Here is a 65,625-nt window from a genome sequence, read left to right on the forward strand (position 1 = left end):
TGTAAACAAATCATAGAGTTGTGTAGCTGTTATAAAAAAGGGTTATCATGGTCAGGAGGATTACTCATAGAATGTTGATTAGTAAAGGGCATATGAACACAAGACAAAATATGAGATACTCCCAGATAATCTGAGAAGGGAAATACAAGGAGGAATCTGTTTTTTGGTTTAGCTCTACTAGTTTGTTCAGTAGTTAGTCCCTGTTCAACAAACATTTAATTTGCATTTTACTGGATATGCAAAATTAATGTTTTTTACTGTATCCAAAGAAAAAAGAATAGGTGCTTATAAAATAATTAATTACGTATAAAATAAAATAATATAAGCACTGTGGTAGGACTACACATGCAGTATAATATGAACAATGAAGAAGTTTCCAGACTCACACTTTGGACTATGGGATTAGAGAAGGCTTCTTGGAGGAAGTTTGGTGAAGTGATTCTTTAAGGATGAGTAATTGTGAACCAGGTATTGAACCTGCCAGGGCAGAGTAACTGAAAGCATGGATGCTGTTGATGAAGAGTCAGGGGCTTTCGCTTTAGCTGTGAAAAAAGCTTTCCTTTCATCATGTTGACACAAACAGGGAAATCAGAAGTAAAAACTTTTCTTTTGATAAAAACATGTTGAATTGGAGACATTAGAACAAAATCCAATTGGAAAAGCCTAGCAAGTCATTTGAAATGAGAAAGGACAACTGCATTTCAAATAGATTTAGATAGCAGAAATAGTCACCTTATTTTGTTCCCATCTCACTGGCTGTTCCTTTTCAATCCATTCGTTACCCTCTGCTATTTGTAAAATGTATGTGTCTTCTGAGTTCTGTACTTCACTTCTTTTGTTCTTACTTAGTAGCTGATATGATTCTGTGGTCACTTCCATTATGTAAACTTGGCTTTCTTTCCCAAGCTTGAATCAAGGGACATCATTATTTGGATATTTCATGGGAACCTCACATTTCCATAGTAATTTTGTAGGGATATCAAACTCAGCATATTGATATGGTTTGACTGTGTCCTCACCTAAATCTCACCTTGAATTTTAGCTCCCATAATTCCCACCGTTTGTGGGAGGAAGCTGGTGGGAGATCACTGAATCATGGGGGCAGTTTCCCCCATACAGTTCTCATAGTACAGTTATTGATCGACTTACGACCTATGCAACTCACGACCATTCGACTTTACGACCATAATCGCTAGCCACGACTGCTCCACGTCTGGCAGCACAAATGTTGCCCAGCTGGGCGTACTACAGTGCGGACCAGCTTCCGGCAGCACTACCATCTCCGTGTGCATATAGCCTACTCAACTTACGACCAAATCGTGTTACAACCGGTCTGTCAGAACCAATCGTGGTCGTAAGTCGAGCACTAGCTGTAGTGAAAAAGTCTCACCATATCTGATGGTTTTATAAGGGGTTTCTTAGTTTGCTTGGCTCTCATTCTCTCTTGTCTCCCTCCATGTAAGATGTACCTTTGCTTCTCTTTTGCCTTTTGCCATGATTGTAAGACCTCCCCAGACTTGTAGAACTGTGAGTCCATTAAACCTTTTTTCTTTATAAATGATCCAGTCTCAGGTATGTCTTTATTAGCAGCATGAGAACAGACTAATACACCCTCTTTTTACTATCACTTCAGTGCAAGCTTGCTACTTCCACATATGCCCAACTCAGTCAATGGCAGCCTTGCGAACTTGGCCACTCGCGACAGAACCTGAGTGCCATCCTCAATTCCTCTTTTTCCATACTCTCCATATCCAGTTACTTACTGCTCCTTTAGTGCTCTGTGGCTCTAGCCCAGATGACTCACAACCTGCATAGCAGCAATCACATTGTAGTTTATGGTTATTTCATCCACATCTACTACTCCACCCGTTTCTCTTTCTCAAAACTGTTGCTTCCTTGAGAGCAGAGATCATAAGATAGTCACAGTGAGCCCAACCCTCAGCATTCCAGCACATATCAGAAGATCAATTAAGATTGGTTGAAATAAGCCCACACACTGGAAGGGATTAATTTTAAGTGAAAAGTATTAGAAGAAAAAGTGTTTAGAATATCTACTGTGGGTGAATTAGCAGACATTCTGGTAAGATGTCGGTCTGTGATATGTGTGTGTACATACATTTGCACACACACACGCACCTGTTAGTTTGTGTACATGTGTTTTTGCTAACAACACTGCAACCCAGAGCAGAATAAGGATGGCAGCTGGTAGGTGTAAGTCAGGGTGGTAGAGTGACCTGGCTGACAGTTAAGAGGTGTAAGTATCCAGGAAAGATCAAGTATTATTTTGATGTTTTTCTAGGTCCAGATTGAAGACATCTTATGGAAATATCTATGTAAAACATCTATAAAAAGAACTGAACTAGGCACTGAGGACAATATCACACACATGAAGATGATAAACAAGATCTATAACAAAAATATTTAACCTAGTAAAGAATAAAGTGACCACGGTGGCTCAAGCCTGTAATCCCAGCGCTTTGGGAGGCCGAGGTAGGATCATCTGAGGTCGGGAGTTCAAGACCAGCCCAGCCAACAGGGTGAAACCCTGTCTCTACTAAGTATAAAAAATTAGCTGGGTGTGGTGGCTCATGCCTTTAATCCCAGCTACTTGGGAGGCTGAGGCAGGAGAATCACTTGAACCCCAGAGGTGGAGGTTAAAGTGAGCCAAGATTGCACCACTGCATGCCAGACTGGGCAACAAGAGTGCTCTGTCTAAAAAAAAAAAGAAAAAAAAAGAAATAATAAAGTGACAGTATCAGAAAAAGAATGTAAAAGTCCTAAAAATCATTTCTGTAATGAATATGTTCCTATATCCAGGATACTCCTGGAATTGAGTGTGGTCAGGGGGAGGATGGACAGGGTGAAGCTGGAGGAGTTCAGGGGCTAGAGGAGAATAGACGGTTCGTTATGTTGGCCATGGAGAAACGGGAGAGGATCGTCCTTCCCCTCAATCCTGGAGAAAGACCCATGGTCCTCTTTCATGGAAGTCAAAGCATGGATGACAGCACCAACATTTGGAGTTAGGATCTTGAAATTCTTATGGACTCTCTAGATGGACTGAGAGCAGCTTCTGCCTTAGGTGGTGAGAGAGGAGACTTGGCCAACTTGGAGGTGGAGGCAGCCTCTAATAAGAGGGTGAGAAAAGTTATGTTTCCTCGCCCAGTTAGAACTTACAGGATAATAAAGCCCAGCAGGCTCCAAGCCCTATTGTCTAGCACAAAGAAGCCAGCGCGTTCTTAATGAACAGGCCCCACATTCTGGGGGAGGAAAAATAGGCAGCCCTGAGATCATAGATGCAGACGTCAACATCCCGAAAGAGTGAGAAAGTCCCAGAGCTGTGAGTCACAGTGTCTCACTGAGATTTCGCCACATGCTCCTCCTTGTGAGTCATTATACATGGACTGACTGCTTTGGATGCAAAGTCTCTGAGCCAAGCTGTTTTAAGGAAATTGTTAACATTGTTTATGAGGTGGAGGAGAATTAGGGAAAGACAATGGCAGTTGCAAAATAGGATTCCATGTAGTAGAGGAAACAACATGGTCTGTTCTTAGGAATCAGTAGGGTGTTGAACACATCTCATGTAATCCTTTTAAAACTAAGTCTCACTAGTTTAAAAATATGATCAGAATATAATAATGCCAGATTGAGACAATTATGAAACAGGTGACTGCCTGGGAAACCCCCGCAAGGCCTGGATGCCCTAACAGAAGGCCTCTCCCACTCACTGATCAATGCCGGCATTCCTTCAGCGGAGGGCTTCCATGGAGTGCGTATTACTGGCAGAGGACAGCATGTTGATCCATTATCAGTTACTTACATCTTAGCTACTGCCACAGGTTCACCAGGCATGCCTCATCTCAGAGCCTTACATTCACAGTTCCTTTTCCCTGGAAGTTTCTGCTCCGGAAATGTACAAGCTCTTTTCTATCACTCTTCAGTTTTCTCCCCTCAAGTGTTACCTTCTCAGTAAGGACATTCCCTGACCAACGATTTTAAAATTGTAATTACTGCACCCCCGTGCCCTTGCCCATGCCCAGAGCTCTCCATCCTCTTTTTCTCTTCTTTATTTTTCTTCTTGGTACCTAAAAGACTGTGTTTTTTACTTATTTCTTATCTGTTGCCATTCTCTAGGATGTAAACTTTATGAAGATTGGGATTTTTCCTGTGAACTACCATGTATCCTGCAAATAAATCAGTGCCTGGCCCAATGTAGGCCTACAGTAAATCCCAGCAGAATGTGTAAATGAATAAGTGAGGACATTTTTAAGGTTATTTTGGAAGTGTGTGTGTGTGTTTGTATAAAAGGAGGGTAAAGGGTAAAAGGGGAAGAGAACATTGGATTTCTGGAAGGACATGAGTGACTGTCACCAAACTGGGGCAGGGGTGTGATAAGAGGCCTGGCTTACTGTGGACAAAATTGCTCTACCTTACAATTTTGTCAAGGGTGGGCATTGCTCAGACTGCCTGGACAGGGTGAAGTGGAGAGGTTCAGAGGCCAGTGGAGAAGATTGCTGTGTTCTTCTTCTTTTTTATGGCTCCCTTCCTTGCAGGGGGAACCAAAAAAGAAAACACCAACAACGTGAAAAATTCTCTTTCCCCATGGAAATGAACAAAGTGTGCCCTCACTACAGGAGTGTGCAACACTGAGGAAAGTTGATTTTATCTGCTCAGGATGAATATCTACCATTTTGGTTTCACCCTAGGTTTTGTTTATGGGAGTTCTGGGAAAGATAAGGGAAATAGCAAAGGAAGAGAGCAGAGGAGTCCTTGATTGCTAATAGCAGTTAGCAGCCCTGGAATCCATCACCAGCATGACAGGGCTTGCAGGGTTTCAGGGCAGGCATAACAGTATTTACTGAGTGTCCGACAGAAACCATCACACTGACCCATTGTGGCTAATGAGCTTAGGGAGATACACAGAAAAAACCAAAAAGCCCTCAGAAGACAGAAAAAACAAACAAAACTGGTTTTGGCAATTATCCCACTCATTCATAGACAATGACATTTTTTATGTGCAACAAAAATGTGAAATAGAAGCAATGCAGTAGCTTTGGAGAGCAAACCTGGAAATAAAATAGTGGGTTTAAAAATATTTCCAAATTACCTAGAATGATGACTGTAAGTACTTTGGTTGAGAGATGCAGAATTTCAAAAGTACATGATTTTCATTCTAAAGAAAAAACAAGAATTTAAAGAAATTAAATTATTTACTTTACAGATTAGTCTTTTTGGTGGTGGCTTGGAAATTTCAGTCAATGTACTAATTTGTTAACAATAACACTCTGAAATTTGTAAATGATTCACTTAGTTAAAATGATTGGAACACATTTAAGGCTATTCAATAAGGAAATTACCCACTCGTGTTCTGCATTCTCCTCAGGTTGAGAAAGAACATGGGTTCTATCAGGGAAGGAGATGGGAGCCTTAGCCTTGAGCTCAGGGCTTCTCCATCTGAGGGCGTGAGCTTGTGAATGTCATCTACTTTGGAGGTCACACTTCATGAGCTGTGCTGACTACAATTATAATATTGTTAGACATTGTGAATGGAAAATTATTTCTATTTGGTAACTTTACCTCTATAGCCAAAGTAATTGAAAACCCCGTAACATGATAAATAATAATTTAATTAACTCAGTCATCTATACACACCCAGGGAACTGGAAAGTCAAAGCAGTCTTCTAGATATTATAAGAGAAGGGAACCAAAACATTGTCTCTGGTGTCTAGCATTTCAGGAATTTATTTATTTATTTTTTTGAGACAGAGTCTTGCTCTGCAGCCCAGGCTGAAGTGCAATGGTGCAATCTCGGCTCACTGCAAACTCCGCCTCTCAGGTTCAAGTGATTCTCCTACCTCAACCTCCTGAGTAGCTAGAATTACAGGTGAATGCCACCATGCCCAGCTAATTTTTGTATTTTTAGTAGAGACGGGTTTCACCATGTGGTCAGGCTGGTCTCAAACTCCTGACCTTGTGATATCCCTTCCATGGCCTCTCAAAGTGCTGAGACTCCAGGCGTGAGCCACCGCACCCAGTCGAAAATGTTTGTTTTTAAACCTATTTTGTTAAAATTACATAGTTTTTCTTTGTAGTAGGCCTAGATTGAGTTACACTACCTCTTCTAATTCTCACTCCAAGTGGAGGTTTTATGAAACAGAAATATGTTTAAATATTAAGCAAACTGATTAAACAAAAAGTTTCATACAAAGAAGGCAATGGGAAAAAATTGCTCTGGATACTTTAGGTGTAATGCTCACAATGACCCTTTTCAGTTTGTCTGAGGACAATTGCGGTTTAAAAAATTTTTTTAAATCACCGTATTCATTATGAACATTACTGTGTATCTTGAAAGCTGACCTCTTACTTAGCTAGGCAATTGTCCACACATTTACTGTAACATCTTCCTCCTCCCAGTGCCCTTCTCTTCAGCTACAACAATATGTGAATGACATTAGAGTTTAGAGAGAGTCACACCCATTTTATGCAGAATCAACTACAATAAAGTTAAGTCAGTCAACAAAGACTGCTTGTGATTAATTCTCTTATGGGTATGAGAGAGGAAGAAAGTGTACTTCTTTCTTCACTGTGGGATTAGAACATTAATCTGAAGTAAATAGTAAAGTTGATGACAACAAGTTAAGCAGAGCAGTATCGCAGGAAAGATTCAGAGCTGGATAAAGTCAAATCCATGTAAAAGCTCATGTGAAGAATTGCTCTACGGTTTATAAAATTGCCATGGCAAGTTTTCATTGTTTGACACTGTGGGAAAATGAGTCTACTCTATGACTCAGAATTTTCACTCATTGAAATCTTAAGTCTACAGAGTATGCTTGATGGGTCAGAATGTGAGGCCTGAGTCCGAGGTGTGTTCATGTGCACAGAAGTGGTCTACATGGACAGATGTAAAATGTGTGATCGGAGGGATGCTGAACAGTGTGTGTTCTCAAGTTGCTTTACCTCCTAGCTCAACGATAATGAAAATTCCCTTTGTTTATGTAGTTAACAAATATTCTAAGCCTTAAAGGCACACATACTTCGGGTAGAAGTAACAAAGTGCTTTTTGTGATTTATACCTTACTGTGAATTAATTCCTCAAACAATTAAAAAAACGCATCAACTAGTTAGGGCCAGTTTTTAGAAGAAGCAGGTAGCAGTGAATATGAAGATATTAGGCATGTCATGTGCTAGAAATGAAGAAAAAAAATGCAAAGGTAAAGACAAATTTCACTTCCTTCCATTTTATGATGGGTCAGCTGGCATTTGGAAATACGCTCATTTTAACCTGCCCAGCAACTTGGCACCATAAATCATATGGAAACTGAACATAAAAGCGTGGTCTTTTTTGATGCAGTTTGTCACTATTCTAGTAACATTAAAATAAATCTCCAATGGAAGCGGGGTCAATTAGCATCATTATTTTCATGCTAATTTTCAAGCAACTGGTTTTTTTTTTTTTTCCCAAAGCCATCTGGCTGTCCCATCTAGCTGGTGGAAATGACATAATATTCTCTGGGGAAGAAAGAAGCCATCCTCCTGCCCATGACCCTTTTGCAACATGATAGAAACGACCTACACGACCCTGTCACGCTTGATATACACCTGAGTAAGGGAATTCCAGTCTTCATTTAGAAGCCTAAATTTACTTTTCCAAGGAAGCTCAAGTGAAAAATGGCAATCATCAGGTGATTCTGATCAGTTTGGGTATACGAGATAACAATTTGATATGAACTAGCACATCTCCATTGGACTGTGTATTCATTGGAATTCCCAGTGCCAAGAAGACTAGCTAGGTCAATCCTTGTGGCTAAGGCAAAAGATTAGTGCAAAAGACATATTATCGTGGCAGTTTAGCAGAAAAAGAACCAGACTAGCCAATTCTTAAGTCTGTCATTGATCCATGAATTACTTCACAGCGTCAGTTTAAGCATCTATGGAAAAGGAGGGCTTTGGATCATACAATAGGGATATTCTGAGATTCTGTGGTTTCAGTGGTGTGTACATTAGTACTCTTAACTTTGAGATGATTGAATTCATTCTGAAGATTTAAGATACAGTAAAAAAATGAAAACAAATCTTTATGAGCGTTTACTATGTTCAAGTGCATTCTTGTAATTTTACAGAAACTCTGTGAAGTAGAAGCTATTATTATCTTCATAGTAATAGTCCAGAGAGGTTCAGAGAGATTAAGTAACTTGCCCCAAACCATAAAGCTAGTAAGTCAGGAAACGGGGATTTGAACTCAAGTATATAGTTTAACTCCAAAGCCTGAACTCTTAACATTAACTTAAATGCACAAAAAAGACAAAACAGAAAAATTTTAAAGTTTAACTTTTGTTAATCATTAAAATATAACAGAGTTATTTTTGACTGATTAATAGATGGAATGAGATTTTTAAAATTTCTCTTAGCTCCTTCAGTAGTGGTGTTTTATTTTTTATTTTTTGGAAATCTTAATAGTTTTTCTTAGCTTGACAACTCATTCTCTATATTCATGAACATCTCCTGACTTGTTCCTTCAGTGGAGATAAGTTGCCAGCCAGAGTTGGCAAAACAAGGCAATAGCATGCATCGGCTTGTTTGAGAGGCCCTGGGTGAGCCTTTGTTGCATAAAGTAGAAGGTCTGCTATTGTCTATGTAGCATATGCCTTCATTATTAGTTTGCCTCTTTGAAAGAATATTCAAAGACCAGCTCAAAGAGTACATTTCCATCATCCAAGAGAATGTATGTAGAAAGAGTGGCAAGTTAGAAAATCAACTTAGATATCAGATAGTTAGCAGCCACAAAATATGTTCTGAGGAAAAATTCATAGCAATTTATAACAGCTGAGAAAAAGATGAAGGTTGATGTTGTCAGAAGTTACTAGACTAAGGATTTATGTATTGCATGCTTTTTACTAATTAAACATTGGGGATGTCAGGCCTGGTTGAAAATAATTAAAGTCAGATCAAATAAGGTTTTTTCACTATACCTTAACTAAAGAAATTTAGGTGAAAAATCTAGATGATTATTGTAGTTATTTTCTAAAATAATAAAGCTAGACAGCAGAATTCTTAAATGCAGAAAGTTTGTATCTGCAACGAGCACTATGCATTAATGTCTGGTCCATAGATTTGATAATGGAAAGACTATGCTTTAGCTATGCCAAGCCATGAGCTTACCTGAGGTAAGAGTGTGGGTGTGTGTGTGTTTTGCTTGAGTTAGAGCCGTATAAATCTTACTGCCAATAGAAGTCAGTTGAACATGAGAAGACATGACTAAAGTTAATCTCATATTTTGTGTTTAAATACTCATTTTTGACTTAGTAACAATGTCTCCTTGCAGGATTGAAAATCATGTCATTATGCCATTTAAATAAATACAGGATTACCTGATTCTTTACTGCTTTATAATCAAGAAAGTTCTTTGCGATCCTTCTTTTGATTAAGAAAGAACATAAATACTTCTTCTGCCTTCTGGGAAAATGAGGACATACATATTATTTCAATATCAACGTTTTGCTTATATTATCACCATTTGATTCTCTGTGTTGTCACATAAAATTCACTGTTTGCTAACTTAATGATGAATTCTGCACACAGAAAACATCAGAGATGTTCTGAGGCATGAAAGTGAAAATATAGTGGTACCATGTTCTTCAAGAGAATAAAAGTAGAAGCGGAGCTGATTTCAAGGAGTAAAGAATTTGTAGTTGTTAAAATATGTTCTTTTCCACAGGTCATGGAAACACTGAGCTGGAAGGACTTGTTTAAGGTAATCATTTTAGCTCTAGACACATTTCATACAACCTCTTCTAAATAATGTTTTATCAAAGTAACTCTTAGGGAGTTTACTGAAAAAGAGATTCCAAATAGTTTTCTTTAGTACTTACGACATCAGTTGTAATTGTACAAAACTGCATTTTAATTTTGCATTAAAATACAAAAATTGTAATTTAAATTCAGCTAAATACTTATTTCAGCAATTTAGGCTTTTGGCTCATTCTTATTAGTTATTGATTGTGGAAGAGACCTGGTCACTGACCCCTGAAAGAAGAACCTCCACATGTACTTCAAAATAGCAGCAAATCATGTATTAGCATTCTCTCTTACTTTGTCACTCTCTCTCTTCCTCCCACACACACATACACACACATACACCTACATTATATTACTTCTTTAATCTTTAAAATTACATCTAGGCTTCTAATTCTTTTTATATTTTTCATTTTCTTTGTATTCTTTCTAATTTTTAATGTTCTACTCAAATCTTAGAGCTGCAAGTGAACAGATTTTTCTGAGAGTAGTAGTTATTATTTCCAGGTAACTATCGATTAACTTTTACATTTGTGTCATGTACTGTGCAACCTTGAGAAAGTTACTTTGCTTCTCTGAGTCTCTGTTTCCATGCCTGTAATCTAAGGATTACTCTAGAATTGAATTAGATTATCTAGCTCTCTTGGCCACCTGGTAACCCTCACCAACGTCTCTTTTCTTCTTCTTCTGATAACTGCATCCACTTGTACTTGTTCTTCAGACATTATCCTCCAGTTTTAACTATATCTCTATTGGGTCTATTTTTTTTTTGTATTTACAAAAATGAATTGAATTGTGGAAGAAAAAGAAAGTAAAGACACTGCCAGAGGATGGCTGATGTATTTGGCCATGGAGGGAAACTCAGCACACTCTGGACAGCAAAGCAGGAGGAGTCTCAATGTTCATCATGGAAAACATGTGTGGCTTCTGGCCCATGGGATTTAAATGATTATTTGTCTTCTTGTCTTATCAATTATCCCTTTTACATAAAACCATCTCAGACTATGTTATTGAAGGCTGTTAAACCATCTAATCTCTAATCCAGTATTCCTCTTTGTAGACCCAGAAAAAGATATGAGACAACGTGGAAATGCAAGAATAAGAAGGATTCTTAACTTTTACTTATTTCTGAATTGTTAGTTGCATTGAAACTAGTCAGTTGAATGTGTTCCCTTCACACTCTTACCTCATATATGAAGGTCCTCAAATTAAACTAAAACAATTTTGTCATTTGTGTTCCTTGAACTTTGGGGTTTTATCTACATGACTTTTGTTTTCCTGGAATTGATTTGAAACATTTGAGTTAAGCCAACTACCAGTCTTCACTCAGTATTTGCTTCAATCCAGTTTTTTTCTCCCCATACTCCAACTCTAAGCCTCATTGTCCAGATTTAAGAAGGAGGAAGGTCAGCCAGAAGATAGTTCTGAAGGGTTGGAGGGACTTATTTTGTGGCATCTTTTAAAAGAAGACATAAGGACTTTAGCATTTACAGAGAAGCAGTTCCACGTCTGGGGCCGATGGCTTCCACCAGTGACATGGTACATGTTTTTCATCAGGCTAGATCGTAAACATTACCGTCTCTTTACTCCAACATTTCTCTCCAAGTTATCTTAGAATGTCACAACTTTGGAATGTCACAATTATCTCTCAGTTACTTGAGAGACAGCTGCAATTTATAAAATAAACAGTAAATGACTTAAAGCATCCATTTAGTAAAGTCTTTCTGCCCTGACCTCATCCAGCACTCTCTCCTGCAGTCTGTCCACCTGAAGTCACTCCAAATCTGGAGATACTTCCTTCCTGCCTAGAAGAGGCAGAAAAGGAATCAGCTAGAAAAAATATCTAAAATACTGATCAAAATATATATGTGACTCATTTTATATCGGGGGTCCCCAACCCCTCCCCCCCCCCCCCCCCAACTGTGCCAGTCCACCACCTCTTAGGAACCAGGCTACAGCAGGAGGTGAGCTGCAGCTAAGTGAGCAATCCAGCTTGAGCTCTGCCTCCTGTCAGATCAGCAGCAGCATTAGATTCTCACAGGAGCACAAACCCTGCTGTGAACTGCGCATGTGAGGGATCTAGGTTGCCTGCTCCTTATGAGAATCTAATGCCTGATGATCTGAGGTGGAACAGTTTCATCCTGAAACCATCCCCGCCATCTACGGAAAAATTGTCTTCCACAAAGCTGGTCCCTGGTGCCAGAAAGGTTTGGGACTGCTGTTTTGTAATCATATTTCTTAACAACTATTAATATAGAGAGTAGTTCAGCTTTTACTTATAAATGTATTGCTGGTTTTATTTTAACAATGTTATACTGTTTATGGTTTAATACATATGGTTCAAAATTTATAATACATCAAGTAGTACAGTTTTAAAATTTTCTGCTTAAAACAAGTTATTTTTGTACAAAATACAGTTACATTTTATGTGTCAAATCAATGTTTAAGTCATCCTAAAGACTGTTACAGTTTTTGAAATTTAAAAACACATGTAATTTCAATTTCTCTCTTATATAACCTTTGTTACTATAGCTTGGTTTCCTCTGCAGTTTAACAATGCAGCAAAATTCCCATTTCATGGTAAGTTGGGTTTTAAGAGGCAAGGTTAAAATGCTTTGAGGACCCTGAATATACCTTTGCACTTCAAATAAGAGTTATGGTTATTAATTTAACCCTCATGCATATGCAGAGGCACAAGTCAACTGCATGTGCAATAGATCCCAGAGCGAGCCACTGTTGAGAAGCAAGGGGAGCAGCAGGAAGAGCAGTGTAACCTCCTCAGGACTTACCCAGCAGCTGAACAGGCACGTTGTTCTAGCTCCTCCCACCTAAGACAGGCACATTGAAAGCCTTGTTGCAGCAGCTCCACCACTGTGGAAGCGCAGGCTGCCTGCACTTCTACAGCTGCTCTAGCACCTGTGTTCTGGTAGTCAGGGTACCAGGGAGAGGGAGGAGCAGCAGGGTGGGGGATATTTAGGGGACCTCTTTCCTTTAGGACCACACCCTTCTAGGTGAAAACACAAACACTTGACTACTTTACATTCCATTTGAAAAAACAAATTTAGGTTTTGAATATGGCAAACAAATAAGAAAGGAAAAATATAAAACTCTGTATTTTATATACACTAAGGAGAAATGGAGGTTGATAATGATCTTGTGACCAGCTAAGACAATATCAGTAAGCAGGTGAGGTAGGGTGCTTTCTATGGGCTAAAGGGTGACTATCTTGAATGACCAGAAATGACTCGAAGAGCTGGATTACTATCATGGTAGCATGCATGAAGTAATATATCTAAACCTTTGCTAACCTAACATTTTGCCCTCAAGCATTATTATCCTCAAGCCTTAAATGGCTGTAGCTGTTCAATTTAAAAGCAAGGCTTAAAAAAATAGAGGTTACTCATAATCCCCTTTCTGTATCCCTTTTTGACTTGAAAATTATTTCATCAGCTACTTTTCTGAAATGCTGCTTATAATACATATTCACAGATTGCCCCATGTGTTATTCCAGTCATTGGCCCTTTTTGCATATTAAAAAAAGCCATGATTTGTATTCCTACAAACTCTGCAGACATTGTTAACATAATACGCGTCACTATACATCATATGTATGCTACATCTACTCAGTGACATTTAAAAAATAAGGAGCTATTTTCAAGACTAACACAGGATCTGTTACTGCGATGTGTGTAGGAAGGAGCTCAGTGTAAAATATTTTCTTTGGATAGATCCTTTCAAAGTGATTAAAGCACACAAAATATTATTTATACTATACTAAACTTTCTTAAATGTTCTATGATATTTCTATTTCAAAATTATCTTTCTGTGGAATATGTGAAATATAGATGCAGCAAATTTAACGCATAAGCTTATACCCCTTAGCTTGAGCAAAAGACATGCGTATGGTCTCCCAGCACCAAGAAGATGGAAGAAATTCATCTGCAACAATTTCCCTTGTTCCAAGCAGCTCCAAATGCTTTACCAAATATCTTGTGATTTTTACATCATTATCAATGATATAAGAAAAGGCAATGGAGACAAGAATCAGCGCTCCTGACTCCAGGCGCTTAATCCACTAAACCACACTGCATTTAAAAATGATAAACACCTTCTTTTGGCAGTGGAAAAATAGAAGCTTAAGAATGTTTAGGAAAATTTCCTGGCGAATATGACCTTAAGGATTTTGAAAAACTTTAAGATTTACTACAATGTGAATAGTATTTGAGAATTAGCGTGACAACATACCACTTTTGGGGTATGAGTTGATGAGAGAAGCTGATAAGTGCCAAATTATTAGCCCAATAAAGAGAGCTTTGCTATGCTCTTTTGAATAATTTAGTCCAAAGATCCAGATTTGGTCAGTGTGCTATTCCAATTCATTCTGGTCATATTAGACGGGAACAAGGATCTTCTGTACACAGCATAGTGCGTGACCCTCGTAGCTGAGTTGGTAACGGCGTTGGCCCAGCTAGGTTGCTAGGAACACTGGAAATGGGACAGATCACCCTTTCTGTCACTATCACATTTTGCGTGAGAAGTGGATCAAAGCCTGCAGTGGAAGGTTGCACGAGGGAGCCAGAAGCCGAGTAAGTCTCCGTTACCAAATAGTTACCGTGCTGCAGAGGGTCAGGGATGGAAACAGCTGGTTGGACAGACCCAGAGGCAGACAAAGCAGAAGCTCCTTGACTTCCTGACAAAGTCTGGCACTTAACAAATCCTGGCTGTGGAACTTCTTTGGAATGGCCACAGGATTCAGTTCCATAACCCGTGTCTTTAGAGGGTGGTTGAACTTGTTTGCCTTCGTCATCAACACCAAGGCTTATCTCTGCAAGTTTTTTAAATTTGGGGCCAAGTGAGTCCAAGAAGCTGTCATCCAAGTCATCAGCAATAAAACTGCAACAACCCACGGAGCCCACGGGAGAACCAGTGGCATCTGCGCCTTCGTTATCATAGATCAACAAGCAGTCATTTGCTTCCTGGCCATCGTCTTCCTCTGCACAGGCAAACGCTTTCTAAGATGGAGAAAAAGTGGAAAAAAAATGAATTTTAAGAAAGATTCAATTGAGAAATATAATACTGTTTGTAGAACTTGTTTAGATTTTAAGTGTCCAAATTAGGTAATCCACAGAAGTAAAGGACACTGTCTATTAACAATCTTGTTCAAAAAATTATCTGGTGTTTGGATAATAGTACGGTTGACATTCCCTCAAAGTTGGGCTAGAACGTTTGCTAGATTCTATAAGCCTTGTGGGAGCCTGATCTGTGACTGTTACGCACATCCCAACTAGAAATATCCCAAGAGTCGTCATCCCAAACAGCTCCTCCCTGTCTCCCCTGGCCCCGTAATCTTTCTTCAAACACAGTGTCACCCTTTGTCTGCTTGGACACTAGGTCAGACCCCGGCACTTACCCGTATCGATACCAAACTCAATGTGAGATCCATTCTAAGCATGCCTCTCTGCCCACTGATCTTTGGTTATCAAATGAGAGGCAAGCATCCTACCTTTCAAAGTCTTCTCCGTTTTCGTACCCATGTTCCTTTTCTGTTCTATGCTTCCTGACACGTCATTCCTCCCATTACTGACCTTCCCTCCTATTCCTTTTTCCTCCTTTTTTGGGGGGGTCATCAATTCAGTGGTTCTTCAACTTTATTAGACCCAGACTCCTTTGATAATGTGAATACTATAGCCCTCTCTCAGGAAAATATACACACAGGTATTTGATAATATAGGAAACACAAAATGAACTGCTTTGTACTTTTTTTTTGAGACAGAGTCTCAATTTTGTCACCCAGATTGGAGTGCAGTGGCTTGATCTCGGCTCACTGCAGCCTCTGCCTCCTGGGTTCAAGTGAGCCTCCTGCCTCAGCCTCCTGAGTGGCTGGGACTATAGGCGCCTGCCACCATGCCTGGCTAATTTTTTTATTTTCAGTAAAGATGGGGTTTCACCATTTTCGCCAGGCTGGTCTTGAACTCCTGATCTTGTGATCCGCCCACCTTGGACTCCCAAAGTGCTGGGATTACAGATGTATTTTTTTTTTTGAGATGGAGTCTCTCTGTGTCACCCAGGCTGGAGTGCAGGGGCATGATCTCGGCTCACTGCAACCTCCACCTCCCAGGTTCAAGTGATTCTCCTGCCTCAGCCTCCCGAGTAACTGGGACTACAGGCATGTGCCGCCACACCTGGCTAATTTTTTGTGTTTTTAGTAGAGATGGGGTTTCACTGTGTTAGCCAGGATGGTCTCCATCTCTTGACCTTGTATAGTGCTGGGATTATAGGTGTGAGCCACTGCCCCCAGCCAAGCTGCTTTATGTTCTTAAAGAAGATGCTGGAAAGTCTCACATAAAAGAGATTTGCTCTTAGTTGTTTGTCCAGTTGGAGGAATGAGATGCTACTTGCTATATGCTCTCATGTTAAGGCTATCTACTGATTCTTCTTTTATTTTTAATTTGTTTATTTTACAGACAAGGTCTCACTCTGTCACCAAGGTTGGAGTGCAATGGCACCATCATAGCTCATTGCAGCCTCCACCTTCTGGGTGCAAGCAATCCTCCTGCCTCAGCTTCCTGAGTAGCTGCAGGCATGCACCACTATGCCTGGCTCCCATCCATTCTTCTTTGGATCAGCTACCCAATTTTGACAGCCACTTTAGGTTATCTGTATTATTTTGGCAAAACAAAACAAAACCAAACAAAAACAAACAAATCATTTTTTTTCTTACATTTTAACAAGGTGTAAATAGAAAGAATGGCAAAACTGAAATATTTATACAAATAAAAAGATCTTTAATGTAAATAAGACAACAAAGCCACAAAATTTTTTACCAAATTACCTGGGAAAAGTAGGAGTCCAGAAAATTCATGTTTATTGCCCCTTCAGCATACTCCTTATTGGTTCCTCCAGTGGAATGCCTCGTTCTCATGGTTCCAGACTGCCCCGTGGAACAGATGCCAAGCCCAGTGGCTGGCCCAAATCCTGCAGCAGCTCCTGACACTGTCCCTGTTGCAAAGCCTGCGGCACTTCCGGATCCATTAGCTGCTCCAAGCTTAGTGGTCATTTCCATTCCTGAAGCGCCTTCCGTCACTGTCCCTCTGGCATATGTATTTGTACAAACTTCTAAAAACAAGGGCGAATATTCTATAATATCTTACTCTGTTATTTGTTGCATTTTTATAAAACAGGTCTTGGGTGTCTATAAGGAAGTCACCATGTAAGCAAGTAAGTGGGAGAAAATACAATGATCTGACTAGAGGTGACAACATCCCACAGTGTGTCATGTAAGAGTCATAGAGGAGGGTGTACAAACAGGTGAAAAAGCTCTAAAAGTATACTAATTTTAAAAGTGTACAAAGAAACAAGACTTTCAATGACAACACCTAGAAATAGAAAAGACAGGATATTCAGTACACAGCTATGGGAAGCTTCTAATGCAATGCTTGTTTGTTTTCATGAAAAAACAGTATAATTAAGCAGTCGTATGGGCCCAGTATGGAAAATATATGTTTCCAAAGAGGAAACATACATAATGCAAATTAGCATGTCTTGGTACCTAAAGAAAATTTAACAAATCACGACTATTTGTTACCTCTACATTATGCTTTAATGGAAAGCTATTTTTTCTAGATAATTCTTTATAGTTCCTGCCATGTAATTCGAATGGGAAAAACAGGTGAGGACTGGAGCATCTGATAAAGGAAGATAGCTATATATTTGGGGAAATCTCTTGCAGACCGTGCAGGATGGACACTTGAAAACAATCTAAGTATGGAATTAAGCAAAATTTTAATATTAGGTGTTAAGTGCTATTGTTCTTTTAGTTTACTGAGTAGTTGTGGCACTCAGATAACATTAATGAAATCACCACTTGGTAAAATCAGAGAAATAAACAAATTCACATGTATGACAACATAATTGATCATGTCCTATTATGACTGAATGCAGGAATTAGTAATTGAACTGAAATCAGGATTCTGTTAGTTCTGGGGAATGATGAAGGGAACAGGATCAAGGATGTGCACATGAGACTTCAACTGAGAATATGACCCATGTTTGGAATAGACAAAGTTGGGTGGTGGATACATAGATGTTTGTTGTGTTTTCCTTTACATTTTTCATGTGTGAAGTTTTTCCTAAAGACGTTCCAATTTTTTGTCTTTCCAATTAAAAAATTAGTAATTGATTGCCTGAGAACTATACTTCACTAAGGTTTGGAAAAGGTATAACAAATCTTTAGATATTGAGAATGATGGCATCCATGGATAAATTAACTTGTTGAAGCCAGACATGTCAGGGAATTGACTAATACACAAATATTAAAACAGTCTTTTGCCATTTCAGTGGTAACAGCTCCTAACGTGCACACAGATGCAAATTACGAAGAAGATACTTTTAAACACTTCTTATTTTTGAATATTTCTCACTTAACTCACCATTGCTTTCAAAAATTTGATGTCCACTTACCAGAACTTTCCATGAAATCAGCTCCATTGGCTGTTATAGGAGGCACACAAATATTTGTTATTTCCTGCAAAACACGTGAAAAATAAATGCATTTAAAAGTGAACCAGATTTCAGAGCAGTATAGTGAAATGTGACCCTTTGCAAATGATAACATTACAAGAAGTACAAATTCTTGCAGGAATAACCATTTTTATGATTTGCCATCCGAAGCGTCTGAAGAGCTAAAATCCTAAAAGCCTCCATCTATGCAGCACTGACTCTCAAACTGAAGGTCAAGAAATCTCTTATTTGTACACCCCTTTGCCTCTTTTCCTATCTCAATATAAATCAAACATTTTCTCTACGTATCGAAATAAATAATTCATGAACTGGATGCTTACCTTGTCTTCAGGATGGGCTCCTTCGATTCCCCACTGATGAATTGTTCCTTCTGAGCCATCAGGAACTGGGATAAAACCGCCTGTCACTCCCCCAGTAGAACCTGCCCCACAGTCACAGGTCAACAGCAGAAGAGGGGCCACTAGTAAAAAACAAAACGAAACATCAAAACACTTGACTCATTTAGGAACTATTTAACATGACAATTGTCAGAAATGTTACAAAGAAAATGCAATATCTTAAACACTTGTAGAAAATTCCTAATGAAAACCAAAATTAGTTTCTACAATTAAAACTTGGTAAAGTAAGCACACCAAAATTTCATGTGATTATGAAACTGAAGGAGACAGATCAGATCATTTCTCCCCCTTTTTTTTTGTATATTGTCTTAAAATAGGCACTGATGCATGAGGAAAGTGGCTGTTTGGCTCCTCAATCCTTTTCTTTAATGCATTTTTATGATTATTGCATTTATTTGCACATGTCCGGGCTATGTATATTGTGTCAGGTGAATATAGAGATGAATATATGACCTGAATGGTCCTGGTTTTAGGTGGGAATGATCATGTTTTGATAATCTAGTCTCTAATTATCTCAGTAAACAGTAATTAACCAGAAAACTCCCTCTGTAACTAGGGCGATAGACTATAAATTGTTATCAATGCATTCTTAATTATGATTTAAGAATTTGAGCTTGGAGGGGCTTTTCCGCCAGTGTACATATCTTTCTGTATACATCCTTGGCAATAAAGACTACTGTCATTCTCATGTTAGCTGACAACAGAGAAATACTCATTCTTGAAAGCAGATGTTTCCCACACTGCTGTCAGTGGCCCCACTGCCACCTCTGGCCAGCCAAGGCCACCTGAATCCTAATGTTTCAACTCTCTTCACTTAGAGGCAGCTTAGTGAGGGATTTAAGCACACAACCTCTGGAGTTAGATGGCAGGGTTTACATTTTGGCTGTACCACTTAACAGCTGTGTAATGTTGGGCATATGATATCTTTCTTTGCTCAGTAAACTCATCTGTAAAATGGGGGAATAAATAGTATCTGCATCATAGGTTGTTGTGAGGATTGAATTAATATAAGTAAAGGCTCCACCCCTTATTACTATTGTATTAGGGTTTAAGTTTCAACACATTAATTTTTTGAGGGGACACACACATTCAGACTATAGCAATTAATCTCCCAATCCTGTCCAGGGGCCACCGTAACACACTGCACACTTGTCCTTTCTTTTCCAGTCACAGCTCTAAATTTGACCTTCCTCATCTCTCTTGAACTCTTACAATACCTATTAAGTGTTCTTTCCTTTCTAATTTATGTACCCACTGTTGCCAGGGTTGTCTTTCTAAAATACAAATACGATCAAATTAGCCCTTTATTTAAATACTTTTAGCAGCCTCTCTTTCTCATAGCATAAAGTACAAACACCACAGCATGCGTATGTAGCCCTTTCACATTACTTTCAATGCATTCTCTGCTTCTCCTTCACTTTCCACAATTTCCCCATGCTAGCCTTCCAAGGCGGTATGATTCCTAAAACAGAAAATACTAAGCGTTTTCTGGCCTTGGCTGATGCTGCCAATTTTTGGAAACACCTTTTCCAATTTTATACTGATTGTATTCTAACCATTCTCCAAAAGGCTCAATTGAATGATTTCTCTACTCTGTGAAATCTTCTGTAATTATCCCTTTGTAGTAACTTCTATTATAGCTTTATCATGGTGTGTTTTTCCCCATTAGTTAGACATGCATGAAAACCAAAATCAAGTTTCCTTTTCAGCTAGAAGCTGGCATAGCGACTGACACAGAGGTACTTAAACATTTTTGGTTGTTAAACTTGATTAATACGAAATTGAAAAAACGAACCTCTGAGTGTCAATTTCAGCTCTTAAACTAAATGATGTATGGTAACTTTAGAACAGTAAATGCTTTTGGAGATTAAGGAAGGGAAAAATACAGCATGTGTGGCAATTAGCTGTATCTATGTAATTTATTTCTTTTTAAAAAAGAGACCTGAACAAATATGGCAAAACATTAAAACCTGTTCAGTCTAAGTGATGGTTACATGCACAGTTGTCAACACATTTTCTTTACCTTTTGTGGTTTTAAAATATTTAATTAAAACAATGAAGAGGTTAAAGTAGAATTAATAATCACACAAATCAATTTTCAACTCTAAAAGTCTGTGATTTTGTTTTTGTTATTGTTGTTTTAAGGAGCAGAGAGTTTAGTAGTCAATGAAGAAGGCAGAAGGAAGAGGCTCCCCTGTACAGAGACGGAGGGGGGCTCCACAGCCGAAAGAGGGAGCTCCCAAGTCTGCGATTTTTATAATAAAGTAATTTATGAATTTAGCAAGGATTTCTCTTGTTTATACATGAATTTGTCAGGAAGTTCTTTTAAACAGAGATTTGTTTTCAAAATAATATTTGATTCACAAGATTTTGATTCAAATACAATTTTTCAGATACCCATCTATTGAATAAATTTTGCCTTTATTGAAAAACGATACTTATGCATAGTTTTTCTAAATGTATTTAATAAACTTAGTCATATTAAATGTGAAGGTCTTAAAAGTGGGTGTGCATTCAGATGGTAATCTATTTTGAGGAAATGCTAGAAGAAGCAATAACTTCTGAGAACGTATACTATTTTAATGTGTATTATCAAGCTCAAAGCCTATGATACCCAGTTTGTATTTCCCTAAGTTTATTTGATTTGTGTTCTCTTTTGATCTTAGAATCTCATGAGATGAAATGAATCCATATTTCTGAATTCTGAAGGCTGGGAAGTCCAATATCAAGGTGTCAGAATCTGACAAAGGCCTTTGAGCTTCATCACCCCATGGTGGAAGGTAGAAGGACAAGAGCTCATGAGAGCAAGTGGGGGCTGAACTCATCCTTATTACAACTCACTCTCATGGTAACAAACTCACTCCCATGGTAACGCTATTAATCCATGCACGAGGACAGAGCCCTTGTGACCTCATTACCTCTTAAACAGGTCTCACCTGTAAGAGAACATCTTAGAAAGTGCCACACTCATGGATAAAGCTATAATTTTGACCACAAACATTGCTAGCGGTGTGTAGAAAGTCTTCAGGATTTGCTGTTCTCTCGATTATCTTGTGCTATGTTCTAAATGTCTGACACATATAACTTGGGTTGTTATATGACTATAGATTGTTAGCGAGCATCATGTTACACATTTCAGATTCCTTCTGAAAATGCCATTTCCCCCTAGCTTTACCTATAAAATAACAGAGAATGTACTTTCTCCATTGCACAGCTGAGCAGGGCAACATGGAAGCCCTCGCAAATGAGGGCACCCAGTCCAACAGAGAAGGAAACATTGGTTACTCACACAGCAGCAGCAGGAGACCGAGGAGCAGCAGGCCGATGGCGGCAGGCCCCAGCCTCCCTGGGAATGACCTGCTACGCATGGTCCCAGGGTTTATGGTTGGGTTAAATGTTCCACAGGTGCCTCTGTTGTCACACTGACAGACTTCCAGTGTCAAGCTGTCTGGCATGTCACAACGATTGTTCTGACTGTCTGTAAGTACCAGGGAGATGTGGTACACTCCAGGAGCTATCTGTTCCTGGGCTTTGAGGAGGGCCGAGGTACCTGTGGAGAAAGAATTGTGCAAATCAACATTTAGGATTAGATGTCTGTTTCAATCTGTTTTGTGTTGCTATAACAGAATATCACAGTCTGAAATTCATAAAGAAAACATTTATTTCTCACAGTTCCGAAGGCTGGGAAGTCCAATATCAAGGTGTCAGAATCTGACAAAGGCCTTTGAGTTTCCTCATCCCATGGTGGAAGGTGGAAGGAAAAGACAGCGAAAGAGCAAGTGGGGGCTGAACTCACCCTTATTACAACTCACTTTTACTGTAACAAACCTACTCCCATAGTAATGCTATTAATCCATGCATGAGGACAGAGCCCTTATAACTTCATTACCTCTTACAGGTCTCACCTCTCAACACTGTTCCATTGGGGATTAAGTTTTCAACACATGAACTTTGGAAGACATATTCCAACCATAGCAGTGTCTTATGCTCTTCCTACTTACTTTCGTTAGCAGAGTTAGATTTGCCACAAATAGCAAGGTTAATCATAAAGTGAGGCTGGAGCAGTGATGAGGGCTATAAGGGGTTCAAGTGGGTAAATCTGTCTACACCTGCCTCCTTGTCCTCTCTGTCCCAGGTAGGCCCATTGTTCTCCCCCAGGAAACTCAGTTCTACTCTGCTTTTCCTGCTAAAGAAGATGGGTGACGTCACATCAATGTCAGACTCACATAAATGTTAAGCCTCTTCTGGGGCTTAACCACTCTCTCATAGGTCTGCACCAGTCCTAGGACTTGTGTGGCTTGCTGAGTACATGTATTCCTGACTCTGTGTTCTTGTGTTTTACTTATCAAGACTTTCAACTTGGGTTGCTACTATCTCAACTGCTCTTCCCGGTTCTTAGCCCATGAGCTGCAGGTCTATGATATGGGATTTCCTTGTGGTGATGGCCTATTTTCTATCTGAGTCCTCAGCAGAGACTATTCTCTATCTCCTATTGCTAGGTTGCCCTTTTCTAAGCGGACCCCGCAACAGTTCTTGTAAGGCTCAGCATGGCATTTCTTGAATCGTTTTTAATCCCACCATACTCTTTGACATTGTGCCTTGCCCACCTAGTCCAACCACTGCTGCCTTGCCCAGCCACACTTGGACAGGTGTATCTTGTGCTACATCCTGGCCCTCTCTGATCTTTCTTTGGCAGCCTCTTCATTGGCCATATATCTGGTAAACTCATTTGGAGCAAAATGCTACATGCAGAGTTTGGAGATAGATCTTTGTGCCAGAATTGTTAGGCCCCAAAGGAAGATGATCATAGAGAACAAGATCTTTCTTGTAACTATGGCAGTGGCTGCTACTTAGGGCTAAGGGTCACCATCATGCACATTCATGAAAGTAAGCAAGGCTGGTTCAAGAAAAGAGCTAGGGGAAATTGAGTTTACAAAGGATTTGGTCTCATTGTCACTATAAAATCCAGAAAGGATGGAGAGTTTTGTAAGTCTAATGTCTATTTCTGTGACAATTCTGGAAAGGACAGACAATGGACAATGAGTATGATAAAGGTTAGGAACGAGAAATGATGAATTAGCTCCTCCCTGTTGGCTAATGGCTTTATAAATTTCAGTCCACTATGCTCTCAGGGTTCCTGGCTAGTGACAGTGTAAGCGGTATTCCCTGTGAGCCTTGAGTAGGCTGACTTCTTCATGCTACGTGTCTGCTCATAGACTGCTCCATTAGAACAAGTTCATATATTTAGTGTTTAGAAATCTAAACTCTGTGATAAATAGATGGCTTTTTTTTTTTTTTTTTTTTTTTTTTTTTTTTTTTTGAGATGGAGTTTTCACTCTTGTTGCCCAGGCTGGAGTGGAGTGGCATGATTTCGGCTAATTGCAACCTCCATCTCCTGGGTTCAAGTCATTCTCCTGCCTCAGGAGATTGACTGGGATTATAGGCTCATGCCATCACACCTAGCTAATTTTGGTATTTTTAGTAGAGATGGGGTTTCACCATATTGGCCAGGCTGGTCTAGAACTCCTGACCTCAGGTGATTCTCCCGCTGTGGCCTCCCAAAGTACTGAGATTACAGGTGTGAGCCACCATGCCCTACCTAGCTGCTTGACTCTAATCTTTTTTTGGGTGCACTGTGTAAGTAGAAATAAACAGATTTAAAATGTTAAAATATCAAATGTAGAAATAAACAGATTTAAAATGTTAAAATATCAAATGAACACTAAAAAGGATGCAAAATAAAATATTAAATGGTGCTAACATCATATTCTTCCTTTTCTCTTCTGAAAAGAGAAATAATTCACAAGGCTACAACCACATCTTCATTGCAGAGAACTTTTCCAGTTACTTTTGGAAGGACCTGCTCTTAAATGATCTTCCTTATCCTTCCGAAAATGTAAAGGAGCAGTTTGCGTTTATAGAAGCAACTTTACTGTTACTCACCATTGAGGGTTGTGATACTCCATACGGCAGGCAACTTTACAGGTTGATCTTCCAGTGAAAATGTATAGGGGCCAGTGTATTTATTATTTGGTATTCTAGCAGAGACAACCACGGAAGGTGAGGAACTGCAAAGTTCATTTTTCTCGAGGACAGCTGTTGGACAATTGTCACTGAAACCGGGTACTTTAACATACACAGTGCCTGTAGAAGTTTTACCTGTGTATTCTGTAAGAATAACGTTTTAGAGTTACAGAAATGCATAGGACAAAGTTTTACAAAGAAGGAGAATCTTTTACATTTCTCTTTTCTTGCGCCAACTGAGAGTGTCTTCTCATGAAATACTATATTATTCTTAAAAGTAAAAAAAGTCATCCTATTTTGAATCTTGTAAAAAGCAAATGGAAATTTACCAAATAAGCTGATGTCTTTAATTATAATTATTTGAAAATTATTTTAACACGCTTGAACCCAAGACCAGTAAGATGATGAATTCATAATTTCAAATGAAATCAGCATGAAAATAATAACTTTCCTAAATAGGTTGATTTCACTTGTAATCAATATGTAAACGGTTGTTGCTTCTAAAGCACGCATTTTTTTATTTAGAATAAAAAATTATATATTTCTATTACTCAAGATGTAAATGTATATTAAATAAAAATTTTAAATGCTGAAAATAAAAAAATAATGAAATAAAAATCTTTCTGTGGTGGCATTATGAGTCACTTCTGTTGTTATCCTTACTTTTTTTCCTGTTTTCCCAAATGGCAATCTTTTTAGTATTTTTTTTGGGGGAGTATGTTTTTTATTACCTTGAACATAAATTAATTTTATGCTTGGGAAAACACATACCACTCAGTGAATATTATTTTAAAACATTTCAGAAGAGGAAAGTGCATTGTTCAATGATATAAGTACATGAGGTCTGTATAGGTACCTCACAAAAGCACCTCACATTCAAGTTGAGTTTCTGTAATGGGCTTTGTCTATAAATCCTTATCCATCCCCTCAAACCCAGGAATTTCTGTCGATCAAAAAATTTCTGCCTCAACCACAGCAAACCATAGGGACTGAACACAGAATTTGCTGGTTCAAACTCCACTGAGAAGTTGGAACTCTTAGTTTTCTCTCTGGGATTCAGCTGCCTCAGACTTGAAGCCCAATACTCCTAAGATAATTCTCTCTCTCTAGTGGTAAAGATAATATGTTGAATAATCATAATCATCTACGCATAAAGAAACATCAATTACAATAACATTTCTCTAAAATGATTCAAATATTTTTCTTACCATCTATGGCCAGAACCTCAGCTGTGATTGTTTTGTTAACTATGAAAGTAGAATCTCGATCCATATTTCTGACAAATTTGATTTGAGCAGTTTTTGAATCAATCATTAGGTAACCACCATCGTTTCGTCCCATGACGTATCTGTTTTATAATATAAAAAATATATACTTTTCTTTCAAATGTGGAATGTTACATATTTAATCAAAATGACTCATTTTATATTTAGTAGATTCATATTTAATATACGTTGACATTGAAATATGCTTTTATAAAAAGCAACAGAAAATTAACATAGCATAGGTGAGCCATATTTCATAATTCTTAAGCATATATTATCTGAGTTTTCCAATTCTGCTGTGCCTAATAAAATAAAATTCCCATGTCCCCATTCTGTATAACATACCAATTATTTTACATGGTGATGTTATATTTTAGGCATATATGTATTTGTATGTGCTGATTTATATGATTAAAACATGTTCTCGTGGTGCACTTCTACCGCTTTGAAGGACTCAACTGTAAGTTTCCCTGAGACATGTTCCCAGTTTCTGTTGATAAGCTAAGGCATTCTTAGCTTGGTTTCCACTGTAACTTATGCTTATGTTATCTTTGCTTCTAGTACAGTTAGATGATCACCTAATGATTTGGCTAAATGCTACTTCCTGTGTTACCCAGTTTCTCGTTTTTATCAGTGTTATATCTCTGTTCTTGATACATAATAGTTTATGCGTTATGTTGTGATAGCTTACAGATTAAAGCCTCATCAAGAAATAAGATATTATAAATAAAAATAGTCTTACTTGACATTTGAGGCAGCTTTGCCAGTGTCCTCATCGATGGCTTGATATGTTCCCAGGATATAATCCACCAACTTTTTGCTACTTATGCCCTTTTGCACAGTAAATGTCTTGGAAGCAGGATGGAATGCAATTCCTTCTCTTACATTTATTACCTGAATTGTGACTGGGGTTGACTGAACTCGGTATCGAGAGATTACTGACTGGTGAAATTCAGCTTTGTTTTTGACAGCAATACTAAGTTTCACGTTTTGTAGTTGTTCATAATCTAGAGCCTGGAGAAAAAATAAAATTGGAAGGCAGTTTCACAAAAATAGACTCCCGCAACCCAGTAGATAAGGACAACACACTATACAAGATGCTGTGAATGAATCCTTTTGTTTTTAGATAGCAAAACAGCTTCAGGAATTATTGCAATGTTGAGATAGGGAAAGTTTTAGGATTCTTAACTCATGAGACCTCAATTTGGTAATGATATTTACAAAGCAGCGTACCTCCTTCAGACTAGCAAGACATCATCATAGTCTCTTTAGGCTATGAGGTGCAGTAGAAAGAACCCCAAAATTGCTATGGTAACATGGTTTGAATCCTGGTTCTGCTGCTTAATAGCTGTGTAACTCAGGGTACAACATTCAGTTTCTCCAATCCTCAACACTCCACTTATAAACAAAAAAAGCCTTACCTCATCAGGCTGTAGTGAGGACTGAAAAAATCAAGCCCCCTAATACATTCTTATAACTGGCAGCTACGGTCATTCACAGAATCTTCATTGGATTTATGTGCAATGGTGTCTTTCCTGACTTTAAAAATTCCTACGTGGGAAAGGCAAACTGTCTTCATGATCTTGGTTGGCAAATAGGCCCCTGCAAAGCAGTGAGTGGGTGGCCTAGCAACTTTTTGTAGACCCATTTTCAGGAGATCTTGCATAAGAGCTATTTGTTTGACCCCCTTCGTGAGGTGGCCCAAATCAAGACCTGAGGAATCTCAGGATGGCTCTCCGTCATTCACTAGTAAATTTTTTTGAAAGTGATAAGAAAATGCTTATATTAGTTATATCTGTATATCACTAAAAATGATTCAGGTAAGAGATCTGGATTTACGTTTTAACATTGCAATGACTGGCTTTGTGTGCTCAAGCATTTTCCAGTGAAGTGGAAGAGAAAGATCTCTAAACAGGGAACTGTAATACAAGGAGTAAGAGGCAAAAGAGATGATAGGGTCTCTGTGTGAAAGCAAGGGAATAATTCTACTTAGGAGAGTTAGGAAGGGTTTCTGAGAGGCATTCATCTAAGCTGGGTGTTGAAGGATGCCGGGAAGTTATCCAGGCACAGGTGAAAGCAGTTGCAGGCTGAATACAGATGGCAAATTGCCTTGTGAATTTCATCTTAAAGGGCTGGCAGCTAGTAACCCTGGCTGACGGTAGAGTCACCTGAGGAGCCTTAAGGACCCACTGCTGCCTGGGCTTCTCCCATGGTTCCTATACCTTCACTGTCAAGGAAAAGTTGCAGGTGACTTGAGTTGGTTATTAGGGTTGAGGGCCAACTTCATAGCCAGTGTAGAGCCAGGGATGGTTTTAAAGAGAATAGTAAGTGATCCAAATTGTTTTTAAGAAAAGTGTGGCGGTGAACTGGTAAGAATGAGAAGAACAGTCAATAGAGACAAGAGGTAGGGGTATCTATTAGGAGGGACTGAAATTGTCTAAGAGAAGAGAGGCAAGGCCAGGCCAGGGCATAGGCAGCAAGAAGGTAGAGGGTCAGACTTCAAGGACAATTTCTAAGGACGTTGTGAGGAAGTGCCATGATTTAAGGGTAAGGCCCACATTTTTAGTTTGGAAGACTGAATGACACTGATGCAAGAGATAGTGAATAGCTCACTCCCAGGCATTGCTGGGAGTTTATAACAAAACCTTTGCAAGTGGAGATGGCTGTAGCACTTGCCTGGAAAAGAAGAGTAACAAAGAACTGTACGTACAGCTTTCAGCAGCCCCCTCGTCCAGGGATTATTGTGGTCTGTCACTCAACTGGATTTAAGGTTTAAATAAAAACATTCCCATGGAATCCAAAATGCTGTACCAAGGGTCGCATGTGGTGGCTCATGCCTATAATCCCAGCACTTTGGGAGGCTGAGGTGGATGGATCACTTGAAGTCAGGAGTTTGAGACCAGCCTGGCCAATATGGCAAAACCCCATTTCTACTAAAAATATAAAAATTAGCCAGGCGTGGTGTCACACACCTGTGGTGGACACCTGGATCCTCCTGCCTCACACACCTGTCAGGAGGCTGAAGCAGGAGGATCACTGGAACCTGGGAGGTGAAGGCTGCAGTGAGCCCAGATCACACTACTGCACTCCTGCCTGGGTGACAGAGTGAGACCCTGTCTCAAAAAAAAAAAAAAAAAAAATCAACAATCAAAAACCAAAAACCAAAACAAAACAAAACAAAAAACAAAGTGGTGCTTACCAAGGAATGGGCCCAGGTCACACTCCCAGTTAAGGAGTCTGTCATAGCCAAGCACATTAAAAGTAAGCTTTACTCAATTATTTATCTTTTATTTTGCAGATTTTGTTTATATAAAAAAAGAGTTGCAATTTTTTCTTTATTGGCTATAGCTAGTCCATGTAAAACAAACTGACAAATTGGCAAGCCAAAATTCCATCTATTCTTATCTTATCCTAACTTCAGTCTGATTGTTGTGAATGAGAGTAAGTCAAGAAATGTGTTCTGCTTTCTTGTGCTTAAAGTATGCATACTGATAATATTTTACTATGTTCTTAAAGTATACATAGCATAATAGTGTGTTTGTATTTACTATAGGGAGTTCAACAGCTTAGAAGGAGTTCAAGATGTTAAGAAAGGTTGTCCTCAGCTAATGCGGCTGTGTGGGACTAAAATAATTCATCTACTTTTATGTATTTTCTATAATGAAGTGATATTATTAATAAATAAATACAGTTTATCTGTAGAAATGATAGTTTTGGTTAATACATAATTTTTTTTTTTTTTACCAGTGAAGAGAAATCAGACCTTACCTTCACAACTTTCAGGATGCCTTCATTAGTTCTGGGATCAGTTTCTATTTCAAACCAATTTCCTTCATTCCCAGAGGTAAAGAAATACACGGCAAGCCAATTATCTGTGTATTCTTCATCCCAATCTGTTACTTGAAATCGAAGTAATTCAGAACTTAGAGTATTTTCTTCAATACGTGCTGAATACTGAAAAGGCGAGAAGCAGAATTAAAGTTCAATGCCAGGTTTTACATGAAGGGATTATGTTTCTTCTAAATGGTAATCCTTGTTTCTCAAATTATGTATTTCCTCCTTCTGATTACTGACTTCTTATGTTTTAAAGGAAGCATATATTTTTAAAGATAAGTGCAGAGAACTTAAAAGCCAACAGGCCAGTACTAAATTAGGATTTCAAAGTATTCAATATATATATAAATGATTCTTTAAGGTGCAATGGGTGTACCTGAGACTCTTTAAGTATTGGGAAGTTATCATTGACATCTTTCACTTTAATATTACATTCGCATTGAGTTGATAGTCCTTCTCCATCTTTGTCGGCACCACTCACAACCAGACGATAGCTGCTAGTTTGCTAAATTTGGATAAAAAAGTAAAGAAAAATAATTAACCTCTAACAATTGTAAATGGAAACTCTTTGATTCCTATGGGTAAGGAGGTAGAAATATTTAAGTTTATGTAGAAGACATTTGTGGGGCTCTGAATGGTTGGGTGGAAGTCTTTAAGAGGCTAGGGCAGGTTTTCTGTTTTGTGAGCTTCTTATGGAATACTTAGGGCAAAAACGGCAATGAGTAGGGTGGGAATAATAAGCTCACTTATGGAGCTTCCCTGTTAGTCTATGGGGAAAGTCATTTGTACAAAAATAATATGGAGTCTGACGGGGTAGCCTGTGGTAATGGAGATAGAAGGTGGAGGTGGTAGGTAATAAGGGGGATTGGAGAGGAAGGGGATTCTTTAGTGCTCTGGGAGCAGGGATAAAATGAAAAGAAGTCAGGAGAAAAGGTGTGGTATAAAAGAAGACTTTATTCCATACACTAATTTCTCCCCTCACTGAAGACACTTGCTTTTCCCCCCTCACATGAGGAGTTAGTCCACAGATGTCAATGTCTTCTTCCACTGCCCCTGTTTAACTCCCATGGCTGTGTTCAAGGTGCAACAGATTCTGCAGGTGCTGGCTACACACCTTAGCTCACCAGAATCATGCTCAAAAATGCAAACAATTTCCCTGGATTAGCGCAGTTAAGTACTGAGAACCTCTTTTCTTTTTTTATTTTCAGGTAAAATGGAGTCACCTCTCTTGGCTTTCTTACAATCAAACCCTTCGTTATCAAATGTTCCCCCAAGTGCTTTGCTATACCTCTCGGTCAAGAGAATTGGTCAAGGTACGGACTTCCCCAGTGTTTCTGCTTAGGAGGAACATGGGTGTGCCTGCTGGTTCCTGAGACACAATTTTGAAGGCAATTTTAGAATTCAAGTGGTTTGGTTCGTCTGCATCTGTGGCATTTAGTATCATCACCAGTGAGTCTAGGAATACAGGAAAATGTTTGTTAAAGAATATGTAAGTATTTACATTATGTTTACTTTAAATATTCAACACAAGTTCACATTGATGCCTATTTTTTAATATCTTAAAATCATCTGTATGTTCAAAAAGCATACCACTTGTGACACCTCTTTCCATCTCTCCCAACCAGGTGAAATTGTGCTTCCTTCCATAAAAATCCTTTGGTTCTCTCCAAGCCTTAACTTTGTTAAGATTGAGGCTATATTCTATCTGAATTTTCTACCCTGAGAGATTGTCATAATTCTCCCCTTTCCACAATTATCCAAGTAATGTGAGTTTGTCTCTTTCCCATATAACCTAAAAGAGCACAGCTGATGCATTCAGACTGTCTAAGGCTGCCTGTTTAGCTCTGTGACTGCCAAACACTCATGTAAATTGTATACATAGAAAAAGATACTATTGACCTGATAACAAGACTATAACCTAGAAATACAATGGTAGTAAATAACTAACTCAAATATACATTTCAGAAAACAAGATCCAGATTTATCTTAATGTATTTTATTTTTCAAAACAATTGATTAAACTAAGAGAATTAATTAGTTTATAAGAATAACATACTATAGTGATACTCATATTTGGAAATAGATAAATTGAAAGTGGTAGGTACTATAAAAAACTTACTTGAGGCACTATTTTCTTCAATTTCACCCATGAAAATGCTCTGTGAAAATACTGGAGGATTATCATTAATATCCAAAATTTTAACCGTCAGTATAAGTGGTCTCTCTACATCTAGTCCTTGCACATTTAGAGCCCGACATGTGATCTAGGAACAGAGGGAAAATGTGGATTATTACTCTGCAATCTGGTTTTTATACTATTAAAACTTGTAGAATAGGCCGGGTGCATTGGCTTATGCCTGTAATCCCAATACTTTAAGTGGCCAAGGCAGGCGGATCAGGAGGTCAGAAGTTTGAGATCAGCCTGGCCAACATGGTGAAACCCCATCTCTACTAAAAATACAAAAATTAGCTGGGTGTGGTGGCGGGTGCCTATAATCTCAACTACTCAGGAGGTTGAGGCAGGAAAATCGTTTAAACCGGGGAGGCGGAGGTTTCAGGGAGTCAAGATTGTGCCACTGCACTCCAGCCTGATGACAGAGACTCCATCTCAAAACAAAAACAAAACAAAACAAAAAAACCCTCAACAATGTGTAGAAATAAGGTCTCTGTTGGCATATACGTAACTTTTGTACAAAGAGGAAATGTTTCCCCAAAGCGTAGACAAAATGGAAAAAGATGCCTGCTCTGGGCAGACCAATTGGGCAAGTTGCCTCTTCCTCCGGTCTAATGCTGTCTCATGGCAAGCTGCAGCACGTGGCCTGCAAGACTTCAGCCCTCACTTGTGCACCCTCTTCTTTGTTCCCTCCGGTGAGGCTCTGTGGAGGGACTAATACTGCTATTTGCTGGTGGACTGATTCATGTGTCTAACTCTCCTCTAAATTTACCAGTAAATAAGTGTGACTTTCTAAAGTGATGATATACAAGGAGAAGGTAGCCCAATGTTGAAGACCCAAACTTACCAGGAAGCTTGGAGTTTCCTCTCGATCAACTATAGCTGTTATGTTAATATCTCCAGTGTTCTTGTCAACAACAAAGATTCCAAAAGGTGGCTGATCAATTCCCACTCCAGAGATGCGGTAGGTAATTTTCTGGGTTGCTTGGTAATCTGAAGTGATCTACAGAGCCAAATACCCAAAATGTTGAGGTGACCATCACTCAACCCTTTCCCTCTCCACCCCCATTTCCATAGTCTAAACTCATCTGTTCATTCGATTCACTCTTTGTGACATTGTGCCATTTGCTTTTTGCCTTGGTAGATACTAGGAACATGAAGTAAATCAAACTGTTGCTTTTGCCGACCAGCCTGAACCAACGTGTGCTAATAATTTTGGTGTTAGAATATTTGCTCAGACGTGGCTACATGATAATGTTAAAAGGGTAAAAGAGAGTCAAGGACACTTAATATTGACAAGGCTACTCCTGAAGACTCCCTCTTTACCTGACAACATTAAAAAACAAAACGATGTTTATTTAGTTTAAATAGGGGGAAGTGGAGAGAAAAAGAAGAGAGATTATATAGCAGGGTTAAAATATGTATCGAAATAATTTACTTTTTATTATTGTAATTCTAAGGATTTTTAACATGAAAAATGTGAAATACATATAAAGTTAGAATAGTATAATAGGCCAGGTGAGGTGGCTCACGCCTGTAATCCCAGCGCTTTGGGAGGCCAAGGCAGGCAGATCATGAGGTCAGAGGTTTGAGACCAGCCTGGCCAACATGGTGAAATCCCATCTCTACTAAAAATACGAAAAAAATTAGCCAGGCATGGTGGCATACACCTGTAACCCCAGCATCTCAGGAGGCTGAGGCAGGAGAATTGCTTGAACTCAGTAGGCTTAAACGCAGGAGGCGGAGATCACACCACTGCATTCCAGCCTTGGCAACAGAGTGAGACTCTGTCTCAGAAAAAAAAAAAAAAAAGAATAATATAATAAACCTCATACATCTTATCACTGAACATCACCAATGATCAATACATGGCCAATCAAAATTTTGCTCACAACCATTTCTCTAATTGTCTCATACATGCATTTTTTTTCTGTTTGCTAGAATCTGTATCCAAGTAAGCCTTCTATATTAAAATTGGTCAATGTCTCAATTCTTCTTTATAACCTAGAAGCCATCTTCCCCTCTCTCTCTCTGTCATTATTATTATTATTGTGCTATTTTGTTGAGGATATCAGTTCATTTGTTCTGTGGACTCCCCAGTCTTCATTTTGTTATTTGGAATTGCCATATTACTTTAATTTACATCTTCGACATTTATTCTAAAAACTCATACTGCCCCGGTCGATAACTTACCTTGGCAATCGGGTTTCTTTTTGAGTTATCTTCTCCTTCTCTGCAGGGTTTGGCAAATTTCACCCATTCACGTTTATGCCGTGTTTTAGCATGTTGTAAGACCATCGTGTCTTCGTCGTATTGACCTTTAGTCTTATGTAAAAAGGGATTCCATTTGTTATGCAAATTAATGGCAATTTTAACTTAGAATATTGATTACAGACACCTAGATTGAGGAGACCCCTATGTTTCAAGGTCTCTAAGACTGTTAGATATCTAATTAGCTCTACCTGATACTTTGTCAAGCAAGTAATAAATGTTAAGTAATTAAAATAATTACAAAGCTATATGATTTTTAATATTAGCATTTAGTCATATTTTATATTTTGTTTTTATACTCCGCAGTATCTTACTGGGCACATAGGGTTTGACCAGATGATTTGTTTAAGATAATAAGAAAAGAAGTCATGAAATAAATTATAATAACGATTTTATAGATGACTAATTTTTAAATATTGTTTAGATGCTAGAATTTTAATTTTATATATTTTCACAATTACATTATTGAATAATTTCAGAAATATTTCTCCTAAACACAATTTTACTTTTTTAAACTAAACCATTATTTTAAGTATAAAAATCTTTTTCATACTTTACCTCTATCCGCAGTTCTCCATGAACCAACATGACCACCTGCAGACATTTAAATAAAGTGAAATTAAATGTGAATTCTTCAAATAAGGAATTACACAATGAATAATCCTGATTATTACATTCTATTGTTCATTTTGCAATTTGTTTCTATTTCAAAAGAAGTAAGCTTTCGAGAAGCAATAATCAAAGGGTAAGTTCCTACCAGGAAAAGGAATATTACTGTCACTATAAACATGTTCCACCAGTTTTTTAATTGACTACAGAATTTTGGTGACATAAAGAAGAACTCATTGGACTTGCATAAACTTTGCCTAATAGTCAGTTGTAGCAGCCAGACAGTTCTTACCTGGCTGCTTTAGATACAGTTCCCAGAAGCTATGGAAGTCATCGATTTGGGAAACGATGGTAAGCAACATTGTGATAAACTTCAGAAAGGGGCCATTGGGAATTATTAAAAATCATCAGCCACCCAACTGATTTGTAGGAAGGTGATCCCATATTAGTCCTCTGAAATTACAGAACATTTTCATTAATTGTACACATGAAAAGGATGGAATAGAGCTAGTCTGGTTTAGAGAAGAAAACTTAAAAGATGAGGATATGCTATTCCAATCACAAATGCTGTTTGCAGTGAGACATGGATCTGTTCATCTCTGCTCTGTTACTTCAGTTTAAATATTAAACTTAATTTTCAGACTGGTCCAAGAAAATTAAATGAGAGTAAAATGAAGCCATGTAGGCTAGGGTCTTCATCTTCTTGAGTGTATGAGACCTTCATCTGTGTCATTTTTCAGCTCATGTTCTTCCGGGAATGCCTTACCTCTTTCTACCCCACCCACTTAAATATTGCTCATCCTTTCAGAGCCATTCCAGTTCCCACAACCTCCATGAAACTGTCTTTACTGATGTCTCTTTTTCTGAGTTTGTATAACACATATTCTGTACCATGAAATGGTACAGCCCATGATGGTTTACCACAGTTTATTATTTCTTGTTTTATGCACATGAAAGAATTTCTATGCTAAGCTGAGAGTATTGTAAACTTTCCAATTCAGTGCTGTTTTTTTTTTTTTTTTTTTCTTGTAACCCTTACAGGTGCTTAACAAGTATTTGCTAATCCACTGATTATCTGATCTGAATCTGGTAGAAAAATCACGGTGGAAAATAAGTCAGAAGAAAAAATAACTAGAAGAATAATAACAGTAGCTAATTTTTATTGTGTAGTTTTGGTATCACTTGTTACTCCCAGAGCTTTATACTGACTGTCTCATTTAATACTTACAGCAGGCACCTGAAGGAGATTCTAGTCTTGTAATCCCTTGTATATGGATGAAGAATTGGAGATGTGAGGGAATGAATATCATGAACTAGCTAATAGCCATTATAGGATAGCAACCGCAGCAGCCTAATTGCAGAGCATGTACCTCACCACTACTAAATATATATATTTTTTGAGATGGACTTTCCCTCTTTTTGCCCTGGCTGGAGTGCAAGGGTGCCATCTTGGCTCACTGCATCCTCTGTCTTCCAGGTTCAAGGGATTCTCCTGCCTCAGCCTCCTGAGTAACTGGAATTACCGGCGTGGGCATACCAGCATGCCCGGCTAATTTTGTATTTTTAGTAGAGGCAAGGTTTCATCATATTGACCAGGCTGGTCTCAAACTCCTGACCTCAGGAGAATCACCTGCCTCAGTCTCTCAAAGTGCTGGGATTACAGGTGTGAGCTGACTACTACTAAATTCTAAAAAAAATTGTCATCAATTGAAAAAATACCTAATGATACAAAGAAATTTATATGACAGTCAATTTAGATTTCTATTTGGCCAAAAGCAGTGGTTGCTCCTGAAACAATGTAGGTTTATTGCATTATTACTTTTCTAGGGTTATAATAAATAGACTAGTCCAAGTCTGAACCAAAGGAGTAACTGTTTCAGACATAAGTAACTATTTCAACTCTTCCATTCTAGACACTCCTGCTGAAACCTTGATTCCGAAGTGTGTGTTCAAGTTTGTCATGGAAAAGAACCATTAGTTGTGGTTATAGCATGTCTCAAAATGATTTTCCAAAATTGATGCTCTTTTTAAAGCATTACCTTGAGTTCCTTGGTAGAAAAGCCCAGAGCAATGTAGTAAGTGCACAACTTCTTTCTCAGTGCATAAGAACGACTCAGCTACACGTGAGGGGAGGGACAGGCCAGGCAGGCTCTCCTTTACCGGAAAACTGGAGCGTCATCCCGCAAATATGAATCATGCTTGGACTAGCCCCACAGAGAATGATTCTTCTAATAGACAATAAGGTACAATTTCTGTTTTCCCAGAAAGTCGTTGATAGAAAACATTTCTGAATATTGCAATACTCTTTAGATTTTTAGAGGACATCACAGACTTATTTAGAATAGTATTTTGAAAAAAAAAGTTATTTTAGTTAATATTTATATAATGGCTATTTGTTTTAGTTAATTTGCTAATATAGTTATTTTGGATATTTTTAAAACAATTTATGTTTTTATTTGTAAATCTATTTTTATTGACAAAATTGTATATATTTATCACATATGACATGCTGTTTTGAGATATATGTACACTGTGGAATGACTAAATCAAGCTAATAAATATATACTTAGTTTTCTGATGATTTGAATCAACTAAGTTGTCCCTTTTGGTGGCTTGGATTGGGAATAACAATGCAGAGAAAACCTCCCTTATCTTGAGAATTACTGTACTTTTCTTTCTTCTTGTTTTCTGGTTATTTTGCAAATTTTAATTATGTAATTTTTTAAAGCATTGATGTAGCCTTAATGCCTTGGTATACATATGAATTACAAATATTCTCAAAAGCAAATCTAATTATTAAATTAGAAAACACATGAAATAAAGCAATTTGATATCCATATGCTCTACTTGTTAATAAAAATGTATATGGTTGTATCATTAAGGTTCCTATTGAATATGGTATGTATGCAATAAATATAATCTGAGGATATGGGTAGCTGGATTAAACAAAAAGCACTTATGGTAGCACCTGATCTTTACTTTAGTTTGGCCGAGATCTTATTTAGGGATACCTCATGCCTTAGTGTGGTAGTGGACAGAATATTAGACTACGGATTAGATGCAGGGTGCTCATCCCAGCCGGACCTAGGGCATGATTTATTAATTCAAATAAATCGGTCCAAGTTTTAAACATGATTTTGTATTTATTAATTTTTTGGGGAAAAATGTCATGAAATCTACACAGGTGAGGAATATCATTCATATTATCATCTTTCATAATATTTCATCGCTTTCTACATATATTGAAATTTAAAATTTAAAAACCCCAAAACATTGTAGTAAATTTTGTATTTATCAAGGCAAATTCCTTAAATGAACACAATTGATATATGTCTAATTACTTGGAAATTATTTAATTGTGAAGAATTCAATTTTCAATAACTGATTTCTAGAGTAAACTCAATTAATTTAGACCGTTAAGCCTTGTATCATGACAGAATGCTAAGAAAAAGAAATATTCTTGGATATTCTTAAATGCTCATTTGAAATGCTGTGTAGGCTGCAGTCAAGTATGATAATATAAAATTGGATACTGGATTCTGAATCACTGAATTTAAATCCAGCTCCAACCATGTACCAGCATATAACTTGGGAACATCCCTTAACCTTTCAGATTCTTCATCTGTACAATAGGAATAATAATTTTACTTATCTTATAGGTTTGTTGTGAGGATTACGTAAATTAATAGGCGTAAAACACATAGGTGAGCCCTAGCGCAACTCACACTGTAGTTTATGTGAATGCAGCTCCTGTAGTTGTGCAGTGTACAACCTAGCCAGCTGCATAGCGGCTCTCCAAGAAAAAGGTATAAATTAGACATATTCAATTATTCATCTTATGATTATGGATAGTAATCAATTGTCTATGTAATTTTCTTATGATGAACTGCCCAAAGTAAACCCTTACCTTAGGCTACCAGATTGACTCTTAACTAGACAGGAAGAGCCAAAGGCTAAAAGGTTTGTGAGAAACTTCATGAGGACTGAGTGTTCTAGCTTCAGATGAAAACCAGTTTCAGGTATGAAGCAAGTGGGAGTGGTAATTAGTAGAAGTAATTACATCTTTCCTAACTTCTGCCCAAGTAGGCAGGCCTGGAAGAACCACTTGGCAAGTTTATTCTGATTTTAGAATATTAACTTTTCTTAGTGGTTCAGTAGGACGTTTATTTTTCTATATTTTAGTAGTGCTGGAAACTGAACTAATCACAGTCAGGAGAAGAGATACCTTAGGGTTTTTCATTTTGTTAAACATTAGAGCCATTTAGCCTAAACTTCTTTTTCTAAAAAATTTCTTTTTAGATGTTTTATAGAAAACAAAGTGGTTGAAGATAGTCGTGCTGTATTTAGAACGCTTGCTAACTCAGACTTGGTATTTAAACTACTTTTCTCTTTTTATTTTCCTACCACCAACTTCTTTAAAAAAAATTGCACTCTAAAAATCTTTAGATTTCAAACATCTCTATTAATTTTTAATGAGGAAAGCTTTACCTAATACAGTAACATAAAGTTATATAGCAAATGGTCCAAATGCTCAGAGCAGTGTTGCATGACAAACTGTTTTGAATTTGGTGGACTAAAAACACAATGGTTTCCTGTGAAGATACATTATTTTCAAAAGATTAAATCTCTGAAGATAAGCATTTTCAACCACAAATCCTTTCCTCAAAAATGTTTATTTTCTATTGCATAATATAGATCAAACGAGCATAAGAAACTGATAAATATTATGTTTTTTTCAATAGTAGACAGTTATTTCCCATGCCTTCTCCTCCCAAATACAGCTTTTACTTTTTCCTGTCAATTTAAAAATTAATATGACAACTGTTTTTGATAAATTCTTTAGCTCAAGACAAATGTAGGCCCTTTCTTGACTTATTAACACTGGTATCCCTGGTCGTTTAAGATAGTAAGACGCAATATCAAGAATTATCCCTGTTACTAAAAATAGTACAAATGATAAAAAGTAGAGGGTTTACAAATCACTTTGTCTTTCCCATAACCCTTTTAAATTTTTTTCACACATTGCTGCTTTATTCTTACTATGCCCATTTTCACTAGGCAGGGGGTGGGGTATGATTCTTATTTGACAGTTGAGGAACAAAGCCTGTAGTGAGTCAGTGGCATAACCAGAGAGTTAAGTCTATGACTTTGCTATTATTTCTCACTGTTTTAGGCAACACTTGTATGGTCACTGGACGGTGGATTATTATAAAACCTTCAAACACATCTGCCAACTTTCAGATCCCACCCTTCAACCACAAAAGATCAGCATTCCCATTTGAGAATGCTTTAGAAAATGTTGCCTTTCTTCCTCCATAACCACATTATTTCAAAACACTGGGTGGCTCCCCATTTGTAAAAGGTTTCCATGAGCCTTCACAGAATACACTTTTCAATCTGACCCTCAGCTGCCTTTCCAATTCATGCCCAGATTCTCCAAAGATAACTGTCGCTCTAGTCAAACTGGTGTGTCCATTTCCCCTAGGCAAATGTCCTAACTGTGCCTGCCTTTGCTTATACTATGCTGACAGCTCAAGAGATCTCTTTTTGGCCCGCCCATCTATAGTCATCCCAAATCTGCTCAGATTTCTCGGAATCCATAATGACTTGATTGTCTGACTCCTGACTGACACTGCCTTCTACCAATATTAATAGTAGACCAGTACTATCCAATAAAAGATAAGAACCACAAATGCGAACCACATATAATTTTAAAATTTAGTAGCATTTAAAAGAATTTAAAAGATAAAATGCATTTTAACAATATATTTAATCTAATACATCCAAAATACTATTATTTCAACATGTAATCTACATAAAAATTGTTAATGACATATTTTGCATTCTTTTGTTCATACAAAGTCTTCTTCAAATTATAATGTGTATTTTATACTGAACGGCACACCTCAATTCAGACCAACCACATTTCAAGTGGTTTAAAACCACATGTGGCTAGTGGCTACCATATTGGACAGAGTAGGTCTAGAGCACTCAGTTGAAAAATTATGCATGAAGTTATATTGCTGTTTAAATAGCGTGTGTGTGTGTGTTTGTAAAATTTTCCTGAGTGGAACCAAATGTATGCCATTTTATAGTTTCCTTTACAACTAGAATTATAGGGACATTGTGGGGAGTTTTATAGTTTAGAGAGGGCTCATTAAATCATTCATCTATTCATTCTTCAAATAATTGCATGTCCACTCTTAGATATAATAAGCATTGGAAATACAAAAATAAAAATTAGCCTCAATATAAGGATGTTATAGTCACTCTAGAATCAGAGAAGTAATTGATAGTGGCCTATATGTCAAAGCAGAAAAGAAAAAGCTCCCCTTAGCTTGTGGTGTCCCAATCCTATGTCCTCATGGCAACACTATTCCGACATCCCCTGCTGCATGGCCTCAAACTTCCTGAGCTTTGCCATTGGCTTGGACATAGGGGTTATCAGACGACTTGGAGTTCAGCCCAGACATTTCCCATCTGAAAAGGTGGGAAAGTCATACAAGGCCACATCTCTCTTTAACAACATCCTCCTTTCAAAAAAACTCATTAGGTACTGAAAACAGTTGCATTGTCATAATAGAAATAGAATCTGAGAGGCTGGGTGCAGGGGCTCGCACCTGTAATCCCAGCATTTTGGGAGGCCGAGGCAGGTGGATCCCTTGGGGACAGGAGTTTGAGACCAGCCTGGTCAACATGGCAAAACCCATTTTCTATTAAAAATACAAAAAAATTAGCTGGGTGTAGTGGTGCACGCCTGTAATCTCAGCTACTCTGGAGGCTGAGGCATGAGAATCAATTGAACCCAGGAGGTGGATGTTGCAGTGAGCTGAGATTGCATCACTGCACTCCAGCCGGAGCGACCTTGAAAAAAAAAAAGAAGAATCTTAGGGAGAGCTAAGAAATTTCTTTTTTTTTTTCTTTTGCTATAAAAAAACAGTTAAGGAATATGCTAGCCTGTAGCATCCAGGTTTTTATTTATTTATTTATTTATTTATTTATTTTTTTGAGACAGAGTCTAACTGTGTCACCCAGGTTGGAGTGCAGTGGTGCAATCTTGGCTCACTGCAACCTCTGCCTCCTGGTTCAAAAGATTCCCCTGCCTCAGCCTCCCCAGTAGCTGGGACTACAGGCGCATGCCACCACGCCCGGCTAATTTTTTGTATTGTTAGTAGAGATGGGGTTTCTCCGTGTTAGCCAGGATAGCCTCCATCTCCTGACCTCCTGATCCGCTCCCCTCGGCCTCCGAAAGTGCTGGGATTACAGGCGTGAGCCACTGCGCCTGGCCAAGATCCAGGTTTTAAACAATCTGTAACATTCTGTTTCTCTTTTAGATAATACTATGTACAACTTTCTCAATCAACAGAAGTATTACTCTTCTGAAAAAATGCCTTTAAAACGTATGTCTTTCTCCCCACCCCCAAAGGATGACCTTTTCTTTTGGCACACAATAGCTAAACATAAATACTCACTTAATAATCCTCCCAACTTCTCTAGAGTCAAACACTGCTTTGATTTTAATTCTGCAATTTTTTACTTTTAAAAAGCATGTCAGGTTATCAAGCCCAGGCGTGCAGAGTTCTTAGCTATAGGCTTAAGAGACATATAATCTTGGAAAACAGAAGTGGCTCCTGTGTTCTCGTTTGTGGGTTAGTAAAATGAACAGAAACCTAACTTTAAAGAAAGTGAAAATGGTGTAGAAAATATAACCTGTGATTCAGATGAGTTAGTTCATTAACTAAAAAAAATTCTAAATGGTTTTTAAAACTCATTTCTGGTTTATTTTTCTATGTAAAATACAACATAAACAAAAAGCAACAAAAGAGGGAAACTGGTAATCTTGGCAATTTCATTTTAATTGATTTCCACTGCACTCCTTTTAGAATTTATAATAAAGACAGAGCAATCAAATATGATAAAGAGAGGAAGCAGGGAAGTTTGTCATTATTAGGAAAATGTAGGACTTACCATGAGGATGGCCAGAGCCCCTGTGGGTCTGGGGAAGAGCCCCATCATTGTCACTGATTTCCCTGGTGAACAAGTCCAAGAGAGCTGCTGCTTCTATCCAGCCAGCCGTCTGCAGATGATGTCTAAGCAAAGCCTTCGGCAGCTGCCTTCCGAAGGAGTCTGTTATGCGGTCCCTCCCTACCCTAAACCAAGGGTCGGTCTCACCAGAAATGCTTGCATCATCTTTGCTCCCAGGTAAAAACTTAGCCACACCTCAATTCCTAAAGCAATGAAATCCTTTGTTGGAAGCTGAAAGAGAAGTTCACAGGCTAAAGACAAAATTTAATAGGAAGGTAGCAGATGAATAATAAATTAATCATGATGTAGAAGTGGAAGAGCTAGTCCGGACCACACTTTTTCAGTGTCGATGTCTTGTGGCTGAATCTAGTTGACGATGGTTACAATGAAAACTGAAAAAGCAGAGCAAAACATACAAAATGCCCCCAAATCTAACTTGTAAAAGAGCATTTATTTTCAGCCTGAGTATGTGTGGGTAGATCTAAAGTTAAGCAAAATGTAGATGTTAAGCAATGCTATATTTTATTGAAAGGCACTAAAAATATGAAGAAAAAAACCACCCCATTAAGGACTATGAATGTGGGCTTTGAATTAAAAAAAATTAGAAATAAAATTGAACAGTTATAGGGTGCCTTGGATATTTGAAATATATAAATAATGCACTGAAAAATCATTCTGATAACACTCAGACGACATCTTTTATACCATAATTCTTTTCATTTATAACTTTCAGAAAAAACCTAGATTGCCTAATAAGGTTGTGTTCTTTTCATTACTTTGTGTTCTTTTCATCTTTGTGTTCTTTTCATTACTCAAGACATTTTCCCCAGTGTGGTGAACCTGCTTGCTGTTAGATACTCGGAAGTGCTTAAATATTTAGATTCTAACCCAAGAGAAAGCAGAGGAAAAAATTACCAGCCCCATTTTAGCTACTTTGCTTATAACATTAGAATTGAAAATACTTTTTACAGTTTCAGAAATATTCAAAGAAAGTTTTGGTAGAAGAGCAATTTTATCTTTGCAAGTATTTACACATCAGGTTTTAGAAACCATTTAATCTCAGAGTATTTTTTTTTTTTTTTGAGACGGAGTCTCCCTCTGTTACCCAGACTGTAGAGCAGTGGCGTAATCTCAGCTCACTGCAATCTCCATCTCCCAGAACCAAGCGATTCTCCTGCCTCAGTCTCCTGAGTAGCTGAGATTACAGGTGTGTGCCACCTTGACCAGCTAATTTTTGTATTTTCAGTCAAGACGCGGTTTCACCATGATGGCCAGGCTGGTCTTGAACTCCTGACCTCAAGTGACCCACCGCCCTCGGCCTCCCAAAGTGCTGGGATTATAGGTGTGACACTGTACCTAGCCAATCACAGAGTATTTTAAGCAGAAAGGATCGTGTAGCCTAGGAGTTAGAAAAAACATCTTGTGAGCAAAATTTTGTTTTGTTTCTTTTTAAATTGTAAAATATACAAAACAAAATTTATCATTTTAACTATTTTTAAGTGTACAAAGCAGTGGCATTAATTATAGTCGCATTGTTGTGCAACCATGACCATTACCACCATCCATTTTCGGAAAAGTCTTGTTTTTGAAATAAAGACTTTATAAATAAAGTTTTATTGGAGCACAGCCATGCCCAGTTGTTCATGCATTGTGAATGGCTGCTTTTGTGTTCTAACAACAGAGTTGTTATGGATAGAGACTGTATGGCCACAAAGTCAAAATTATTTTCTTGTTCTTTACAGAAAAAACAAATTGCAGATCCCTGAGTGATACTATAAATCTTAAATGGTATTTGTGACAAATCTGATGAGTGTTGATGCTAACGAAGAAATAATTATGGAACCTTTAAAATCTGCTTCCACTTGGAAAGAAAATTTCAAAAGATCAGATCTGGCGTTCTTTGTAGAGTTCCCTCTAAATTCTATAAATTATACTTTATGCTGTTGTGCTCTTTCCAACATGGGAAAACGGAGACACAAGACAAGGTCTTTTCCGAGTTAGAAGGAGATTTCTCTGTGCCTAGACTAGCTGACAAGTAAGTGTGATAAAAGCTGAACTGAGTATTATTGAATTTGTTAGTGATTTATATAATGCGGAATTCAGTGACCAAAATGTTTGTTATTTTTCTAAATTTAGTGTTTGAATTTGTTTAACAGTGGTGAGAATTTGGGTTTATGTGGCTGTATATTGGTGCTTTTTTCTCATAATATAATGTGAAGAAACATACAGGCACGGACAAAGGCTAGGAGGGTGACTCCCATAACGTACTAGAACTTATTTTTTGAATGAGGGAATTATAGATGTATTTTTATTTTTTCTCCATTACGTCTTTATATATTATATTTTCTGATTTTGTTTTTTTAATGAGGATATATTGTTTTTATAATTTAAAAAGAAAGTTATTTAAAAAATAATGTGAAGAAATGTAGCCTTTATGAATAATAGAATTCTAAACTTCAAGGCAGGGAAGAAGAGACAAACAATACACTTTTAATTTTTTCTTTCCCATCATTTAATATATTGCGATTCTTTAGACAGTATTATGATGAAGGCAAAGAAGATTTTTTAAAAATGATAGCCAGTGAATTATATTTGTAAGCATATCTATTAAGTTGCATTGTGGACTAAATTCTAGACATGACTCACCTTCTTTTGAGGTGCGTTTTCTTTCTTTTTTTTTAATTGTACTTTAGGTTCTGGGGTACATGTGCAGATCATGCAGGATTGTTGCATAGGTACACACATGGCAATGTGGTTTGCTGCCTCCTACGTCTGGCATTTCTCCCCATGTTATTCCTTCCTGACCTCCCCAACCCGCTGCTGTCCCTCCCTTGGCCCCCTCAACAGACCCCAGTGTGTGATGCTCCCCTCCCTGTGTCCATGTCTCATTGTTCAACACCCGCCTATGAGTGAGAACATGCAGTGTTTGTTTTTCTATTCTTGTGTCAGTTTGCTGAGAATGATGGTTTCCAGCTTCATCCATGTCCCTACAAAGGACACAAACTCATCATTTTTTATGGCTGCATAGTATTCCATGGTGTGTATGTGCCACATTTTCCTTGCCCAGTCCCTCGTCGATGGGCATTTGGGTTGGTGCCAGGTCTTTGCTATTGTAAACAGTGCCACTATGAACATACATGTGCATGTTTCTTTATAATAGAATGATTTATAATTCTTTGGATATATACCCAACAATGGGATTGCTGGGTCAAATGGAATTTCTATTTCTAGGTCCTTGAGGAAGCACCACAATGTCTTCCACAATGGTTGAACTAGTTTACACTCCCATCAACAGTGTTCCTATTACTCCACATCCTCTCTAGCATCTGTTGTCTCCAGATTTTTTAATGATCACCGTTCTAACTGGTGTGAGGTGGTATCTCAATGTGGTATTGATTACAATGGAGAAACATTCCATGCTCATGGTTAGGATGAATCAATATCTTGAAAATGGCCATACTGCCCAAAGTAATTTATAGATTCAGCACTATACCCATTAAGCTGCCAATGACCTTCTTAGCAGAACTGGAAAAAAACCACCTTAAACTTCATATGGAACCAAATGAGAGCCTGCATAGCCAAGACAATCCTAAGCAAAAAGAACAAAGCCGGAGGCATCACACTACCTGATTTCAAACTATACTACAAAGCTACAGTAATCAAAACAGCATGGTACTGGTACCAAAAACAGAGATATAGGCCAATGGAACAGCACAGAGGCCTTGGAGGCAATACCACACATCTACAACCATCTGATCTTTGACAAACCTGACAAAAACAAGCAATGAGGAAAGGATTCCCTGTTTAATAAATGGTGTTGGGAAAACTGGCAAGCAGTGTGCAGAAAGCAGAAACTGGACCCCTTCCTGACACCTTACACTCAACTTAACTCCAGATGGATTAAAGACTTAAACATAAGACCTAACACCATAAAAACCCTATAAGAAAACCAAGGCAAAACCATTCAGGACATACGCATAGGCAAGGACTTCATGACTAAAACACCAAAACCATTAGCAACAAAAGCCAAAATAGACAAATGGGACCTAATTAAACTCCAGAGCTTCTGTACAGCAAAAGAAACAGCAGAAGCAGAGTGAACTGGCAACCAACAGAATGGGAAGAAATTTTTGCAATTGGCCCATCTGACAAAGGGCTAATATCCAGAATCTACAAAGAACTAAAACAGATTAACAAGAAAAAACAAACAAACCCATCCAAAAGTGGGAGAAGGATACAAACACTTTTCAAAGGAAGACATATATGAGGCCAAAAAACATGAAGAAATGCTCATCATCATTGATTATTAGAGAAATGATGTGCATTTTCTAAAACTCCAGTTTGTTAATAATTTTAATTAAATAGGGCTTAAAAATGATCATTATCATTCCACTGTTTCCTTACCTGAACACAGGTTAAGGATTTCACCGATATTTCACTTTATTGAAATACCATTTAAGGATTCTTGGTCAGGTAGTATATTAAGAGCATATGCAGCCTTGATAGGATCATCATATGGCATTTTGGTCTGATACAAGCTGGTTCCATTTCTTGTTCCCATACAGGGGGATTGTAGAAAGCAATGACAAATCTCACTGTGCTGTCCATAGGCATTTGGGATCTCTCATCTTTCCAAGTGCCCTTGACAGCACTGTGTTAAGCCAACACTTCCTTTCCTTTGGAAGATTGGGGACCTTAGTATGGTAATAAAGCACTCTTGTATTGAGGCCACATTTACGTGGTGTTAGGAAGGTAATCTGTAGGTTAGTCCTGCCGGGGTGTGCATTTGCGTAGAGCCTCTGGACTTAGAAGTTCTTTCTCTTTGCTGCTCATTTATATTTGGAAAAGGAAAGACAGAATAATTTTCCTGTGTTTTCTAGTGAGTGTTTATGTTATTACTCTCTGGATAATGTCTTTGGAAGCCTAAGCCCAACCTGAAACAAGTTCTTACTCAAGAGGTTGAAATAAAGATATGAATTATAACACTATCATAATCAGTAAAAGGGATCTTCATTGTGTGTGCATATTGTGTTTCAATTAATGTGCCATGTTGAAAATGTATAAGTTGGAAAGTGGGTACAACACATCACAACTAAAGAAAGCATTTCTTTCTTTGGTGGAAATTGTACCATGTCATACTGTCACTTAAGGAGCAAAGCAATAAGAATGAATGCTTATTCAAATGGGCAGTGTCTTCAGAGGTTTCCATGATGTTTCTCGAGCTCATTATCTACAGAACGTTTATTGTCTATTAAGTAGAGAATGCTAATTAACTTTGCTTTCACCGGCAAGCCTTCACGGACAAGCCTTCACGGACAAGCCTTCATGGGCAAGCCTTCACTGGCTTTCATTTTGTTTTGACAAGAAACATGTAATATATCTTACATCTGAGACATTATTACTTTTTGGTATTTAATTATTCTTGAATATCCAAAAATTAATGAATTGAAATCATAGTTCCACAAATCATGCACTAACAAAGTTATATATACACCTTGGGCCGGGCGTGGTGGTTCACGCCTGTAATCCCAGGAGGGTATTCTTGGGAGGCTGAGGCAGGAGAATCTCTTGAACCCCAGATGTGGAAGTTGCAGTGAGCCAAGAATGTGCCAGTGCACTCTAGCCTGGGTGACTGAGACTGTCTCAAAAACAACAACAACAACAACAACAACAAACCAACAAAAACCCGTAGTTATACATACATCTTGAAATGGCTTGTAAAAATAATGATCTATCACTTTTTGTAATCCAAGGTAATGGAAATCATACAACTCTTCCATTAGGATCATCATCTGAAGATATCCAGAAATGTAACAAGATGCAATAATTGTGCATCTGTAGAGAACAGTCTGTATTTGAATAATTGGTAGATGGAGGTGTTGACCCAATTTCCTTTCAGATGGTATGTAGCATGGTTCACCATGCTTCTGTTATCCCCGGAATTATTTCTTTAAAAAGATTTGCAAAGTTTTTATCATGTGCTGATTCAAACCCAGACTTCAGAGGGGTAAATGTAGATGAACATAACTTTTTAAAAAGTTTTACTTGCACTGTGGACCAGGGTCAATCTCCTTTTGCTCTGAATTAGTCTGATCGGGTAATTGCTTATTTGTGGGGGTATTTTTGTAAGGCCATACATAAAAAGTGTGATGAAGGAATTTTCCAGATTAACCTAATGCTCACTTTAACAAAATGTTTCTTTTAGGAAAATCTTTTCCTCAGTTCTTCTTTGTCAGAGGTACAACTGACAAGTTTTAATTTACTCGCAAAGTGTTTTGAATTCACTTTAGTTCTCTTCTCTGAGCTCCCTCATTAGCTAAATTTTTAGCATCTGTCATGTAGCCTGGGAAGTGCTCTTATAACTGAGCTTTTGCTTTTTTCTTATCTCTTGTCCAGTTTGTCCCTCACTCAGCACACTGAGTGTTATTTCTAAAAAGATCATGACTTCCAATGTACTTGGAACAGAATAGAAACTGCTTCTCATTTCTTATAGGGAACTGCCTGATCCATTCCCCATTTTCCTCTCCAGGCACATCGCATACTCCCTTTCTCTCACAGGAACGTGTTTTTTTTTTTTTTTTTTTTTTTTTTTTTTTAAATTCTTCCAAAGCCCTAAGCTCTTTCTGCTCAAGTCTTCACTCAGAACCTCCCCATCATTAAGTGGTTGCTAATGAGACCTTCTCAGAGAAGTCTTTATTCCCAACACTTGGGCATCCTCATCCCCATTTAAAAAAATCATTCATTCCCATTTGTTTCCTATATACTGCTTAGTATACATAGCATAATTTGTTTCTTAGTTGGATTGTTTGTATTGCCTTTCTCTACCACTTGACTGTGAGTTTGACTGGAGAGGAATCATGTCTATTTCATTGACTAGAATATTCTTAGGAGTTTGCAGAATGAACAAATGAAATTACCTTTTAAAAATCTGTGCAAATATATCTGTTGGATCAAAAGGCACATATAGTTCAAATTTTTCATGGATTGTCATCCAAAAGACCATATCAATTTATGTTCCTACTGATAATGCAAGAGAAAGCCTGTTCCTCCTCCTTGTCTGTCTCCCAGAAAGTTGTTATTGGTAAATCTTTTCTGCTTCTTTTATGAGAAAAATAGCACTCTTATGAAAAAAACATATTTTAGCTCTATTTAGAAATTTAAATGTTATTTAAATATTCTAACAATTTATTAGAACATAAGAAATTAAAATATGGTAAAGCTTCTGAGTATATCAATCTAAGACACTGGACTTAGAACTAGGCAAGTTGTGAAACTTGGTTAGACCCAGGGGACCTGGCACCCCTCCTGGACCTAACATTGTCCTAAGTCTTTCATCATCTCAGGTGATAGGATGATATGTTATGAAAAGATGAGAACCAACAATGCAAAGTCAAATATTAATTTACTGCCCTCTTCAGTTCTGCCTCGTCCCCTTCATTTGTGCATTTTACATCTTCCTTTTAGTGATAAAAATACAGAAGTCCTCAAGTATTTTTAAGTATCATGGAAGAGTTGACTTCTGTTTTTCTAATGGTAATTTTCTGTAATTCTAATCAAATTGTATCCGTCTTATTGTTGGTAATTTCTCAGGAGGGAGATTTTCTTTTTTTATGATGGTTTTAATTTAGATCTCCACCCATGGGAAGCAATAACATGTAGACAGCTCTACCAGCTTCTGAAACCACATGCCTTGAGTCCTGGCTGCCAATGAAAACGTATGAAGCAGCATCTGTTTCTTGCCATGCCGCAGACGCCAGTCTGTAGAAGAATAGAGTCTGAAAACAGCATGGAACATTAAGGAAAAATGACCTTCAAGGATTTCAGGAGTGACTGCAGTTGAAAACCACTAGCTCTAGCATGTTGGGGAAGAGAAATGCTTCTAAAAGAGGATCCTGTCATTCTTTATTCTTCAGAGTCAGTGCATTTTTCTACCAAAGACTCATGTATTACTGGCTTTATACCTAGTGAGGCATCATAGACTGATACTTTTATGATGAGTAAGTTCCAAGGATGTTTGTCAAACCTGTAAAACTTGCATAACTTATTGTACTCTGTGTTTTAGTATTGGTGTTTTAATAAGGAACTACGAAACTTCTTGAAAAGATTAATTTTAGAGAGAACAGACATTTCGAGTGTCTTTTTTTTTTGCTGTGTTTTTTGGGTGACAGAATAATGCTTTCATCTCATGTGGATCTGTAGTGCTTAGGAAAGCACCAAATTTTTAGTTTAAACACATGAATGTTTTCTCTGCGGTTTTGGACATGTTTGACTGGCCTTCTTTTGAATAAACACAATTTTCTATTCACTGACATTAAGAAGATGATTAGAATCTATTACTTACCCAAATTGTTAATACATCTGCCTTACGCAGTAAAATGAGACTGTACTACTCACGCCCTACTCTTCCCCCCCTTGAGCTATGTATTCATCTCCTGAAACTGTTTGCTATTGCCACAAGCAGCTGTAAATTAACTTAGTAATGCCGCACTGTAACCTGTATCCTATAGCGGGGTTGTTTAATTTGGCTTCCCTGGGTCACATTGGTTAAGAAGTATTGTCTTGGGCTACATGTGAAATACACTAATACTAATGATAGCTGATAAGCTAAAAAATTTTTCAAAAAAAAAAATCCCATAATGTTTGGAGAAAGTTTGCCAATTTGCCAATTTCAAAGCTGTTTTGGGTCACATGTGGCCCAGGGGCCACAAGTTGGACAAGCTTATCCTATAGCTTAACAATGTACAGTCAATCACGAATCAATATTATGTCTTTAAACCAATGAGAATTTCTGACAAACAGCTTTGTATCAGCCCATTCCTGGTCCCCATTTTTTGCCTTTAAAAATCCACTTGTTGCTAACTGGAGTATATACTCAGGGCAACTTGCATCTATGCTCTTGGGTTGCAATTCTCTAGCTTAACTCAAATAAACTACTTAGATGTTTAAAAAATTTGTGTTATAGAAAAATGCATTTTTAGCCTGTAGATTTTTTTATTGTTTCATATTAACATTTAATGTCATTTCAATTTCTTTAGTAAAACTTAAGATTCCTATGAATTCATTTCATCTGAATTCTGGGTGTGTTTCTCAAAGCACAATCTTTGCAGCATGAATTGACGTTCTTGATCCGAGGCTGGCACAGCTGCAACATATCAGGCCTTTCTTCTGGAAGGTATGCCTAAAAGTGATTAAAGGTAGAGAAAACTCCGCCTCTGCTCTCCTTCATTAGCACTGCATGTCCATGAGTCAGTTTAGGCTTCCTTTTTGATGCCTTAGACACTAGGCCAGTTTTATGGATGTTCGTGCATGTTGCTTAACTTGTGCAACATGGTGGCTTAATGTCAGTCTTCAGTGTGAAGTCAGGATGCATAGATTCTCAAAACACATCTTTGTTTCTTTAGACTCTGAAGTGATGCAATTTCTGCTAAATTGGCTTGGTCAGCTTTCATTTGAAGGAAGTACTTTGAGCTTAAGAAATTTTATCTCTAATTATTAAGTTTTGCTATACTGATACTCTTCAATATTCTTTATGTATTATTATTATGTTTTGAGACAGGGTCTCGCTCCTGTTGCCCAGGCTGGAGTGCAGTGGCATGATCACGGCTCACTGCAGTCTAGACTTTTTGGGTTCAGTTGATTCACCCACCTTAGCCTCCCAAGTAGTTGAAAGTACAAGTGTGTACCACCACACCTGGCTAATTTTTTTTGCTTTTTTTTTAGTAAAGATGGGGTTTTTCCATGTTGCCCAAGCTGGTCTCGAGCTCCCGGGCTCAAGCTATCCACCCATCTTGACCTCACAAAGTGCTGGGATTACAGGTGTGAGCTACTGTGCTCAATATTCAATTGATCTATTAAGGTTTTCCTTTTTGGGGGTTACATTTTGGTAAGAAATGATTTATATCTCCCAATGTTTTCAAGTTTATTATTACACATGTGTACTTAGCACTTTTCCTGGAAATTTTAAAGTAAATTTTTATAGAATAAATATATAAATGAGTAACTTTTCTTTATCCTAGTAATAAGAATCTATAGAGTGAGCTGAATGCAGGAGAAAGCATGCAGCTCAAAAGAGTAGGTCTCCTTTGGAAGGAGTAGACTGCAAGCTCTCAGAGGGCAGGGGTCCTGTCTCTCATTTGCCACTTCTCACCTGGTCCACTACTTGACTCTCAGCAGCTACTTGTTGCGTAAATAAGTGGAAGGATTAATCACTGAATGTGGGAGTAGAGATGAAAGGAACTGAATTGTGATCCTTCGCTGGGTTCCAGATAGAGTTAAAAGGTCAAATAAAAGCTAGAAGCCAGGGGTGAAGCAGAGGGCCTATTAGGGGTCCCCATAATCCCCTTGAGGCTATAGTCTAAAGATCATTGAACACCTAAACACACTTTTATTTCAAGTAGACAAGGGAGCTTTTGTTTACTGAGTACCCTTTATATATTTAATTGTGGTGCTAAGTATTTTTAAAAGTAGAATTTATTTATTCAATTTCCCAAATGCCCTGTAAGGAATAGATTATTAACTTGTTTTACAGACAACAAACACTCAGAAATGGTGAACCCAGTAATTTATTCAAAATCACCATACTGGCCAGGTGTGGTGGCTCACACCTGTAATCCCAGCACTTTGGGAGGCCAAGGTGGGCAGATCATCTGAGGTTGGGAGATCGAGACTAGCCTGACCAACATGGTGAAACCCCATCTCTACTGAAAATACAAAAATTAGCTGGGTGTAGTGGTAGGCGCCTGTAATCCCAGCTACTCAGGAGGCTAAGGCAGGAGAATCACGTGAATGTAGGAGGTGGAGGTTGCAGTAAGCCAAGATCATGTCACTGGACTCCAGCTATATATATATATATATCTAGCTGGAGTCCAATATATACATATACATATATATACATATATGTATATATATACACATGTGTATATATGTATATATAGGTATATCTATCTCACCATACTGGTAAGTGGTGTAGCAGAATATTTGAACCAAATCTGTCTGACTTCAAAGTTCATGCTCTTCCTACAATGCCAATGACTCTGAAAGGAGGGACATAACTACCTAAGAGAACATTTAATAATTTGGCAGGGAGTGGGTTTTTAGTCTTCATGTCCCCTTATTTGCAGAGCGAAACAAAGCAGTCTTATGTGCCATGACTTTAGTTTTTAAAGATCATGGTATTTATTGGAATTTCAAATAACTACAGATTTGTATGCTTATCAAAAGGGAATGTGGGTTCATAAAAGTTGAAAAATACTGTACTTGTGTATGTTGTGTTCATTCTCTTCTTAAACTGTTTTAATCCTTATTTTTGAAATTGTATTTTAAAAAATCAAGGAATTACAATATCTTAATGTTTTTTTTTTTTTTCAAAAAAAATTAAAGACAAATTTTTAAAAGAAGTTTTTAGATTCACTGTGAAATGAGAGGAAGGCACAAAATATTTCCACTATCCTCCCTATCCCAACACATACGTAGCCTCTCACATGATTGTCCTTTTTTTCTAAATAAGGTTGGGTGGGGTCTTGCTATGTTGCTCAGGCTAGTCTCCACTGCTTGACTCAAGCTTTCCTCCTGCCTCGGCCTCTTAAAGTGCTGGGATTTTAGGCATGAGCTACCCCACCTGGCTTTTTTTTGTTTGTTTGTTTTTTTAATCTAAATGCTGCTACTTATTCATATTAAAATGGGAATGAAGACCCCCAAGGGTGATTCTAGTGAGCTGAAGTGATGACTTATTTAACCCATGAAACAAGTTCCAAAATATTTCAACCATTGCTTAAAGTTGCAAAAATACAACAAATATTAACAAAGATATTAAACTAGCTCATTGGTAATACCCTTCAAGGGACAAAGCAGCTTATTTAGGTATAGCTGCCTTCAGTGGTGCCCAGTAGGTCCAGACTGTTACAGGTCTAGACGGGCTGAGAAATAAAGAACTGAAAGCTGGACCAGCCCAATTTCCTCCTTTCATTTAAACTTACTTACGTTTAAGTAAGGGAAATTTACGTAAGGGAAATACACGTTCAGGTTTGCATTTCAGAGGTGTCTTTTTGGGGCCAGCACCAAACAGGCATTACAAATACACATCTGAAATGCAAACCTGAACATGTGTTTCCCTTACTTAAATGTTTTCAATGTCTCCCCAAATACTGTAAGATAAACTTCCAGCTATTTTGAGTGACACATAGTTTTCCAATGCTTGGTCAATGACATTTTCAGTCTAATTTCTTGTCCTTCCCCGGCATGACTTTATGTTCTTTATATGTGTGACACACCAGACTCCGGGTGGTTGTCCCCCAACCACCGCTAGAACAGCACTTCCCTACCTCTTTCCTAGCTGCTTCCCTGGCACTAAGCTCAGGATCCATCTTCTCCAGGTACCCATCTGTGAGATCCTATACTAGCCTGTGCTCTGTGTCTGCATGCACACAGCACCTGGGTAGAGGTTTCTTAAAGGTTATACTGAAATGTTTGCTTAAAAGTTGATCTCTCTTTTTAGCCTACAGTTGCCCCAAGGGTGGGATTCTCTTTGTACCCCCAGTGCCTCGCCTGTTTATAGCAGATACTGTGAAAATACTGAGTTGAAGTGAACTCAGTGGATTAAAAACTTGAGCAAAATCTGAGCCAGAAATCATTCATCTGAGGTTTACATCAAAGAACACAGTTGCAGGGTCCTGGGAGGAAATCTAAGATCGTGATATCAATTCAGACAGTGGGGTACAGGCAAGTTTCAGTGTCTGAAACTTAAGGAATCAGAAGAGGCAGCTATTTAGTGTACCCAACTCAAACCAGGAAATGACTGTGTCCTAGAAGGTGGAATCAGAAGAGGCAGCTATTTAGTGCACCCAACTCCAAACCAGGAAATGACTGTGTCCTCTTCCTCTGCTCTGCCTTGGGCTGGTGGGAGGGGCTGGCTTCTAATCACCTTCCAGGGTGTGCCCTTCTTCCTGCCTTTCCCGCCCCGGCCTACTCTCTTCTGGCTTTCTACTCTCTCTTCCTCCCTCATTTTTCCTTCCTGCTGTTTCAGTTTTTTTTCCTCCCTGCCTATCTATTCTTCTCTTTCTGTGTTTTTTTTCTATTACTTCCCCCTTTGTCTTTTCACTTTTCCTCACTACCTCTGGGCAGAGTGAGGATCTGAAGCTTGTATTAACCTTTTTATCAGACGAAAATTTTGTGTTTTGTTATTTTCACTTAAAAACATAAATGTCCCCAAATAACTTTTTTGTACTCTTAAAAAAAATTAACTAATTAAATTGCTTGATGTTTATTTAGATTTAATTCAAATCTGCCGTGCAAGAGCTTTAAGAAAAGCAAACTACTGTGTGTTGGGGGGAAACCTGACCCCCACCTTTACTGGGGTCAGGTTCAGGGCATCCGTCCCCCTAATCCAGCTATCAGGGGAATGCGTGCCCTGACAATAGTGTGAGCGTCCCCTTCTCTTTCAGCACATCAAGAAGGGCAGCACAGGGAAAGAGGCAAGGTTAATCTCAAAGAATTCTGGAGCTCCTTTCAGGAAAGTTGTCCCTCAGGGGACACTTGTTTATTGCTCTCCAAGAGGCTTCATCCAGTTTCCTCAATTGACCATAAAATATTCTAGGGATTGAATACCTGTGGCTTTACTCACAAACAGGATCCTTTGGGACTGATTTCTTCTTGAACAAAATGCCTGGAATCCTCAAGTCGCTCTCACTTGGGAAAGATATTTTATTCAATACAGATTATCTTGCTAAATAGGAACAGGTGAAAACTGGGCAATTTAACACCCAGAGATTATGCTGGCCAAGAAACTCACTGTTTTGAAGGTGATGGCCTTGAAGCCCAGAGGAGTAAGGAACTGGTCTAGCCTTGCATGGCCTGTCAGTATTGAGGACAAAGTGCTAGTGGGTAAGGGGCATATGTGCCAACATCTATAAGATGTGATCTAATTTTATATTTTAAAAGTTGAAGATCAAAGCAAGGACGGTCAAGAGTGGGGTTTTCTAGGCTTCACTTAAATGAATGAAGAAATATAATGCACCCACAACCACAGCCTTCTTTCTATGTACATAAACTGCCTCTCCTTAGTAACGATTGCAATGGGCCTAGAGTAGGTGAGGATCACAAAGTGCTCATTTTTACAAATTCTTCTCTTGCATTCCAGGGATGTAGTGACTTTCTTGCTTTCCCAGTGCTTTTCTGGAAGAGGTGTTCTGTAGAAAGTACCTACCCTGTGCTTATCTTCATGTGAGGTGAATAATATCAAGTATACTGATGGTATCTCTCACATGCACATCATTTGTTCTGCCCCAGGGGATACTGCCTTGTGTCTCTTGCTCTAGCTTCCGTGTTCCTAGCACTAAAACCCTTCCTATATCTCTCTCAACTGATTGAGAGCCTGAGGAAACTTAAGATGAGCTAGTCTGGTGGCTTTCAAATTCCTTTTAACTACAATTCATGGTCAAAAACATAGTTATGCCGCCAACCAGTATACCCAAAGACACATATACAAAAATGAAACAAAAGTTTTTTTAAGGCAATACTTATTCTTACTTTGTGTGATGTATTCTGATTTTTAAAAATATTTAATTTTATTAAAAATGTGTGTCTAAGGCTGGTTGCTGTGGCTTATGTCTGTAATCCCTTTGGGAGGCCTAGGTGGGTGGATCATGAGGTCAGGAGATTGAGGCCGTCCTGGCCAACATGATGAAACCCTGTCTCTACTGAAAATACAAAAACTAGTCGAGTTTGGTGGTGTGCGCCTGCAGTCCAAGCTACTCAGGAGGCTGAGGGAGGAGAATCGCTTGAACTCTGGAGGCAGAGGTTGCAGTGAGCCGAGATCGCAAACTTCACTCCAGCCTAGGCAACAGAGAAAGAGTCTATCAAAAAAAAAAAAAAAAAGTTTGTCTAGATAGGCATACTAAGTTGACTTTATAACCCATCATTGGGGTGTGGCTAATTTGAAAAACACAGATTCGGTCAAATTCTTTATAAATAAGCAAAGAAATGAGAACAGATTTTATGTGACTTATGCAAGAATTGGACCAAAGTATGAACAGAATTCTCAATTCAGTCTTGCAAAGCTGCAAGCTTTGGTTGCAAGAAGCTGAAGCATCTAATATTTAACCTGTCAGGGAAGAGGTTAATAACACATTTCTTTATAATTGTTTAAAATGGAGATTTTTCCCCATAATCTACAGCTGATAGAAGAGATGATTTTGATAAAAGTGTTGAGAAGTGACTGAAGAAGAATAACTCAATCAATAAATATTCATTTTACAGGCCTGTATTAAGTGCCTAATATGTACTGAGCACTTTCTAACCTAGAGACATAGAGATACATGAGATAATGGTATAATTTTGAATCAGGGCATGCCAACAGGCATGGAAAGAAAGGAACTAATTCAATTCATGCTGTGAAGGATTATACATGACTGATTGGTTATGCAAAATTGACAAATATTTAATGAATGCCCACTATGGCGACTGCGTTTTCTAAAACTCAATTTAATGTAACAAGAATATATACATAGAAGAACAACAGGTAGATGATTTGAAGTTAAGCCTGAGAGGGGTGGTGATAATAATTATGAACCTGCCGTGAAAACTCAGGAGGTATGGCTGCTATTAATCACACACCCAACCCTTAGAGTCACCAATTGTTTCAAATTTCAGAACTCATGAGAAAGCATTTCCTTATTTTGACCAGATTTTCTCGTTGGCAAATTGATGGATGTTTTCTCTTTCAAGTAGTCACTGCTAATCTGTCTGTCTGTCACGGAGCTTAGTGGTTGGTTTCAACTTCAGATTTCATTTCTCAGCCTTTTTTCTTGTTAAGCTACATGCTTTTCTGTCTTAGTTGGGGATGCTTGACAAGTACTTTGCCAAAACATGCAGTGAAATGAACACACCCTCATCTTCAGAGAAAGAACACTCCTTTATATTCCATGAAAACCATAATTCCGAAACCAAGGAGATTATCTGTGGTCTTTTCTCTTTGTCCCCTCCCTTTGCCCTTTAAGGGAGAGAAGAGTGTGGAGGGAGGAATCGGGGAAGCCCAGTGCTCTATTGATGCTCTTGACTTTGTTTTTGGAGGTAGCCTGTGATGCAGGGCAGAAAAGAGCTGATGCCTTGGAGAGAGACTGGGAGAGGCTGGAGTTAATAGAGGGTAGGTGTTCTGTTCCGTTTTATTCTGCTAGCAAATTGCTCCCTTTTTCAGATGCTCTGGCTTGCTTTCTTCCTGTAGAAAACAAGCCTCTTGAGCCTCCCCTCAGAAAATCTGAAAATTGGGGTAGGAAGACACTAACTTCCTAAATTAAAATAGATCAATTACCTAGTTGATACCAAGTTACCTACGTGATAAAGAATTTTCCTTTATTTTTCATTTCTTTAGATAATTTGTTGTTTTTTTTTACTGATACATTTTGTGAAATTGGGGTGAGTGAAAAAGTTGTAAGGGTCTAGTTAACTCTTTATAGTGCTTGCTCTGTGGCTTGGGACTCAAGTACTACTAGATTTCAGTGGTTGGTGGAGACATTCTGAGTCTTCGATAAAGGATTCTAATCATGCTGTGAAGATTATGCTGCTGTATGAATAGATAACAGTCATCAGAAAAAGTTAGTAAATCTTATTAGCTTGCGATATTTGTTTGGGGGAGTTTGCACTCAGCCTGTAACTGTTGTGAAAGTGATTACTGTATAAACTGAATGTTCCCTCACATGTCCAGGTCTTCCATCCTGTCCAAGGGGTAAAGCAAAACATTTTATCCAAGTTTAAATGTCATTTGTCACAGTACCTTCTTTCTTGCCAACATCACAATGCAGGTGAGGCAGAGCATGTACATTCCCTAAATTAAGGGAGACAAAGAGAGTGGTGGAAATGGAAACTGTGGAAATAGAAAATAACAAGGAGCAGGTGAGTACATGAAATCCACAAGTTGTGAAAGATTAGTCATAGTGTAATGTATTCTGGACAGTGTTTGAAATTAGGAATGAAGATAAGTAAGAAGTGTCATCTCAGGATGAGATCCACCATCATGTCAGATCACGTCCTCTTTGCAGGGAATACATATTTTTCTTTTTTTTCTTGTTCTCATTTGCACTGAAGGAATAAGCTGGGAATATTTTTTCCCTCTAAAACATGAAATTTAAATCTAAGGAAACTTATTGATAGCTGTCTACCGGGTTCTATCAATCAGCCCGCAGGTTGTGCCTGGGAAATTCTGTTGTGGTTCAGGTCTTCTCGTGCTTTTTTCTTGGAGGAGAGAGTTCTTCAGGGTTCAAATAGTTAGATATAATTTGGCACTTTCTTAGAAAATTATGTCCTATAACTTTGGTTCTAGGACTATTTTATATTCTATATGTAGATAGGGGCTCGACATAATGTAGATAGCAAAGCCTATATTGTCTTCAGTCCAAAAATCAATTATGTTTTATAGCCATCAAAAGCAACTGGGACAACCTAACCCTTGATAGCAGGGGTTAGCTATTTAAATATGCCTTTATAATGCTGGCATCCTTATAAACAATTATAAGCTTCATAATGATATCTATTGGATTCACAGACTCAGAACTGGAGGGAAAATCAGAACTCCAGAGATTAAAACATTTGTAGCTATGATTATTGCACTATGGTGTATAAGGTGTCTTCAGTAACATCAAGGACTATCTTGCTAACAATGTGTTGTAATACACAGATTTTAAAATATGTGCATAGTTGTTGACCCCAAAACTTCAATTCTAATGGAGATAATGTGAAGTGCATGTTAAGCTCTATGCACAAAGATATTAATCACACAATCATTTGTTATATCAAAGGAGTGGAGGAAACCTCAGTGTCCTTTCATGGGATGAAATATCTCTTAAAGTATTTTACAAAGAATATTAAGCATAAAATGCAGGTACATGCTTTTATATAGGATAATCTCAATTTAAAAAATAATGTATTCAATGAATACGGGTGTTAGAGAAAGACTGAATAACAGTCGCAAATTTGGGTTTCTTTTTTTTTTTTGAGATGGAGTTTCACTCATGTTACCCAGGCTGGAGTGCAATGGCGCAATCTCGGCTCACCGCAACCTCCGCCTCCTGGGTTCAGGCAATTCTCCTGCCTCAGCCTCCTGAGTAGCTGGGATTACAGGCACGCGCCACCATGCTCAGCTAATTTTTTGTATTTTTTTAGTAGAGACAAGGTTTCACCATGTTGACCAGGATGGTCTCGATCTCTTGACCTTGTGATCCACCCGCCTCGGCCTCCCAAAGTGCTGGGATTACAGGCTTGAGCCACCGCGCCCGGCCTAAATTTGGGTTTCTTAGGCATTACCTGTCAGTTGAAGGGTAGAGCTGTGTTCACATTAGTTGAGAATTATCATAGTGTTAGCAGTTGTTGCCTCTGGGTAATGGGAAACGATTTTCATTTTCTTTATATTTTTACAGTTTCTAAATTTTCTACAAGGAGCACATGTTAATTTTATAGTAGGAAAACAATCATTCTGCACTAATAGCAAAATAAAAAACCTTGACATCTTAACACTGAGTTTTCTTTTCATTTCATTTATATTCCTTATAAATGTTGAAGGCATATTTTTCTTGAGGTGGAGCACTAGGTCTGAGTCAGCTCCTTCAGCACATAGTCCTACAGAGAGACCCTTACTACAGTTTTCAGGGCATTTCCTGGGTTCTGCGTTTTTGGGTTACAGCGCCACCTTTGGGATATAGCCGGCATCACTTGTTACTACCATTTGCTAGAGATGTGAAATGCACAATTATACAGTACGATTTTGTGATGTGGGCAGTTAATTATTCAGTTATCCCAAGGGTTAAGATGTGTAGATGGAACTCATATTATTTCACAGCCTTGGTTCATTGAAACAACTCCTCTCTGGTCTCCTCATCAACAGCTACATTCTTTTCCTATGCATGCCAAGGCAAACCTCACAAGCGATTTGAAATTGACTGTTGCTGTTAGGTATTTATTTGAATGGTCTCGTTCCGCTTTAACTTTGAGATTAAAATGGAAATTCCTTAGCATGCCATTCATTTCCAGGCTTCCGGCTCCTTCCTGTCCATGTGATGATCTGCCTTTATTCTTCAGCCTTACTAGCTGCTTCCAGTTGTCAGAGCAACTAATCTTTCCTCATCTTCCCTGTTTCTCTCCTCCTCTCCCATTCTGTTCTATTGGGTCATTTCTATGGCAAGCCTTTCCCAGCTCATTGAGGCTAGGTGCCCCTTCTCTCCTCTCTTAACACTCTCACTCCTACTCCTTGTATAGCTGTATCTCCTACTGTATTTCTACCCTTCAATTCTTCCTGAATCTGACTGAAGTCCTCGATGGTAAGGACCCTGATTCACCTTTCTATCCCTAGCCCTTAGCTCATAGGCAATTAATGAAAATGCTCAAAAAACATTTAATGAATGAGTGAATGAGCATTGGAATTGGGTTACGGTGATTTCCTTATAGTTTTCCTTTTCAATTTCCTTCATCTGTAAAAGAAAGATCATAAGAAAAAATTTGAGAAGTCATTAGCCTAGTGCTCGACATATACGAATAAATACTTGTTTTTCGCTCTTTTCTTTTTTGTAATTCCTATCTAGTTTCATGTTCCCTACATATGGTGGCTCATGCCACACTGATATCAAAGTCCTCACCCAGTTGGTGCCTCCTTGTTAAATAGCTAATGTGTATTTAACAAGACTTCCTAATCAATATTTATTCTTATCACATGCATGCATGGTGATTTTTGTGCAAACACCTGACCATCATTCACCACACATATTTGCTGTCTCCCTATCTCTCTTACCTTTAACTCGGTAATCTTATTAAACTCAGAAAAGTTTAGCTCTGTGAATTTCTAACCAAAGTATGGTCCTCTTGTTTTTCTATCTTTTTTTTTTTCATTTTTAAAAACTTGTATTTTAGAATCAGGGAGTACATGTGCAGGTTTGTTACAAAGAAAATGGTGCAGGAACGGCCACAAGAAACAGACCTCTGGGACACCGAACTAGGAAGGAAGAGGTATTTTATCATTACCGTCAGGAGCGAGGCGACAATTTGTCTAAGAGAAGCTCTGCCTTTATATAGGCTTACCCTCGATATTACGCATGAAAGGATCTTAGGTTTACAGCCTTAGAAATTACATGTGAAAGTGTCTCAGTTTTACAGTTTTAGAAATTACATGTGAAAGGGTCTTGGTCGTTGGAGGAGGAGTGGGGTGGGTGTTTGATCTTGTTTAAGTAAAAACAATGCCTTCTGGAGAGATTCCCCATACTATGCCTGCCATCTATAGGGGGGCGATTTAGGAGGCGCCAGTTGGCCAGCCTTTTCTTCCCTTGAAATGCAGTGTGGAAGTCAAAGGGGAGGTGATCTTAGATGCTTGCGTCTCCTTCCTCAGTATGCTACATCATACTGAGGTTTGGGATATGACTGTCACTAGAGAGCACAGTATGGGATAGGTAGTTTTTCAGTCCTTGTCCCACATCCCGCCTTCAATCTAGTAGGCCCTATGTCTATTGTTCCCATCTTTATGTCCATGGGTACCAATGTTTAGCTCCCACATGATTTTCTTCTTTTTTATAGCTGCATAGTATTCCATGGTGTATATGTACCACATTTCCTTTATCCAGTCCATCATTGATGGGCACCTGGGTTGATTCCATGTTTTTGCTATTGTGAATAGCACTGTGACAAATATACGGGTGCATGTGTCCTTTTGGTAGAGCAATTTATGTTTCTTTGGGTATATACTCAGTAATGGGATTGCTGGGTGGAATGGCAGTTCAACTCTTAGTTCTTTGAGAAATCTCCTAACTGATCTCCACAGTAGCTGGACGAATTTACATTCCCACAAACAGTGTATTAGTGCCCACTTTTCTCTGCAGCCTCGCCAACATGTTATTTTTTGACTTTTTAACAAAAGCCATTCTGATTGGAGTGAGATGCTATCTTATTGTGATTTGATTTACATTTTGTGGACTGCTTCTTAAGAAAAGTTTTCATAACACTTAGGGTCAATCCTTTATGCCAACACAATAAATACAGGTAGTATTCAATTTTCATCTGTTCCCCTTTCATTCAACTCACCTTATCTACTTTATACATTGGCACCCTGACGCTACCTTTCTTATGCACAATTCAGCTAGCGAACAAACACTTTGTGTTAGCACATGCTACCTGCCTGCCAACACTTCAGTAATCAGACAATACCCATTGTTACCTGTAGAATGGAATTTACTTATATAATTGTTTAAATAGCTTTATTATCTTTTACCTTATTATTTTCAAAAATTATAGGACATCTCACAATCTTTTATTTATTTGATTTCTTAATCCATAAAAGCATTGGCAAAATTGCTGCCAATAATTCCTTCTGAATATCAACTGGGTTTCTTCAGCCTGGTGTTATTTCAAGTAAGCTAACCTAGAATTTAAAGAAGTTGTCTTAGCAAATTAATTTTCATTGTCTGTATTTGATATTTAGTCTATGTTTAAAATATTATAGCAATGATTTATGCATTTCAATATTTATGATGAAAGTTGAAAATTATCTCATATTTACTGATATTAAGTTGGCTTTCTGGAAATGGGATTTTTCTATGTGATATGTAAGTTTAAACTTTAGGGTTTATTTATTTGGCTTTCATATTGCTTTGGAAAATATGATTAAAAATAAACAACTTTTATCTGGTTCTTAATATTGAGAGCTCTATTTTCCTCCCTGCCATATAATTTTTTTGTTACTAAATTTATACATAAGAAATAACTTTGAAAGAAAATAAAAACTATTAATCAACTAATGGCTATAAGAAAGCAATCTTATTATCAATGGCCTCTGTCAATGATCAGCAAATTTCCAGAACTTTTATCATTCTTCCAAAGTATTTATCCTGTGTAAATGCCATTATGGAAAACGCAAAGATGCAAATTAATGCTGGAGTTTTGAAGGTCTCAAAGTTATTAATGTATAAATTCAATATAATTTTAATTAATTCTAAACATATCCTTCAAATTATTTTTTTTAACTTAAATGCATTAGAAGTGCCCAGATAATAATAATAAAAAAAGAGGCAATGGGTGGGATTGTACCTGCTAGATAGTAAAACACACAGTATTGCACAGCTGTAACAATAGTCAGAATTATCAGCATGCTTAATAATATACCAATCTAATAGAAGAGAGACTAGACATGTATTTAAGTATATATGGTAATTCATAATATTTATTTATTCCTTTAGTGTCAACTAATATTTACTGAATGCCAAATTCTGTATAATGACGAGAATATCAAGTAATTATAATCTTTATTAGATTATCAAACATTAAAAATCAATAACATCAATTATTATTAAGTCTATGGCTAAGCAAGCCCTATTAAGAACAGCTGGCAGAAGCGTAAATGGACATTCTTGTTGACAGGAAAATTTAGGATGCTTTGACATGGCATCCTTCTTTAAAGAGTCTATCCTGTAGAAATATTTCAACTTCCATGTGTGTGTTTGTATACGTACATCTATATTAGATATGTAAATGTTCATTGTAGCATTGTTTATAGTAGCCAAAACTGAAATCAACCTAATTTTCTGGTAATAAGAGAATGGTTAAAAATGTGTGGTGCAAATTTATGAATATTATGCAGATTTTTCAATGAATGAGGTTGATAAACATGTGCTGACACAGCATGATCTTCTTGATGATGTGAGAAAATCAAGTTTCAGAAAAGTATAATAGAAAAAATGCAGTGACAAAATCTTGG

At 37.9% G+C, this 65,625-nt stretch overlaps 1 protein-coding gene across 1 annotated transcript; it reads right to left on the minus strand.

Annotated features, from left to right (window-relative positions):
* Positions 1–12,048: 12,048 nt before the first annotated feature.
* Positions 12,049–43,310, minus strand: DSG3 (desmoglein 3). Its single transcript, XM_032293116.1, has 16 exons — positions 42,852–43,310; positions 34,833–34,868; positions 34,197–34,328; positions 32,851–33,006; positions 31,950–32,094; positions 31,119–31,285; positions 30,207–30,335; positions 29,765–29,950; positions 26,739–27,010; positions 25,940–26,079; positions 24,651–24,875; positions 21,997–22,257; positions 18,630–18,769; positions 18,250–18,313; positions 16,622–16,905; positions 12,049–14,801 (listed from the first exon to the last, which is right to left on the minus strand). Exons 1-16 carry the CDS (start codon positions 42,897–42,899, stop codon positions 14,175–14,177), a joined length of 3,012 nt encoding a protein of 1,003 aa, XP_032149007.1. The 5' UTR covers positions 42,900–43,310; the 3' UTR covers positions 12,049–14,174.
* Between the last annotated feature and the right edge of the window lie 22,315 nt (positions 43,311–65,625).

This window comes from Sapajus apella, unplaced genomic scaffold (assembly GCF_009761245.1).
Source record: "Sapajus apella isolate SASKATOON/1434 unplaced genomic scaffold, GSC_monkey_1.0 scaffold29, whole genome shotgun sequence".
In the NCBI taxonomy this organism is placed as follows: Eukaryota; Metazoa; Chordata; class Mammalia; order Primates; family Cebidae; genus Sapajus; species Sapajus apella.

Coding starts and splice junctions, on each gene's coding strand:
- DSG3 (XM_032293116.1), bottom strand. CDS start 42,899: ATGATGGGGCTCTTCCCCAGACCCACAGGGGCTCTGGCCATCCTCATG. Junction 27,011..29,764: donor GCATCCTGAAAGTTGTGAAG/GTAAGGTCTGAT, acceptor TTTTTTCTCCAG/GCTCTAGATTATGAACAACT. Junction 18,314..18,629: donor GAGCCCATCCTGAAGACAAG/GTAAGCATCCAG, acceptor CGTGTTTTGCAG/GAAATAACAAATATTTGTGT.